This window comes from Castanea sativa, chromosome 11, assembly GCF_040712315.1.
Source record: "Castanea sativa cultivar Marrone di Chiusa Pesio chromosome 11, ASM4071231v1".
Classification (NCBI taxonomy): domain Eukaryota; kingdom Viridiplantae; phylum Streptophyta; class Magnoliopsida; order Fagales; family Fagaceae; genus Castanea; species Castanea sativa.
The window spans coordinates 16,976,543-17,048,631 of NC_134023.1; the positions used below are offsets into that span (position 1 = coordinate 16,976,543).

Here is a 72,089-nt window from a genome sequence, read left to right on the forward strand (position 1 = left end):
ATGGAGCATCAGTACCATTGTCAATAATCATTAAATTAGATTTCTAGGTATTTGAGTTGCATTGTTTCTACCATAAATCTGTAGATGCTTGTGACAAGTTTTTTTATGCTTGTGCTCTGGTCCAGTACTTCTTTTCCTGAATTAAGTGAATTCTTCTGGTGCAACAAGGTCACAGAAATCTCATTTTGTTTTTAGAGTTTGTCTGCAGTAAATTGAGATTGACTCTAATGGACCATTAAGAGATAGGAATCAAATCAATGAAGCATTTGTTCAAGTAAATCCTTGTAATCATGTGACTTATTTTCTGCCTCATGTAGGTTAAGCAGCTGCTGGAGAAGAATGAGAAAGGGCATGTTGTTGCTACTTGCCATAATCCTGATGTGGCATCAGGGCTTCTACATCTGAAAAATAGATATGCTGAAAGACTTAGCATTCTACCATTGGATCTGACCATTGAAAGCACCATAGAGGTTATATGACCACTTACTCAAAGGGAAAACTTTTCATTTGACCTTTCCAAGATGATTTTTGTACTTTTTCAGTTTGGTACCTTTCAACTATCTAAATCTACTAACCTTGATTCAGTAGACTGATGCAATCAAGAATTTTTCTTTTCCTACAATCATTATTTGAGTTCAATGATATTGGTTTTGCACTTTTGAGATTACTTCGAAAATTGTTAGGTGTTTGGTAGAAATGCAAAAGTAAGTATAGAAAAATTGGAGGTCTATTGATATGGGTGTTGAAAGGTTGTTTAGTTTAGTTTTACCAAAAAAAAAAAAAAAGGAAAAAATAGAGGAGAGAAAGGTTGTAAGATTTGCAACTTTTGCTTCCTTTTTTTTGGGCCTTGTCAATGATATGGTACATTAATAGTTAAGATTATAGAATTCCCACTCATCAGCAACAAATGTAGTATTTGTTATTTACCCTGATATTATGTCACATTTCAGGCATCTGCAAAGTCTATAAGAGAAAGATTTGGTTCTTTGAACCTTCTTATTAATGCATCTGGAATTCTCTCAATCCCTGATGTGTTGCAACCAGGTACAGCTTGTTTCATTGTTTGGAGCATGATTTCCAGACTAGTAGCAGCTTTGACATCTGCAATAAAATTTCTAATTGTGAACTGAAACTAAGATATTTTGTTACGTTATTTTACTTTTTCTATTAAAGCCCGGCAGTCAATCATATTCTTCTATTTGCAGTACAGAAACAACATTGACCAAAGTCGAGAAATCATCTTTGCTTCTTGCATATGAGGTTAATGCTGTTGGTCCGATTATGGAGATTAAGGTATGCTCATTATAAATTTTCATTTTATTACTGTGTTTGATGTTGAACAAAAAGGTTTAGTAGACCAATGCCTACATCCTGTTAGGTGTGTTTGTTTTATTAAGTTGGAACAAAATCTCTAAAGAATGTTTTTTGAGTGATATTAGTCCATCATTTGCTCGTTTCTGTTCGTTATGGGAAAATACAACTCATGAACCTGCATAGGATCAAACTATCGACCTTGCCCTCCACCCACCAAATGTTCCAAAGACCATTGAAAGGATGATTCTGTTTCTGTTATATATTCTTAAACAAAAGTGTGGAAGAAGACTTCTTCACATTGTGGGATTGGAAAGACAGCTAGATCTAGCATGAAGAGATGCATATAAATCAGCTAATCTCATGTTAATTGTCACTACTGCTCTCCACAGATAACATCTAGATGCAGAAGCTACTTCTTAATTAACTGCTTTCCCCAATAAACAGTGTAATTGTTTTTGAAATAAGCCAGTTATTGGAATGCTTCTATCTGAAGTTTTGATTGCAATTGGGCTCGTTCAACTACTATTTTGTTTAAGCTTCTTGAGGCTGTATAGCTTATAGTATAACTGAAAATTGTGGTTTGTGATTTTGTACTAGCAGCACATGTGGCCACTCCTAAAGATTGGCGGAGGCTCTGGGACTGAAAGGGATGTCGCGTTGTGGCCAATTTGAGTGCTAGGGTGGGATCCATTGAAGACAATCACCTTGGGGGTTGGCACTCTTACCGATCTTCAAAGACGGCACTTAATCAGTGTATGAATTCTTCCTTGAAGTCTTAGCATGGATTTTCTAGTTCAAATACTGCAAAATTAAATTTGACTTTTAAGAAAGAAAAAAAAAAAAAAAAAGGATTTGATCCTTGACCACTTCGATTTAAAGCTGCAATATGAATTAATAGAACAGATCATTTCTTGAGCACTTCTCTAAGAACATTACCTCAAGAGGTTGGTATTTTCAGATCTGAGGCATCCTTTTCAATGGTTCTAGTTGAAACTTGAGATAAGAGCCTTATTTTTTAATGTTGTTTTCTATAGCTGTTTAAAAAGTTGCACCAGGAGGGCTACTGTCATATGTTTCATCAACATATGCCCATTCTTTTATTCAGATAATTGTCATATGCCCTATTTAAGACATGTCATTGAACATGTTGGGTATTGTTTTATTGGCAAGTTCAATTGCAAACATGTATCAGTAACCACATTGTCAAAAGAAACAAAAACAAATAAATAGTGGTTCTGATGAACTATTATATTCTTTTCAACTGATGCTTGCAGTGACAAAAACTGTGTCAGTGGAGTTTGCACAAAGAAAGGATCCTATTATATGCATTTTGTTGCACCCCGGCACAGTGGACACTGATCTTTCTAGGCCGTTTCAAAGAAACGTTCCAGAAGGCAAACTATTCACCAAAGAGTTCTCAGTTCAGAAGCTCTTAGGCATCATCAACAATGCAAAGAAACATGACAATGGCAAGTTTTTTGCCTGGGATGGCCAGGAAATTCCTTGGTGATTGGTCATATTCATTATAAGCATGCAATATTAAATAATTATATTTGAGTTTGAAATTTTTGGTCATTAATCTCAATTGTTTTTGATTAATTTATTTTATCTGTTAATAAATTAAGAGAACTATTGACTATTCAATTTCTCCCTTTGTAACTCCATTGGTTCTCTGTTTTCTACTCTGATGTAATTGCTTTCAGAAAGTAAATGGCGCTGACTATTTTGTTGTTTTCAATATGTGTGCAAAAAATTTCAGTCTTTAGGATTTTTGCGTAAACCTTACTAACTGATATACCTTTCACATTGGTGGCACAAATGAATCAGCTTATAGACTAGAAACTTTAACTTAATAGAACATTCGTATATCAGGATTCAATTCTATGATAGGAATTTTTTTTGGTTAAACTTTTCACTCGGTAAGGATTTGATTATTCAAATTTGATTGTTGTCATTGTCCATGTTATATTGTTCCTAGCTTGGTGGACTCATTTTTCTTGTTATTGAAGATAAATCTGTTACTATATTTTTGGCTTCTGTTGGGCAATTTCTGTCACTACTAAAACATTATTGAGCTAGTAATGATGGTCCTCTCTTTCGCCACCATTAGATGGGCATGCGGTATGCATTTGATTTTTAAATATAACGTCTTACATTTAAATAAAAACAAAAGTAAATTAGAGGATTCAATGGAAAAAGATCTTATCCCGTTGAGATATTCTCTTCATATTACCTATCGAAAAAAAAAAAAAAAAAAAATCTCTTCATATGGAAAATTTCAATTATTTGAGTTGATCTTAGGAAGTAAAAGGCCAATAACCTTATGGGCTCATGTTAAGTCAGTTATGAAAGGGTCCATTTATTCATATATAACGTGACAAAAAATTGGTTTCTTACCTATAAGAAAAAGGTCTCATTTTGCAACTTGTTCTCAAACAAAGAAAAAAAGATAACCTAAGATGGCAACAACCCTCAAGGTTATGGTTTTGGAACACTTTTTTAAACTCAACAGATGTTCATTTTTCAAGCCCCCACTGAAAATTAGGAAACACAAAATGAACGATTAGGATCCTCTTGAACTTTTATATGTTATAAACTGTGGGGGTAAAAGCTCTTGAATAAATGTTTGGGCTTTAGGCCTGGTCGGTTGGTACCAGTTTATTTTTATCCGGGGCCTCTAGGCCCACAAGCCAGTCTACATTGCAGAGGTCTGGGGAGTTGTCTGAGGAGGAATGTCTCCTCAGACAGGCTCGGCAATGACCCTGGGACTTGCTAAAGGGGTTAGAGGCAAGATTCTGAAAAAACTGATGGGTAAGAGGGTGATCCAAGCCCTCTTTAGAAGCAAGGATGTGTGAGAAATATCTGAGGAAAAAGCTGCTACCACCACATTAAAGACCCTGCATCTACCTCCCTAGCTGCATTAATGGGGAAATGACATCTGAACAGTACAGTTCAGCCTTCTTGCTAATGTTTGAAGACTTCAAGAATGTGGCGGATGGGACAAGTATCTAAGAGGAAGATTTGTATGACACGTGGATGAACCAGTAAAGAAGAAGTATATAAGGAAACGAGAGAGGAAAGAGAAGGGGATCAACACTTTCTGCTGAGAAAAATAGGAACTAAGAATTGTAAACTTTGGTATAAAAAGAGAGTATTCATACAACTCATCCTCGGCTTACGTCCGAGGAGGTCTCTTTGTCATATTCGTTTATCATTTGCACAGTTTGGGGCATTCTAGCCTGTTAACCAACTTCCAACATCCCGAACCTAGATTTCAAACTCATTCTCTACAAATTTTTATTGTATAAGGCTCATTGGGCCTGAGCTCAACACTTGTTTTTGGGTTCGGATACAATTGTGCGCTTACATAAACGATATAAGGTTTTTACAAAAAGAACATCAAAAGAGAAACTGTGGAAGAAGAAAGCTATATTATTTACCCGTTGCTCCTTTACAAACGAATACATCTACATATATAGCAAAAGTCGTATGAAAGAAGTAAAACTAAAACAAGATAAGAAATAATCACCTAGTCTCTAGCTATCATGAAAATTAGAAATAAGAAGAAAATAGGGACATTAGGTGTCCCCACAATAAATAAATAAATAAATAAATATATATATATATATATATATATATATATATATATATTAACTTTTATATTTTGTTGTGTAGCATGAGCTGGTGGTATGAGATATCATTTTACTATTTGCAAAGATCCACAATGCTTCTTGTATGCTTATCTTATTCCTCTTGAGAACCTTTAAAAGAATGTCATTTTTAAGATCAATCATGTATTATTACTTCTCTCTCTCTCTCTCTCTCTCTCTCTCTCTCTCTCTCTCTCTCTCTCTCTCTCTCTCTCTCTCTCTCTCTCTCTCTCTCTCTCTCTCTCTATATATATATATAAAAGATCAATCATGTGTCGTTGGAGGGGGTTTGTGGCACATAGGACATGGTGCCTCATGAAACAAAATTTCCCTTCTTTGTATTAAAAGCTTGGGCTAATGAACCTGGTGACCATTTTTCATGTCCAATGTCCCTCTCCACTCGCCAAATTTTCCAAAGACCATTGGAATGATGATTTTGCTTCTGTTATGTATATTCTTAAACAAAAGTGTGGAAGAAGACTTCTTCACATTGTGGGGTTGAAAGGCATCTAGATCTAGCTTGAAAAGATGCACATAAATCAGCTTATCTCATGTTAATTGTCACTATTGCCCTTTACAAAAAATATCGGGATGCATAAGCTTCCTCTTAGCTAATTGCTTTCCAATAAACAGTGTAATTGTTTTTGCAATAAGCCAATCATTGGAATGCTTCTATCTGAAGTTTTTATTGCAATTGGGCTTAGTTTAACTACTATGTTGTTTAAGCTTTTTTGAGGCTGTATAGCTTATAGTATGACTAAAAATTGTGGTTGATTTGCACAAGCAGCATCTGTGGCCGCTCCTAAAAGTTGGCAGAGGCACTGGGACTGAAAGGGATGTTGCTGTTGTGGCCAATTGGAGTGCCAGGGTGGGATCCATCGGGGACAATCGCCTTGGGGGTTGGTACTCTTACCGATCTTCAAAGGCTGCACTTAATCAATGTATGAATTCTTCCTTGAAGGCTTAGCATGGATTTTCTAGTTCAAATACTGCAACTAAATTTGACATAATTTTTTTAATAAAAAAGGGATGTGATCCTTGAGGTAATGCTCTTAGAGACGTGCTCAAGAAATACCGAAAATGTGCATATTAAATGAAAATGTGCCTATTGAAGGGTCATAATCCTTTGTATATAAATAGTGTTTTCTATTCATTTGATAACTTCTTCTCAAACTTCTTCTCTTTCATCTTCCTTAGAAACACAAGAACTTTTGGGTTTTTCCAAATTGGTTGTATCCTGTAGAACCCAATAAACCTTATTGATTGACGATACCCTTCACATTGAGGGCACAAATGAATCAACTTATAAACTGGTGTGGGGGTCCCTTTTTGACAATGTCTAGGCCCAAAATAGAAGCAAGGACCCTACGCCTTTAAGTTGTGGTTTTAAGGGACTGAGCTTGGTTTACCGCAGCTAAATGTGCTGATTACAAACCAAGTGGTGCGCAGAGCAAGAATTCTACAATACACACATACTAGCAAACAAGGAACATGTATGTATTGAACAACAAGAAACAATAAAGGAACAATGTAATAAAGAAAAGACACAAAATAAATGATTGGGATCCTTAAAATGATGTATATATCTCTTTGTCTTTTCTTAACTGTGAATTACAACGTGCTCACTAAGACGTGTTACAAGGTCCAAATGAACTAAAAATTTACAGACTTAGATGGCCCTCCAAGCCTCTAAGACTTGCAAAGTTTGAATCCCTTCGAATCCAAGTATGCTCTATAGTGGCTGTTTTAGGATACTAGGTGGTATTTTTCTTTCTTTCACTACTATCTTTGAGAGTTTTCTCAATGATTCTATTTTGATTCGTTGTTGCTGAATGCCCCTCCATTGTTGGTTGCTTTTTCCTTTTATAGTGTCATTCTAGGGTTCCGAGGTACCATTGGTCCCTTTTCCTTGCTTCTTTAGGTATCTGAGCCTACGTTGTGCCAGCAGCCTTGGTGGCTGGTCCCTTCCTTGTTTCTCATAGTTTTCTTCTTTTGGTGCTCTTTCCCCAAAAGCCTCTTGCTGACTTTCCATTCTGGGGTGTCCTTAGAGAGCTGACTTCCAATTTCTCTTCTTTCAAGGCTTCTTATACTTTATCTTTTCAGATCTAGCCTTTTGGCCATTTTCCCTTTTGTCACTTTTCCTAGGTGAGCCGATTCCATTCCTAACAGGTTGAAAGTTTTCCTAGCTACCTCCCTTTACAGTTATTCTTCCTGGGTTTCCTAGGGTACCAACTCCTTTGTTTATGAATTGTTACTCTCCAAGCCTTCTAATTCCTTCTCTGCATCATTGGGTGATTGAGAAGGACGTTCATGTTCTTCGTTCCTTGTGTTTCTTAGCATTCGCTTTGAGCTGTCTTAATCTTATCCTATGTGTTGCATGTTCCGAGGATCTTGAGTCCCTGGCAGCCTCCGGGTATCCCGGTCCAGTTCTCACCACTAGGCTTTCTTTTGATTTTCTGACCTTGGCATGCTGGGCTTCTTTCTTTCTTTTCTCCGTTTCACGAGCCCTAAGGCTTATCCTCTCATAGGTCTCGGGCTTTAAATCCTTTTAATGGACCTGGGCCTAGCATCCTTCTTTTATGGTGAGCTCAACCCCTTCATTATTATCTTCCATGGAGTGTACTCATTGTGCTATTTTGGGCCTTGGTGTTATAACTTTATAGACCTCAACATTTAGCCCCCTGAGCTCGTGGGTTGCCTGCAGCCCACGCGTGAGTAGATCGGAGCCTTTTGTAGGAATTCCTTCTTCACTATTTTAATTAACCTCAGGTCTCCCCCTTTCTTGCTTCAGGGTTTTGTCTTTCCCACTACTTTCGGATACCCTGGCTTTTTCCTTGCGTGTTGCACTTCTCTCTTTTCTTTTCTTTTTTGTAACTTCCCCCCTCACTCGAGACGTGGCAGTTGAGTGTTGGAGTGAAAACTTCCTCTCCCACTTTTCATGTTCCCCGTAACTCCCATTAATAACTGTCAATAACCCTTCTCTTTAAAATTAAATTTTGGCAACTGGCGCGTCTTTTCATACATCGTCTTCTCCAACTGTTTACTGCACCATTATTGCATTCACTTCATATTTTCTTTTTACTTTCCCGAGTCCTTTATTCCCAAGTTTATCTTCTTCTTCCCAATTAGTCTATTTCTCTGTCTTCTTCTTCTTCTTTGTTCCTCATTCCTTCGATTTCCTGGCTTCCCTGTACACTTGTTATTCTATGACTTCTTCTTCCTCACGAAAAAGGAGGAAGCGTACTCCCAGTCCTTCCGAGGGTGAGAGTTCTTTTGGGTTTGCTTTGGGCGAATCACAGGGGGTCACGGAGCTCCTGGCTCTCCGTTTACGGGACCCTGGTACACCCCCAGCCTATTTTTTCCTCTGGTATCGCATGGTGAGGCCCCTCCTTCCCCTTCCACTTGGGTGTTTTCCGGTCAGTCTAGTTTTGCTAGTTCCTCCCAAGTTCCAGATCCGAGGGAGATTTTAGATCTCTAAATTAGGCGAGGATCTTGAGAGACGGTTCCTATTTTCTTTGACTTCGTTCCTGGGAAGATCACTAGTTGGCCCATTTGGGTGGACAAGGAATTTTCTGATAGGGAATTTGTTGGTTTTCTGGAGCGCGCAAGGATCCTGAAAGTGGTGGCAATTTCCAGGAACCTCGAAGGTTTTAGAGACACCAAGGGCCTCAGGCACTTGGTACGCCGTTGGTGCCCTTCTCTTCATACCTTCTTCTTTTCTGTTGGTGAGCTTACTATCACCTTGGAGGATGTGGTCAATAATCTCCTCCTCCCGATGTTTGGAGATGAGAATCCCTTTGATATCAGTCTTTCCAATGAGGACCTCAAAGTGGAAGACAAACTATTCAGTCATTTTGGTAGGCCTACTGCTTCTCCTGGGTGGGAAACCGGCCAGAATGGGCAAGTGGGTCATAAACCTTTCCCGAGAGAAAGATGCAGTAGTTAGGCAAGCTGGGTTCCTAGCGCTCTGGCTCAGTAAGTTCTTATTTTGTGAATTCCCCGAGTACGGGGTTAAGTCTGTTTTCTTTCCTTTGGCAATTAGACTGGCCTAGGGTGCTCAATACCCCCTGGCCCCTATGTTCTTGGGCCATGTTTATTCCCAATTAGATCTGCTCCATGGAAATGAAATCGAGGGTGATTCTTGCTATGTTATCACTTCGTCTCTTCACTGTGCCATCCTCCAGGTATTCATGTGGGACCACTCTTCTGTTACTTTGGCTAAGTGTAGAAATTTGAAATTTGTAAAAGATAAATTCCAGGGATCTCCTGATGTGATTAAGGGTTTGTGTGGTAGTTCTACAGACAGCCACCCTATCATTTTCCATTGGGCTAACTTGAAAGGTGGCAGCCTCAATTTGGTTGAGTTATTTGATCAAGCAAGGCACTTGAGTTAGCATTCTCCCCGGAAGTTCAATCCCAAGTTCGCCTGTGATTCTGTATTGGCTTCTTTTCTCAACTCTCCATGAATACCTTTGACTTACGTCTTGGTGATGAAGGCAGTTTGGTCTACTTGGCTTGTATCAGTCCCTCATGGCGTCTAGTGCCCTCCTTAACTGGTCCCAGATACACCCATTACTCAGCACACTAGGTACTTCGACAATTTGGCTTTGATCAGGATATCCCACCAGTGTTCAAAGATATAGTGCCTTATCTTCCTTCTCTTGATCCTTTCCTATGGGTTCAGGCCTTTTCCTATTGGTCACGAAGGAGTTCTCAGTTTGTTATGCCCAACTCCCAGAGGGGAGTCTTTGCTTCCTATAGCTTTTCTGGTTACTGGAGAAGAGTCCAGAAGTCCTTCTCTAACTACATTAGTTCTAGCAAGATAGGAAGGGTTCCCAATCCTAATATTCTTTCTGCTCTTACTTCCAACAAATGCTTGTCCCTCCCTACTACTGGTATTGTATCCGCTGCTATAAGTAGCAAAATAGGATTTATGGAGTGGCATGCTTCTAGGGGTGGTTGGGTGTGTTATGCACAAGATTTTCCAAAGACTTGGTCAGGGTGTGACCCTATTATTGGTACCTCCTCTAGTGTGCCTATTAAGAGAAGGGCAGTAGAGGCAATTGGTGCTGCCACTCCCATAGGCAAAGGTGCAGAAAATAAGATCAAACAGGAGAAGGTTAGAAGAGCTGAGCTTGAAGTAAGTGCTGAGGGTACTGAGACTAAGAAGAGGAAGTTGGCCACCCCTCAATTCCAAGGATTCGAGTGAAGACTAAGGTAGAGTCTTCTCTCTCTCAGGTTCCTGTGAATTCCTTAGCCCTGGGCTCTTCGGGGTCCTTTGATTTTACACCCCAGTCTCCTTTAGGACCTTCTGGTGTACCCGTAGTAGACAAAAGACCATAGGAGAATCTGTAGGGAGAGAGAGAAGGGCAAGGCCTCTTTCCTTCTTTTCTCCTTTTTTTTTTTTTTTTTTGCATTAGCTCATTGTTGTTGCTGTGTTTCTTCCTTCCTCTTTTAACTAATGAATGGTTATTTCTTCCTCGCAGTCCAAGCGCAAGTCAGATCCCAAGATAGGCAAGAGTCAATCATCTGGTGATGATGTGATATGGCCTTCTCCTGTTTGTGCCCTTTTCTGTTTACCTCCACTCTTCTTCTTTTTTCTGATGTTGTTTACTTATGCATTTCGTAATGCTCTGACACTTGCTTTTCTTTTCCTTTTTACAGGTAGAGGTACCTCCTCCCACAACTAGTGGGACTTTGATGGAAGAAGTGATTATAGCTCCCTCTGCCGTTCCCCCAAGCGTGGAAGAGGAGCCCCCTAGTGGTGGTGTGACTAAGGAGGTCGAGCAACCAACTCAGGATGTCCAACCCATTCTTCCTTTTGTTCCCCTGGTTGTTCAGGACCCTGAAGCTTCTTAGCCTCCTGTTTCCCAAGGTCCCCAACCCGTGTAGAGTCTCTGCCCCACCAGAACTGTGTCACTTGAGCCCATGACTGAGCTCGCTTTAAGCAAAAAGCCCTTGGGGGATGTGTCTTCATCCATAAAAGCAGGTGCGTTTTTGTCCACCCCTTATAAATATGCTTAATCCTATTTGTTTTATCCCTCCCCCCCCCCCTTTTTTTTTTTAGGGTTTTCATTTTTTTAAGGTCAAACCAGTGTTCCATTTGCCCCTGAGGCCGCCTCTTCCTTGGAGTCAGAGAGCTCCAAAGGTGCGTGTTGTTCACCCTCACTGTACTTCTCCCTTTATCTTTTCCTTCTATGGCGAAGCTCCCAATATCCCTTCCTTCCTTCAGTCATTTTGCCAAAGTTTCCTCGCCCTTTCTCCAACATGCTGTGTGTTCTTTTCCAGAGTCTCCTAGAGAATTAGAAGGGCAAGAGGAGGAAGCTCCGCCATAGGGAGCTCATACTAGTTCTTTTTTTTTTAGCTTTATCTTACTTTCCACTTTACTCCTTTCCTAAATTTTGCCTACTTTAGCAGGTGCTTACATAGGTGTCAAGGGTCCTGAGCTCGTAGTTCCTGAGGTAGCTGTGGAATCTGCTTCTAACGTCCAGGTTGTTGAATCTCAGGTAGGGACCCCCCAAATTATCCAAAGGGTTGAAGGCTCCTTAGTTCCTGCAAGTGGAGATACAACAATGAGGGAGGCTCCAAAGGTGATTGTTTTAGATCCTGGCTCAAGGCTCCCTACTTTCCTGGCCTACTTTGATCTTCTGGAGTTCAACAGCCTCCCTGCAAGCCATTTTCATCGCTTTGGGCCTCCCTTAGTAACTTCCTACGCTTCTTTGTGCCTATGGAGGGTCTGCCTTTGCTGGAAGGGTTGTTCAAGATCCATGGGGACTTCACCAATGAGTTCAGGGGAGGTGTATTCCTTGGCAATATTCTGATGGAGCTGTTATGTGCTACGCTAATCTCCCTGAGGGATTCCTCTCTTGATTCCTTATCTGAAGAAAAGCTTTTGGAATGGAGGGGAGTGGTGCAAGATCTTATAGAAGCAAAATTCAATCTTTCTTTCTTGCTGGAGTATTTGCGTTTACTGGCCCATATGCTATTTCAGAGGCAGGCTTCCATGAGTCTAGATGCTAAAATTGTTGCTGCTGAGGAGGCTTTAGCTCGTGCTCACAAAGTTTTGCAGGACTTGAAGGTCAAAAGGTAGCAGGTTCTCTCTTCCCAAGTTGTTCTTGCTATTTCCCCAGATAGTTCTTTGCTAGCCAGCCTTATTCCCTAGCCTTCTTTTTTTTTTAGCTAGTTCAGATGTATATATTTTTCTTTAGACAGTTTGTATAACTTTTATCTCTTGCTGTTGGACATTATTTCTGACTTTCCCTCCCCATTTCTGCGACATGGATCTTTTATCTTTTTAAGGCTACTTCTAATTTGCAGTAGTGTGTGGATCTGTTCTTCTTTTTCTCTTTTTTCTTTTTTTACTGAGTCCTGGGCCATGGTCCCTACAAGTTTTTTGTTGTGGGTCCTGGATCAGGTACCCTGGTGGTTGTTTTGTTGCACAGGTATTGAACTGGGTACATTAGGTGTTTTTTTTTTCTTTTTTTTTTTTGTCCCAAGTCATGAATTAGGCAGATCCATTTTTGTCAAGTACTGGGCTAGGTATCTCGGGAGCTTGCTTCTGCCCGTGGTCCCAAGTCATGTACTTTGAACTAATTGCGATATGAGTCCTGTGTCATATGTTAAGGTTTTTTTTTTTTCTTGCATTGGCCCAGGTACCCCGTAGGTCTGCCCATATCTGGGTCTTGTAATATTTATTCAGCTGTAGCTTAAAGGAAAATGAAAGTAGATTTCATTGAATCAAAGCAAAGTTACCATTTAAGTAACACAAAAAAAGGGTTGTCAAAGATAGTAAGGATCACATAATGTCCTTCTACCATGGTTCCTAAACAAAGAAGGTACTTAAACAAAATTCATAACAAAAAGTAAAGAACGATGAAACACTTAGTAGGTTGGAGAGTTGGCAAAAGGTCTCGGTGTACTGAGGTCTCTCCCTTTTCATGCATAGTATTGTTTCAGCCATTTCCCATTTATAAGATCTATTAGGACTGTACCATCTTCCTTTATGAGGTAGTTTTCTTCTTTTGGTGCTCTTTCCCCAAAAGCCTCTTGCTGACTTTCCATTCTGGGGTGTCCTTAGAGAGCTGACTTCCAATCTTTCTTCTTTCAAGGCTTCTTACACTTTATCTTTTCAAATTCAGCCTTTTGGCCGTTTTCCCTTTTGTCACTTTTCCCAGGTGAGCCGATTCCATTCCTGACAGGTTGAAAGTTTTCCTAACTACTTCCCTTTACGGTTAATCTTCCTGGGTTTCCCGAGGTACCAGCCCCTTTGTTTATGAATTGTTACTCTCCAAGCCTTCTGATTCCTTCTCTGCATCATTGGGTGATTAAGAAGGACATTCTTGTTCTTCGCTCCTTGTGTTTCTTGGCATTCTCTTTGAGCTGTATCAATCTTATCCTAGCTGTGTTGCACGTTTCGAGGATCCCGAGTCCCTTGCAGCCTCCGGGTATCTCGGTCCAGTTCTTACCACTAGGCTTTCTTTTGATTTTCTGACCTTAGTGTGCTGGGCTTCTTTCTTTCTTTCCTCCATTTCACGGGCCCTAAGGCTTCTCCCCTCATGGGTCTCGGGCTTTAAATCCTTTTAATGGACTTGGGCCTACCATCCTTCTTTTTTGGTGAGCTCTGATGTGCATTGATAATAGCTTAATTTTGCATATTTATATCATTGTTAGAAAGCATTATCATACTTATTTTGAGGTAATTCATGCATTTTATATTTGGTTTTGGAATAATGGTGAATAATCAATTTTGTGCTTAATTGAATCTTATTGCGTGAATTTATCTTTTGTAGGAGAATGGAATTAAATAAGTGGATTTATGCAACGAAGAAAGCTAATGGACTTTACTTTTACAAGGGCCATGATGAAGTTAAAGAAGACCAACCCAATTAAATTTAAGTCCAATTGGAGCAGGGAATCAAAGGAAATTTTCATCAAATCCAAGTTCAATTCGGATTAGGATTCCAGCCTGCACATCAGTTAGTATTTTTTGGCATAACTTTCGGCTCCGATGTCCAATTGAGATGATTCAAGTTGGGCTGGAAATTTAACTTAAAGGGCTACAACTTTGCAGTTTACCAAAAGTCCGAATTCTGACATTAAATGGGTCAAAATTGTCGGTTAAGTGAAGCCTAAAAATCTGGAATTTTCCCCAAACGGGAATTCAACTTGTAATAGGATTTTTTGACCTATTTAAAGGCTTTTTAGAGCAAAATTCAAGGAGGCGAGTGCTAGGGCTGGGGGCTGAACATAGAGAGTGCGGCTACTTCTTTGGTTTTCTTCCATGACAGTTAGTTTTATTTTATTTGTCTAGTTTAATGTTTAGTATTTTATTCTTGTGTTTTATTTTAATTACTATGAGTAGCTAAATTTATAATTAGGGTTGAGGATGAAACCTTGTTAAAGATTATTAGTAATATTTATGTGATTTTATTTTTTCCACAATAGTTGTTCTTTAATGATTTAAATTGTTCTTGCTTCATATCAATTGACTAAGATGAGATTCTAGATATGAGTTCAATCATGTTTTTCTCATGATTTAGGATTTGTCTTAATTAATTGTATGCTTGGTTTATTAATTCTTGATTATAAAATTGGATATCGCTTGTGATTTATCTGTCAATGGATACAATTTATGATTTGATTTTTAGAATTGGATATATCTTGTGATTTGTTTGGCTTTAGATACAATTGATGATTTGATTTTATACTTAAGAAGCGAAGAAAAACGTGCTTTTGATTTTTAAAATAAGGATTTTAATGAGAATATTTTCCATGATAGCAAGATTGATTTCTAGATTATCATGTAGTAGTTGGAAAAAATTAATGATCATAAATATATGCTGATATGACTTACAAGGCGGATTCCAAAACCATAATTCCTTTCCCTTGATTGTTGACATCTTTTTATTGCTTTATATCTTTTGCTTAGTTTAACTATTTGCTTAGTTTATTTAATTTCAAAACAACCAATTTTTATTTAACTAGATTAGGATTAATTTGGTTAAGATTTGATTAATTTTCCTACATTCATTCAAGTCCCTATGGGTTCGACCTCATTCTTGTCAAACTATACTTCGGTACGGTTCGTACACTTGTGAGTATTTTAAAATTTCACAACAAGCTCAACCCCTTCATTATTATCTTCCATGAAGTGTACTCACTATGCTATTTTGGGCCTTGGTGTTATAACTTTTTAGACCTTAAAAACTGGTGACTAAACTGAGTAAGATCACTTCAATTTAGACAAACCTTACACGAAATACAACAACAATAAAGAGGATTAAAAGTTGTGGATGACAGATCCATTTGAGTAAACATGATGCGTATAGATTGGCAGGATGATAGTAGACGGATCCAAGATGCACGGACAAAAGGTGGACGGATCTAGGGTCACGTGACATCCATCTGATTTAATCCACCTCCAAGGACTCCTAAATGGAAATAACTTGCGTCTCACGATTAACTCTAACTCATAGAGTCCTAATGCGTATAGAATCTGAACTGAGAAGGATTCTGTAATATACGCCCATTCATGGAGACCTTTCTTATAAGGAAAACACCTTGATGCGCAAGAAACAGAGGCTAACTCTACTATAAAAACCCATGAACCCTCATAACACCAGGTACATATAATTCATTCCAGCTCTGGCACTCTAGAGTTGTGAAAAGTTCTAACTTGACCATCAGAGGGTTTTGGGTTGGCACCACACTGGTGCTCTTTGTTAGGTCTTCTCTTTTTGTGTTGTGCAGATGTTGTTTCGAGCATGTGAGGACCGCGTAACTAATTGGTGATTTTTCGTCATCATCAGTTGGAGCCGTCTGTGGGAAAGAAACGTTAAACTTGGAATAAGCCATGCGTGTTGCTTCCCGAACAAAAAGTTGCATGGTACTCACTCGTTCGATGACAACAACCAACAATAATCAGGGCGATGAACTGCACACCATGGCTTTGGAGAAACAAGTCCAAACGCTCGTGGCGGCAGTCAAACGCCTAACCAAGCAAAATCATGACTTGGAGGAGCAGTTGCGGCAAAAGAATGCAGGCCTCAATACACAGGAGGAAGACCAAGAAGGAACAAGCGCTGCGAGGAGTAACTAGGAAGGACCTGAGGGCAACAACGCTCCAAGCAGACCGAAACGGCAGGACACAAGTCGGCCATTTGTGTCTGATACTCTCCCACCTCACATAGCCGCCGAGATGCAAATGATGAGGGAACGGATGGATGCTATGATGAACGCCCTCAGAGGACGAGTATCCAGTGACCTCAATGACCTGGTCCAGCAAACTGATTCGCCATTCACAGCGCCCGTCAGTTCATGCCCCCTTCCCCCGAAATTTCGCATGCCTCAGGTGGAAAGCTATGACGGGTCCAAGGACCCCTTAGATCACTTGGAGTCTTTTAAGACCATAATGCACCTTCAAAAGGTACTAGACGAGATCATGTGCAGAGCTTTCCCCACTACGCTGAAGGGACCTACGAGGATCTAGTACAATACACTGACGCCCAACTCTATTGGCACTTTTAAGAAGTTAAGCGCCCAATTCGCGTCACACTTTATCGAGGGTCACATGTATAAGAAATCCACTGCGTGTTTGATGAACATTTAGTAGCAGGAAGACAAGACGCTAAGATCTTACATAGCTTGCTATAACAAGGAGGCTCTCTTAATAAATGAAGTGGACGAGAAAATACTCGTGGTGGCGTTCACTAACGGGTTACGGAAGGGTAAGTTCCTATTTTCTCTATATAAGAACTACCCAAAGACTATGTCAGAAGTGCTTTATAGGACGACCAAGTACATGAACGCAGAAGACGTGCTACTGGTTCAAGAAGAGAAGCCTAGAAAAAAAAGAAAGACAGGAAGATACATGACTAGACAGAGGACAGAAGATGGCCAGGGCTTGAGAACGGTGGGAGGATAGACGTTCCAAACCACCCACGGGGAAATTCACAAGCTTCACCCCGCTGACGGCTCCGATCGACCAAGTGCTAATGCAAATAAAGGATGAAGGAGCCCTAACCTTTCTCGGCAAACTGAGAGGAGATCCTAACAAAAGGCCAAGGGACAAATATTGCCGCTTCCATCGTGACCACAGCCACGATACGGCTGATTGCTACAACCTGAAGCAACAGATTGAAGCTCTTATCAGACAAGGAAAGTTGCAAAGGTTCGTTCGTAAAGAGAGGACGGATCCACCACAAGAGCAGGCCCCCCCACGGGAGAACGAGCGTCCCAAACCACCGATAGGAGACATAAGGATGATTGTTGGGGGTACCGCCACTGCGGGATTGTCCAAAAAAGCCCGCAAAACATATCTGCGGGTGGTTCAGAGCATCCAACTGACGGGTTCTACACCAAAAATGACGTGAATTGATAACCTGATCGTTGGGTTTTCGAAAGAGGATGCACGACGTCTTCACCACCCGCATGATGACGCACTTGTCGTTAGCATACGAGCGGGGGAGACTATAATATGCATCGAGTTTTGGTTGACAACGGAAGCTCAACTGATATCCTCTACTACCCCGCATTCTAGCAGATGGGGATTAGTAGAGAGCAACTGGTTCCAACAAACACCCTACTCGCCGGCTTTGGAGGGACAAGGGTCTACCTCCTTGGTGTTGTCACATTGTCTATGACGTTGGGTGACTACCCCCAGCAGATCACTAAGGATGTGGTTTTCCTTGTGGTCGATTGCTCATCTACCTACAATGCTATCCTCGGACGACCCACTCTCAATGCATGGAAGGCCGTGACCTCGACCTACCATTTAATGATCAAGTTCCCTACCGAGTATGGAATAGGAGAGTTGCGCGGAAATCAAGTTGCCGTGTGTGAATGCTACATAGCAATGATGGAGATGGATGACCATCTCCCAACCATGAATATAGAAGAACGGCGGACGGTAGCAGAATCGGTGGAAGAACTAGAAGAAGTGCCCCTCGATGATTCTAAACCCGAGCGGACCACAAGAATAGGCACATCGACTAGCCAAGCAGTACGGCAAGAAATCGCAACATTCTTAAGGAAGAATCAGGACGTATTTACTTGGAGTCATAAGGACATGCTGGGGATCGACCCATCAGTCATAGTCCACAGGATAAATGTATCACCCTCATTTTCTCCTGTCCGACGGAAAAAGCGAGTGTTTGCCCCAGAGTGAAACAAAGCCATAGCCGAGGAAGTGCAGAAGTTATAGGAAGCAGATTTCATACGTGAAGTGTACTATCCGGACTGGTTGGCAAACGTGGTGATGGTTAGGAAGGCCAATGGAAAGTGGAGAATGTGTGTAGATTTCACAGATCTAAATAAGGCCTGCCCTAAGGACAGTTATCCGCTCCCACGCATTAATACCCTGGTGGACTCGACGGCAAGGCATGAACTGTTAAGCTTCATGGATGCGTTTTTCGGCTACAACTAGATCAAGTTGGATGAAGCTGACCAGGAGAAAACCTCGTTTGTTACAAGTTAGGGACTGTTTTGCTACAAAGTGATGCCCTTCGAACTCAAAAACGCAGGAGCCACATACCAGAGATTGATGAACAGGATGTTCGCACACCAGATTGGAAGGAAATTGCAAGTTTACATGGACGACATACTGGTAAAAAGCATAAGAGAGTCTAATCACTTGAGCGACCTACAGGAGACCTCCGACACCCTTCGGTCTTACAACATGAAATTAAATCCGAACAAATGTGTGTTTGGGGTAACAGCAGGAAAGTTTTTGGGATTCATGGTATCCCAAAGGGGTATCGAGGTCATCCCGGAGAAAGTAAAGGCAATAATGGAATTGGCTCTGCCAAAGACAGTAAAAGAAGTACAAAGCCTGAATGGCAAAATAATAGCCCTAAACAAGTTCATGTCAAGGGTGACGGATAAATGACTCCCTTTCTTCCGCACACTGAGGAGGTCATTTGAGTGGACAGACGAATGCCAGTAGGCATTTGAAAACCTGAAGGCATATCTCTCTTCTCCGCCATTACTCAACCCGTCCAAACCTAGCAAAAACCTATTCCTATACCTGGTCGTCTCCCCAGCAGCCATCAGTGCGACTCTTGTTAGAGAAGAAGACAAGGTGCAAAAGCCTGTATATTTTATAAGCCGAACGCTCAGAGGAGCAGAAGAAAGTTACCCTCAAATGGAAGTTAGCTTTCACGTTGGTGACTGCGGCACGAAAACTCAAACCATATTTCCAAGCACATACCATAATTGTCCTGATGGATAAGCCTTTACGAAAAGCTATGAGTGGCCTTGACACTGTAGGACGGATGGCATTATGGACGATCGAGCTAAATGAATTCGACATACAGTACCGACCATGAACTACTGTAAAGGGACAGGTAGTAGCTGACTTCATCGTTGAGTTCACACTCGTGGAAGACTAGGGGGCAGAGGAAGTTTCCATATGGAGCCTTTACACAGACAGGTCCTCCAACAGACACGCAGGTGCGGCTGGCATGGTTCTCCACACCCTAGAAGGAGATAAGATCGAGTGTATGATCCATCTGGACTTTTCCACAACTAATAAGGAAGCAAAATACAAAACCTTAATAGCAAGATTGGACCTCGCAATAGCTGCAAGAGCCAAGAGTATGGTCATATATTCCGATTCCCAAATCGTAACCAGCCAGGTTAATGGCAGTTACGAGTGCAAGAATGAAAGAATGAAGAAGTACGTCGAGGAGGTGAAGGGTCGAACAAGTAACCTCCAGATCAAACTGATTCAAATCCCAAGGGAGGAGAATCAAGGTGCCGACCGACTTGCAAAAGCAGCTTCAATAAAACCTATGATCGTCCTTGACCAGGTATTATTCTTCGTTCAACTCTCATCACTAATAGATAGTACTGGCGTGTAGGAAGTAAGCAATGAACACTGTTGGATGACCTCGATAGCCGCCCACCTAAGGGACGGCAAGCTACTAGACGATAGGGAGGCTGCAAGAAAGTTGAATATTAAAGTGGCCCGATTCATCTTGATTAAAGACATTCTATACAGGAGGGGTTTCTCCCGACCCTACTTGAGGTGCCTTGCCTCTGAAGAGTCAGACTACGTTATGAGGGAGGTCCATGAAGGAATTTGCGGAAACCACTCTGGGTCGAGGTCCTTGGTGCATAAGCTACTCCAGGCAGGATATTATTGGCCAACAATGCAAAAGGATACCAACGCATACGTTAAAGCCTGCGACAAGTGCCAGGGGTTTGACAATCTCCTAAGGCAACCAACAGAAGAGCTCACCCCTATGACGGCCCCATGGCCGTTCGTGCAATGGGGGTTAGATATCATGGGCCCCTTCCCAACAGCAGTAAGGCAGCTAAAGTTCCTAGTGGTCGGTATTAACTACTTCACCAAATGGGTGGAAGCTGAGGCTTTGGCCACTATCACTGAGAAGAATATCTGAAGTTTCGTGTGAAGGAACATCATTTGCAGGTATGGTATTCCAAGGGTGCTTGTCTCAAATAACGAGAAGCAATTCAACAATGACGCATTCTGAGATTTCTGTTCACAACTAGGGATCAGGAACCACTACTCATCACCCGCCCACCCACACGCCAACAGACAAGTTGAAGTCACGAACCGATCCTTGCTCAAAATCATTAAGACTCGGCTTGAGGGGGCAAAGGGCGTATGGCCGGATGAATTACCGAGTGTTTTATGGGCATATAGGACAACGGCAAGGACACCAACAGGGGAGACACCGTTTTGTCTAGCATATGGTAGTGCGGCAGTCATCCCAGCAGAAGTAGGGCTTACGAGCTACCGAGTTGAAAACCACGACGAGAGCAAGAATGATGAAGCCATGTGCTTACAGCTTGATCTGGTGGATAAAGTTAGAGCAACGGCCGAGCAAAGATTAGCATGGTACTAGAACCTCATGGCGAAGCATTATAATTCTAATGTCAGGCTCAGGGACTTCTAGGTTGGAGATCAAATCTTAAGAACAGCGCAACAAAAGATGCCTCCCAGGGAAAGCTAGGACCTAATTAAGAAGGACCGTACAAAATCACCTCATGGCATAGGAAGGAAACGTACTACCTGGGGACATTAGTAGGACAGAGGTTGAATCACCCATGGAACATAGAGCACCTGAAGAAGTATCACCAATAGATGATGACATCACATTCTTTTCCATTTTATTTTTTTTTCAAACAGCTTTAGTTTTTAGTTTTTATTTTCTACAATACATCTAGTGCCCAAAGGGCAATCTTCTTGTTTTTTATGAACAATATTCTACTTTTAAGAGTTTATTCAGGACACATTGAATGTTTTTCACTGAGATTCATCTACTAAGTCCATAAAATGGACGGATCATCCTAGGAATGATGCAATTCACCAAGTCTATCGAATGGACGGGCCATCCCATGAAGGATGAGTCTACTAAGTCCATAAAATGGACGGATCATCCAAGGAAGGATGAAATTCACCAAGTCCATCAAATGGACGGGCCATCCCCTGAAGGATGAGTCTACTAAGTCTATAAAATGGACGGATCATCCTAGAGAGGATGAAATTCATCAAGTCCATCAAATGGACGGGTCATCCCATGAAGGATGAGTCTACTAAGTCCATAAAATGGACGGATCATCCTAGGAAGGATGAAATTCACCAAGTCCATCAAATGGACGGGCCATCCTGTGAAGGATGAGTCTATTAAGTCCATAAAATAGACGGATCATCCTAGGAAGGATGAAATTCACCAAGTCCATCAAATGGACGGATCATCACATGAAGGATGAGTATACAAAGTCCATAAGGTGGACGGATCATCCTAGGGAGGATGAAATTCACTAAGTTCATCAGGTGGACGGATTATTAATGAATTTATTAGGTCCGTAAAGTGGATGAATCATCCTATGAAGGAAGAAATATAACAAGTCCATAAATATTGACAAAAAATTACAACTACAAATCTAAAGTGGACGAAAACGACGGTCCGTCAAGGCCATATAGGCGGACGGTTTCGTCCAATAGGATGATAGCAATTCAAACGAATCCATAAGATAGACAGATTCATTAACTAAAGCCAAGTCCTTCAAAAGGATGGTTGGTGCGCAACTCTCTCAACAGACCTCATGGTGTTATCCTTTTGGACCTCACCGTCAACGAGGTCTTCACCAAAGAGCTCCTCTGTTCCTTCGAAATCGACGGGGCAAGCAGGGGTCTGGCCTTCAAGATCGATAGAGATATGTGCAAGGTTCAAGTCAGGGAACGAAGCCTTGACTTGATGGAGACAGTCATCAAAACCGTCGGCAAAGGAGGTACCTAGTTCGCTTAGAAGGGCATCGGAGTCTCGGTATTCCTAGATAGCCTCAGCTTTTGCCTAACGGAGACTATCCTCTTTATCCTTCAAGGTTTCCCTCAGTAGCTCTACCTCTTTCTCCAAATCACCACGAACCTGCTCCGACAACTTTAGCTTCTTTTCATGACGAAGCTTCCAGGCCTTCAACTCGTCTAGTTCTTCCACCGTTGCCTTAGACTTTGTACGAACACACTCCAGCGTCTTCTCATTGGCAAGGCAACGGTCCATTAATCCCTTTGCCATTAAGACCCCTTACACCAATATCAAATACTAAGTATGAACTCGTAAAAATAGTGACGGGTACAAACCTGTGTAAGGCTGAACAATGTCGTCTCCCCCATTTCTTCCTTAGCATGATTGCCTAGATCCTCGTAGTCCTCATCCTTGATGATGGAGGTAACTTGATTAAGGCCATACTGGGAATCTTCTCGAAGCAGGACGAGAGGTATCTCCTTGACGGGGTTTGGATTGACCATCAGACCCTTACCCTTGCCTAAGCCTAGCTTTGGGGGCAACTTAAACACGCCAGGAGCTTGACCAGTAGCCAGCCCCGTCACCACCTACTGTTTCTTGCTATGACGGTCAATTTTTTCGGACGGTTGCCTTTTAGCGGACGGGAGATTTGGGCCCGTCTTAGGGGCAAGCTCACCACCTTTCTTTTTCTTAGTAGCAGCCTGCTGCTTGATCAATGCCCTTCTCCTGGCATCTTCCATTTCTACAAAAAGTGGACGGGTAAAAATGATGGTAAATAATAATACAAGTACAGCAAGCCAGGAGACTTACGTCTGCGTATTTTTATGTCTTATAGACGAGCAGCGATAATGGGTTCTGGACCATCACAGTACCAATGGAGGGTGTCCAAAGTGACAAGGTTTATCCAAGTCCTCTCCGACAGTCTAGTGGTCTTGAAAATTTTCTCAAGGAAACCAAATTGCTCGACGGTAACCGGTGGACGGTCGTGAGCTGAAAAAAGAGACAGTTAGAATCACCAATCGAAAATATAAGGACAAAACTTGATAAGGACGGACACATACCAGACGGGGGCATTATGCCCCATGTCGTATCAACGGGCATATACTCATGGTCACCTGGATGGCCCATCCAGTTGTCCCCACGGAGAAAAAAATAACGACCTTTCCAGTTCCTGTTAGAGTTTAGGGTCTCGCACACTAACCTAAGTACCGAGCTCTGAGGAAGAAAACTATACATCCCCTTTGATTGGGCGATCTCAGAAGGATGGTAACAATGGAAAAATTCTTCCACTGTTAGCTGTCGCGCACCATTTGATATCACCCCATACAAGACTTCTACACCCAGAAAAACCCTCTAGGCATTTGGAGAAATCTAAGAAACGGACAGTCCCAGGTATTGTAGAAGACGTCGGTGAAGAGCACTCAATGGAAAGTGAAGCCTAGCTTTCAACATTTGCTCGTACACCCCAACGTCTTCAAGATCCTTATAATAGCATTTCTCTGATTTGAAGGGTAGATGGATAGATATGTTGTCGGGAATCTGGTACTTCTCCCTAAGTGTATTGAAGTGTGGTTGCTTAATGGAAGAGACGAAGTCATTCACCGTCCACAAAAGGAGCATTATGAATTCCCTGAACCCATCAAGACCTATGACGGACTAAATGGAAGGGTCTATGCCGTCTAGGTTATCATTTGAGTCATACCCAGACCTGTCCTCATCCTGCACCTCATCCTCCATATTGGAAGGAGAGTTGGCTGATGGTTCCCTCTCCTCGCTGGAGATGCCCAAGTCAGTTTGACCTGACGGAAATACCTCATTGTAGCCCGCTCCCTCGTAGACAAATGACTGACCACTTGAGACATCACTAGACATCTGACACCTATAAATGAAGGATAAAGAAAACCTAAGACTCTAGGTCTACACTAACGACGGACCAACGTACACAAATAAAGAAAGAAAGAGAAATTAAGAAAAAGAGAAGAATACTCAAAGCTTGACAGTACGATAAGGGCGGTGGAAGAAATGAAAAGAACAGTAATATTGATTTGTTGAGGCGACGGATCGAGTAGAGTGGACGGTTGCGCTTTGACCAGTATATATTTAGAGGGAATGACGTGGAAGATGAAGGGATGCCTCGATCCAAGAAAACAGTCAATCGAAGTCTGCCACATGTCCCTGATGCAATAATGACTCTGGTAGCCTATCAATCAAAACACGCTTCTCAAGGATGGAGGCACACCGTCATTCTATAGGTCCACATAGAACAGGTGACGGATCCATGGAATGAGGGGCAACTAAAAAGGATTAAAAGTTGTGGATGACGGATCCGTTTGAGTAAACATGACGCGTATAGATTGGCAGGATGATAGTAGACGGATCCAAGATGCACGGACAAAAGTTGGACGGATCCAGGGTCACGTGACATCCATCTGATTTAATCCACCTCCAAGGACTCTTAAATGGAAATAACTTGCATCTTACGATTAACTCTGTAAAGTTGTGATTTACAACTATGTTTTATGTTGGCTTTATTCCATGAGAAAAGTGTTGTATTTGCTTTAATTTTGTTCCTTGTATTTTGTGGGATTTTGTTGTATTGGGTTTACTATTAAGTTGGTGAAGAATCAAGCTTGAAATGAAGAATCAGTGCATTTTCGCGATTGGCTCGCGAGTATCTCGTGAGAAGAGTATCCCACGAAAAGGGCATGTGAGGAGCACATGACTGGAAGCTGAAGAGTCGTGCCAGGCTGTTGTTTTCGCGAGTGTCTCACGGGTAAGGCCTTCCCGTGAGGTAGTCGCAAAACTCTTTGCCTGGAGGTTTTTTAAGTGTGACTTTCTTACCATTCACCTATACTATATATACCATCATTACCCACAAATGTGTAAAGAGGCTATTCAGAGAGAAAAACCCTAGATAGGTTTTCAACAACACACACACCCATCTTTTAGAGAGAGAGAGCTACTCATCCTTAGAGAAAAATCATTGTAGCCTCTTCTCCTTCCCTCTCCCATTGTCATACCTTGAGAGGATATTTGTACCCAAACACAATCCACACCTTTTCAGAGTGTAGAGAGTGTTTTAGAACTTGGAAAGCTTTGGGGATTTGCCAAAAGAAGCCGGTGAGGCTTGGCAGATGCAATCGAGCGTATTGTGAGATCTGGAAAGCTAGAGAAGACATGACTCCGTGAAGTCCGTTGGTAGCAGGAGCTTGGAGGGCTTAAGTACATTAGATAAACTAGGCTTGGAGGGTTTTTTGTTATTTGTGTACTTCAACTTTATTCTCTAGTAGATCGATTACCGCTTGGAAGGCAGCGGAGAGGTTTTTCACCGAGTTCTTCGGTTTTCACTTCGATAACACATCGGCGTGTTATCTTGTGTTTGCATCCTTCTTCTCTTACTCTTGTGTCTTACTTTTATTGTTTGTTGTTCATGTTTATGCACTAGAGTAGTATCAGTTGTTTGCGCTTCATTTACTCTTGTTTCTGCACTTAGATAAGTTAGAGTAAAAGCAATCTAGCCGTAATTTTTTATTTTGGGGACTAAACAAGCTCTTGTGTTTTAACACAAATCTAGACTTTCAATTGGTATCAGAGCGGGTGCCCTTGTTTTGGTTTCATTACCTAAGTGTGATCCTTGACCCCTTTATGTGTTTTGCCATAGATAGTATTTTGTATGCTTCTATGGATTTTGTTGATTGTAACATGCCATGTGTTTGTGAAAATGCCTTTATGAGTGTTAATCCTCAAAATTGTGATGACATGTTACATGAATCTATGGTTGTTGTTGATATTCCAAATGTCAAAATCTTGAAGAAAAAGGCTAAGAAGGTTCATGAGAATTTGAGCAAGTTTATGTGTGAAAATGATGATTTGATTGCTAAGTTGAATGAACCCAATAAATTGGTTGAAAAGTATAAGAAACTTGCTAAAATTTCTCTTGAAATGCTAAAAGAGTTTGAATGTTTAAATATGGACTTGGATGCTAAACTTGTTTTGTCTAACAAACTTGTTAATGAGTTAAGATGTGAAAATGAATCTCTTAAGATGCATGCCAAGTGTTTGATTGCTGAACCTATTGCTAGAAATGATGAAAATATTTGTTGCAATCATGTTGTGGTACCCGATTTTGTGCCTAGTGTGAGTTCTACCTCTAATGACAAATTGATGTACATTCCTCCACACAAAAGAAACCAAAAAGTGGAGAGAAAGGCTCTTAAGCCAAAGCCTCCATTTAGGTCTCAATCTAAGATTTTGGATGGATCTAAGTTTGTTCCAACTTACCACCATTGCGGTGTGATTGGTCACATAAGACCACAATGTCCCAAGTTGAAGAGAGAACAAAACCGTGTTGTTAGATCCCTCTCTAAAAAGCCTAGTGGACCTAAACCCATTGTTTGTCACCATTGTGGTGCCCTTGGTCATCTAAGACCTCATTGCTCTAAGTTTCAAGCTCTTAAAAGAATCAAAAGAAAAGAGAAACTTGAGCTTCTTGGAAGTTGTGCTTTGCAAGCAAACCCGATTTTGGGTGAAAATGGTAAGTTGTTGAAGAAAGTTTTTGATGTTCTTACCTCCTTGTCTATGTGCATCTTCGGTTCTCATTCTTCTAACCCTCATCTCACTTCTCATGAGACACTCATTCTAAACAATCGTTCCGTTTGGATGAGGAAGGGTTCCCATGGTTGAGCTTTTGCTCTTTTGGTCCTTGATCTAATTTTTTCGATCTTTGTAGGACCCTTCATGCATTAGATGCTTCATTGTCATGCATTTGTGCATCATGCATCTCTTTATATGCATTGCTTTTGTTTTTTATCTTACTTTATTACTTTTGTTTTTGTGTGTGTAAAAATCCAAAAACACATAAAAAGTGAAAAATTCAAAAAGTTTGATCGGATATGTTTGAGCACACATTACATGTGAGTTTGGCCTAGTACTTTTGTACTAATGGCATAGTGCATTTACGAGCTTAGCTTGTTTTGTATGTACATCTTTCTTTGTGGGACAAATCTTGAAATCTATGTGTGATTGTTGTAAATCGATCTTCAAGCTTATCATGAATGATTAGTCAATAGTCTTGTTGGTCTTGATACATGCATAGACTTGTGCCTATATCTTTTCCAACGTTTTTATCTTTTTGCTTAAAGAGCTCATCAAATGTAAAATCTCGAAAAGAGATATTGAGCTGCAAAAACCGTCGCATATACTAGCATTTGACTAGGAAAAAGGGAAAGCGACTTGTATTGAAATGTATGGTGCCTCAAAAAGCCAAAGGCTTATTCACAAAGTTAAAATATCAAAAGTTCAGGCATCGATCTCAAAATGAGTTGTACTTTGTTCAAAAATGATCATATGTTATGTTTTGTACTGGAGCCAAATGAAAAGTTTCAAAGTTATGTAATCATTCTTGTGAGAGGTCATATATGTTCATTTCTATAATTGAGATAGTCCACTTGACTTAGTACTAGTTGTGTATGACTTGATTGAATTGATCATTGAAGTTTCACTCTAGACTAAGGACTATTCCACATTTGATACTCACACACAACACACAAGACTTTGTTCAATGAATGCTTATTTCATTTGTGTGATTGTACATGATCAAATGTGATGTGTGTGTGCTTAACCTTATGTGGATCAAACCAAAAAGATTTTGTTCTTTTTGTTTGCTTTTGGAAGTGATTTGTATCACTCATGTTTTTCAAAGTTTTTCAAGTTGTTTTTGTGTGAAAAACATGTTTTCTGGGTGTTTTCATGATGTAAGCTCAATTACAAGTTAAAGGGTCCAATTCTCCAGTTTTTCAGCTTTGGACAAAAAGTTTCGCGACTGTTTCGCGAGTAAAGCTTACCAGCGAGATACCAGCGAAATTTCGCTAGTATCTCGATAGTATGTAACTAGTAAAAATTCCCAGATCAGCTTTTTAAAGGGCATTTCATGAGTCATTTGTTTTAAACGTCTCCCATCCTATCCCAAACCCCTGTTTTAATGTTTCTACATCAAAACCCAACTAAATTCAAGTGTTTTTCATTCCATTAACATCTCTAAGATAATATTTAACTCTTTTCATTGATTTTGATCCTTAGATTATGTTTTTGAGGGTTTATGTACATAGTTGGGATTTTCTCAAATGGGAGTTGGAAACTTATTTTTTGTCAATCTTTTTTATTGGGCTTTGTTTAAATGATGATTTTCTTTGGATGTTGGCCCCTTGTGGCAAAAATAAGATGTATTTAGGTAAGATTTTCATATGTTCTTGCCTTGTTTAACATACATGTGTAGTGTGTGCACTCTAGGTGTTTGATAAAATGTCCAAATGACATTTTCTCGCTATTTTGGACTCCGATGAGTACCAAATTTTGGGGATCACCATAATTATTCATGTTTATCATGTTTTGATCATTGGTGGTGTGTTTTATACACTTTGCCCCGTGAGTGCTTATTCATGCATTGGTCATGCATCTCACATGCTCACTAGATGCACACTAGATTCATATTTGCTGCACACACTTTAACACTTGACATGTTTTGCATTCACTCATGCTAGTTAAGTCTCTTTAGACCTTTTAGCACATATAACATGTTCTTGTGTTTACGTCATGCCTTTGTCTATACTTTGTTCCATCATCCTTAGCATGTCATGTTTACTTTATGCTTTATAGCATTGTCTTCTTAAGATGTTTTATCTTTAGTTTGAGCTCTATTTTCTCATTCATCTGCACCCGTCATGCATCTTGTCGTTGTTCATATCTTCTCTTCTTTCCCTCCTTCCTCTTGCTTCACTTGTCTATTCGTGACAAAAAATGGGAGAGTATACCGTTGTGTTTTGTCATTTCTATATGACTCATGTGCACATTCTTAGGGGGAAAAATTCTACCTCGTGCACATTTGAAGGGGGAGAAAGCCATAGGAGAGATGCATATACCAAGGGGGAGAAGACATCTTTTTTGAGAAAACCTTGTTTTGCTTTATGCTTGTTTTCTCGTTGCTTTATGGTGCTTTGAGTTACTTTTAGTATCTATGCTTTGTTGCTCTCATTGCGTCGTGTTTTTGTGTTGGAACACTCTTGTACCTTTGTTGGATCTTGTATCCTTAATGCAAATACCTTTGATGTTTTGCATTGGTTGTTTGGTGGACATGCATATATCTTTTGTCATTATGCTTTATTGATTACATGTTCGGATAATCATTTGCTTTGCTATATGATCATTGTAGTCATTTTCATATGACTGTTTTGGTGTATGATCAAGTTGCTCATATGTTTCACATCATGTTTACTTGATCGCATTTTATTTGTTACATTATACTTGTCCTTATATCACTTGATTTACCTTGAGGGTCTAGTGCGTTTTGTGCAAGTGTTTCAAGTTACAGGTATATATGTTCCAAGTGCTTCACAGCTTCTAGATTTAGGTGTGAGTGAGTTTTGCCATTGTTTCCAAACTCTCATTTAAGTCTAGAGTCTGTTATAGGGTGTTTTGTCACGAAATAGCCAAAGGGGGAGATTGTAAAGTTGTGATTTACAACTATGTTTTATGTTGGCTTTATTCCATGACAAAAGTGTTGTATTTGCTTTAATTTTGTTCCTTGTATTTTGTAGGATTTTATTGTATTGGGTTTACTATTAAGTTGGTGAAGAATCAAGCTTGAAATGAAGAATCAGTGCATTTTCGCGATTGGCTCCCGAGTATCTCGCGAGAAGAGTATCCCGCGAAAAGGGCATGTAAGGAGCACATGACTGGAAGCTGAAGAGTCATGCCAGGCTGTCGTTTTCGCGAGTGTCTCGCGAGTAAGGCCTTCCCGCGAGGTAGTCGCGAAACTCTCTGCTTGGAGGTTTTTTAAGTGTGACTTTCTTACCCTTCACCATACTATATATACCCTCATTACCCACAAATGTGTAAAGAGGCTATTCAAAGAGAAAAATCTTATAGGTTTTCAACAACACACACACCCATCTTTTAGAGAGAGAGCTACTCATCCTTAGAGAAAAATCATTGTAACCTCTTCTCCTTCCCCCTCCCATTGTCATACCTTGAGAGGAGATTTGTACCCAAACACAACCCACACCTTTTTAAAGTGTAGAGAGTGTTTTGGAATTTGGGAAGTTTTGGGGATTTGTCAAAAGAAGCCGGTGAGGCTTGGCGGATGCAATCGGGTGTATTGCAAGATCCAGAAAGCCAGAGAAGACATGACTTCATGAAGTCCGTTGGTAGCAGGAGCTTGGAGGGCTCAAGTGCATTGGATAGACTAGGCTTGGAGGGTCTTTTGTTATTCGTGTACTCTAACTTTATTCTCTAGTGGATCGATTACCGCTTAGAGGGCGGTGGAGAGGTTTTTTGCCAAGTTCTTCGGTTTCCTCTTCGATAACACATCGGTGTGTTATTTTGTGTTTGCATCCTTCTCCTCTAACTCTTTTGCCTTACTTTTATTGTTTGTTATTCATGTTTATACACTAGAGTAGTATCGGTTGTTTTCGCTTCGTTTACTCTTGTTTTCGCTTCATTTACTCTTGTTTTCGCTTCATTTACTCTTGTTTCCGCACTTAGATAAGTTAGAGTAAAAGCAATCTAGCCGTAATTTTTTATTTTGGGGACTAAACAACCTCTTATGTTTTAACACAAATCCGAACTTTCAAACTCTAACTCATAGAGTCCTAATGCGTATAGAATCTGAACTAAGAAGGATTCCATAATATACGCCCATTCATGGAGACCTTTCCTAGAAGGAAACCACCATGATGCGCAAGAAATGGAGGCCAACTCTACTATAAAAACCCATGAACCCTCATAATACCAGGTACGCATAATTCATTCCAGCTTTGGCACTCTAGAGTTGTGAAAAGTTCTAACTTGACCATTAGAGGGTTTTTGGCCGGCACCACACCAGTGCTCTCTGTTAGGTCTTCTTTTTTTGTGTTGTGCAGGTGTTGTTTTGAGCACGTGAGGACCGCGTAATTAATTGGTGATTTTTCGTCATCATCAAACAACAAAGCCTTAGTCCCAAAATTTGGAGGCGGCTATAGATTCTCGACAGATTAGATTAGGTCAATCACGAGTTTTTTTCCTCTATTTTATTCTATCTAAAATCATTTTCTCTATTACTTCCCTAATTGACATTTCTTTTTGGAAAAAATTTCTATACACCTCCTGAACTTTAGAGGAGTGGTCATGACACCCTTGAACTTTTCTTTTCACTAAATTACTCCTTAAACTTTACTCCTTTGCCAAATTAATACATCAATTGGTCCACTGTTACTTTCTCAACAAAAGAAATTGGTCTGTCGTTAATACACAAACAGAAACACACATGGTGTTTAAAATACAAATATCATGCCTAAACCCATATGAAAAGAAGAGAGAGAAATTTAAAGAGAGACAGGACTGAACCATAACCACTAGTGGTCACCGTATCCCTCCTCCAACGGCAGATTTCTTTATCCTGCTATTGATCTCGCCATTCACATTCAACCGCATATCTGGATTTGCAGTTTATAATTTATAATTTGATTTTCTTTTTGAATTGATAAATAAAACACTTTATTTTTGTCTTCTTTAGTTCACCCAGCAAACACGGATCTTTCAAAACCACTACACACAAAAACTAAAAAACCCCATTAAAAATAAACAAACCTAAACCCAAAAGCAAAGCAAAGTAATAGTAACAAATTTATGGATCTACACAAATGCTTCTCCTATAGTAACAAATTTATTTTCAACAATTATAAAACTAGATGCAGAGCCACGCAGTGCGTGAGAATATATGATTATTTTATAATGTGGTATAATACATAATTTACTCTCTAAATTTAATTGTATATAATTTGTTCTTTCAAAATATTAAACAATTTCTATTAAAAAAAAAATTATCTCACTATTTTTGAAAATATATAAATTTATCTTAATTTAGTCTAAATATTGTTATTATGAATTATATTTTTCTTAATTTCTTTTGGAAAACTAAAATTTTTAAGTTTCAAATTTATCATTTAAAATTTTTTTCTTTCAAGGAGATTATCATGATAATCAAAACTTATCACATAATTACAATTGATATTATTCAAATAATTGATAGGCACATTTAAATTCGTAGTCATGTAGATTGTATTTTGATATAAACTTAAATTCTCACTTCCAAACTAACTAAGGACTAACTCAAATAAATATCAAACCAAAACTATAAGAGGGAGTAAGAGGACTTGTATGCGGACTCAAAAAACACAACACCAAAATCGTATCAAGAGTTGCAAGAAAGAGAGTATATCACCTTTTTTGGGGAGAGAATAACAAATTTATAGAATAAAAGATAATGAGAAAAATATTCAAATTAAAATATACAGTTGTAAACACCAAATTATCCAAGCGATGCTATGTAATAGAATAACGTTATATCTTTATATAATATATTTATATTAAAATAGGACCACATCTAACAATCAAAGAAACAAAAAAAAAAGATAGCAGTTTAAAAACACAACCAAATTAGAACACCTTAAAATAAAGATGCAAGATTGAATTAAAATTCCACCAAAAGAATACACACACACGCACACACATACACACACACTCACACATACATACATACATACATACATACATACATACATACATACATATATAGCAAAAGAGAGAGAATAATCACATTTTTTTACGATAGTTTGTTGCTACTCTCTTTTTTAATTGTTGCTACTCTACATTACCCTACATTGGAGATGCATGAAAGAATTATAAACCCAGCAAAAAGAAAGAAAAAAACTATGAGAGAGAGAGAGAGAGAGAAATTGTTCTTGTTAAGGAGAGAGATAGAACGATCTTACATCAAAACAGCGTTGCCTTGCGCCAACATGTGGCTTACTTCCAGTCTTTGAAGAACATCGAAGCTACCTTGTGTCAATTCATCAACGAAGAACTAGTCAAAGGAGAGAGGGAGAGAATCGGTGCAGAGGAAATAGAGAGAAATTGGTTCTGTGACTTGTGAGGGAGAGAAGAAGATGAAGTGAGAGAGAAATATATGAAGTCTTCATTAGTTATTTAGGCCCCACCAACTTGATTTTTTTACAAGAATGCCACTATATTCATTTTCACTGAAAATGAAAACGGCCAAAAGTTGTATTCATTTTCTGTATTCAAATTCTTTTTTTTTTAACTGAAAATGAATATTGAGTATAAAAACACAACCAAACTAGTTTTTTGGTAGTGGGTCCCACAAAAAACTGAAAATCAATAATGAAAACACCATTTTTTTTCCTCTTAACTAAACAGGTCCTAAATTCTATGCTTCAACTTTTAGATATATATAGAAAAGTACCATGAGCTAGGAACAACAATACAACATGAGCAATGATAATAGGGACGAAGCTAGACGTCGAATCTAGGGGGGACAAGTTTAATGTAAATTTATCGAATTTCATCACGTTCATTAACATCTTTATCTCTTTCTCTCCCATTTACATGGGTATATTGCATTTATTTATTTTTAATGTCACATGTCTTGCATCTATAAAAATGAGAGAAAATTAGAAGATTCAATGCGAGGAAAACTTATTCCATTAAAATACCATATGGGGACTAAGTTAAGTCATTGATGAAGGGGCCCATTTATTCATACATAAGAACATTCACATCAAACTCTACACATCATTGGAAAAATATCTCAAAAAACTCCACTTTTTCTAGTTTAGTTTTCTATTTTTTTTACGTACACCTACATCAGCCTCAATACTATATCAATGTTCCAATTAAATATTATTTCATTTCTATTTCTTTGTGCATTCACATCTGTAAATCTAAAAATCCACAACCAAATCCACAATAATAATAATAATAATAATAATAATAATAATAATAATTTATTTAGTCTTGTTGATGAACAATAGCTCAATAGAGGTATTGAGCTATTGTTCGTTTGTTAATTTTATACGATAGTTTGTTGAGCATGATGCATCATCAATTTAATGAATTTAGTTTATTTTTTGTTGGAATATTAGTTTATCTAGCCTCTTGCTAATACTTTAACCTTACAAAAAATTGGTTTCTTATCTATAAGAAAATGGTCTTATCTTAAAAAACAAACAAGATAACCTAACAACCCTCAGGGTATGGTTTTGGACTACTTTATAAAACTCAGATGTTCATTTTTAAGCTCCCGCTGAAAATTAGGAAACAAAAATTCGATTGTTAACATCCTCTAGATTTTTTAGATGAATTTTGATGTTGGATTTTTTTTTTTAATCTTAAAAATTTGTTATTATAAGAATGGTTTAAATGTTACCACATTGTCTACATTTTTATAAAAAAAATACTACAGTAATTAATAACTGTTTGAGTTTTTCCCTCTAGTATACCACATGATTCTTAGAACTATATAGTGGAGTAGTATGATTTACCAATTAAGCTAATTGTAACCCACTAGCAAATACTATGGTTAAGCATGATATGTAATATAGAATCTAAAAGAGACAAATTATGAAACACATAGAAGACATACACAGTGCACACACAAGATAGTCTTCTACTTAAGATTTATCACACAACTTGAGCTCACACGACAAACTTAGAGAAAAACAAGATTGCCTCTTTAGGATCCTTGTGTAGACACTCCATTTTGCAACTCTCATTTAACCTTACTTGTATTGCACCATGCATCCCATTGCATAACACATTACAGGGAAGAACTGTAATTTTTGACCACATGATTTCTAAATTCATAACAATCAAAATGACAGTTCATTAGCCTTAATTGGACAACCAGATTAAAAAATATTTAAAAAAAATTTAACGGTAAAGTGCACTTGCATGAATTAGGTCCCAACCATACGTGATTATGACCTCTTAATTATAATTGGGCTAGTTTTAGTTCAATTTATATTAAATAATGTGTCATAATGCTATTGGTTAAGGATATAGTTCACGGTAAGGTTGTATGCACCTAATTTATCCGAGATAAAGCATTGTTGATTCCTTGCAAAATTAGTAAAAATTAATTAATTAAACATATTTAAAATTAATTTTCTGAGCTTGAGGACCAAGAATTTCTAGAAAAAATGTTCAAATTCTTATGATAGTCATATCAAAACTAAAACGAAAAAGATCGAACCGAAAAGGAATAGATCTGGGAGGATGATAGGCACTTAGACATGATCCCCTAGATTTTCTTCCTTTTTTTCTCTAGCTTGCTCCCCATTCAGTTTGACTTTGCCCACTATATTTTTCACTCATAAAAAACTAGTTTTCTTGAGTCCCACATTACCTAGAGACTTATCTCTGACCCCCAATGTAGATACCTCATTTTGTACTCCTTACAACTTGATCCCCTGTTCCCCAATGACAGCATCATTCGAAGGCTTAGGTTTGGCTTAGGGATCAATCTGGTAAATCTTTATCTTGAAGGATGTTTTGGTAAAAGAAAAGCTTGTAGGAACCCTAAGTATACGCATATTGTAAGCATGCATATGCATACTTGAAGCATGCACACGCATGTAGGGTTTTAGAATACCTGTATGGAAAGTTTTTGATGTAAAATCGTGTAAAGTGAATCTCACATCAGCTGGGAGCCACCCTACAGAATATATGTAATTAGCCAATTAATTAACCAAAGCATTCAACAATTGCATGGATGAACATGCGGATGCAATGCTTAAATGTAAAGGGCAATAGGGTAAAGAATTTCAAACCCAAGATAACACCACAATGTTTTATTGAAGAGGAAAACTAAAGAATTCAGCGTAAAAACCTCTCTATGCCCTCCAAGCTGAAATGATCCACTAGTGAATAAGTTAGAGGGGGTATAAGGATACCAAAAAGACTCATTCAAGCCTAATCTACCCAAAGTACATGAGCTCTCTAAGCTCCAGCTACTAATGGACTTCTTGGAGTCTTATCTTCACTAGCTTCTCGGATCCTGCAATGCCCTCCCGATTGTACTGCCAAGCCTTACCGGCTTAATTTGGCAAAGACCTAATACCTCTCAAGCTCCAAAACACTCTCTACACTCTAAATGAGCATGGCTTCAGTTTGGGTAAAATCGTCTCTCAAGGTATGACAATGGGAGAGGGGAGGAGAAGACACTACAAGGATTTCTCCCTTGAGGATGAGTAGCTCTCTCTAAAAGGTACGTGTAGTGAAAACCTAAATCTCTAGGGTTTTCTATTTGATAGTCTCCTTACAATTTTGTAGGTAATGAGTGTATATATAGTGCGGGAGAAGGATAGGAGAGTAATACTTAAAATCCCAGTTGTTAGAGTGTTTCGGGGGTTGTCTAAGTCACAAGTTACTCATGAAACATCCTGACTCTTGAACTTCCACATGTGCTCCTCTCATGGCCTTTTGCGAGTTTTGCAATCCCGAACTAGTAGCGAGCTAGTCGTGAATTCAACCTATCTTGAGCAATCTTCACCAACCTAATACTAAACCCATTAAATCCACAAATTACAAGGAAATAAATTAATGAAATTACAACAATTTTGTCATGGAATACAACCAACATAAATATTATGTAAAAAAAAAAAAAAAACATAACTTAATATTAAGGTTTAGGGTTTGTATGCTTTAGATGAACAATGAGTGGAGGCCAAACTACAAGTCGGGTGGGCATGATTATTTGCTATTGCTTTGTTGATGTTGATGCCTTGTGATATACTTGCTGCCTTTGGATGGATATAATGTCAATGCCATGCTAGATGACTATTAAGACCTTGTGTCATGAATGCTATGAGATGCCATGTTTGTGTGTTTAGATGCTTGTTTTTGTGTGAGTGTGTGTGTGTATGTGTGTAGAATAACCTATAAGAGGACCCTTTAATAGGACTAGAATTTGGAACACAATGAGTGGAGGCTAACCTACAGGTTGGGTGGGCATGATTATATGCTACTACTTTGTTGATGTTGCTGTCTTGTGATATACTTGCTGCCTTTGGATGGATATAATGTCAATGCCATGCTAGATGACTATTAGGACCTTGTGCCATGAATGCTATGATTGAGATGCCATGTTTATGTGTTTAGATGCTTGTTAGTGTGTGTGTGTGTGTGTGTGTATGTGTGTGTGTGTGTGTGTGTGTGTGTGTGTGTGTAGAGTACCCTTCGATGGGATTAGGATTTAAAGAAGAATGAGTGGGGGCCAACCTACGGGTCGAGTGGGGTTGGGTGTCTAACACCTTCCCATCCCCATACCTAAACTTCAGACACGTGTTCTGGTAAGATTAATCATTCACATAAAGGTGCTACACATATGGTTCCTAGACCTAGTCTAGGTGGGACTCCATTTTCACCCTCCACCCAGTCCACTTTGCCAAGGCCTACTTCCCATGACGAAACCACTCATCGCGGGCGCTTGCACCCACACCCAACCTTCAGTATAAATACCTCTCTCTAGTATAAGTTGAAAGCACCCCAAAAATTTTAAAGAAAAACCTAAACTCTCTCTCTCTCTCTCTCTCTCTCTCTCTCTCTCTCTCTCTCTCTCTCTCTCTCTCTCTCTCTCTAGAGTTTGTAATAGGAAGGTGCCTTTGGTGTCTTAGACCTCCTAGTCTCAACTCACTAAAAGGGATAGCTTGGTCCTCCTAGTCTTAAGTTACCAACTTCCTATTCACGAATCCCTCTCTAGAGAAACTTTTTTGCTTGGAGTGCTTAGAAGTGCTAGTGCATGCAAGTAAGGTTTCTAAACCTTCTTTTCATTATGCCTTAGTTTATTTAGATTCAAGCACAAGCATGTTTTTATTTCAAGTTCTTCATCTGTTCTTCATTGTTAGTATGATAGATCTAGGTTGTTCTTAGTTTTGCACATTCTAGGGTTTCAATTCAAATAACATGTTCACATGATCTTAGATTAAGGTTTATCACACAGCACACACATATTTACCATGTCTTTCAATTCTTTGCATGCCTAAAATGTACTCTTCAATGCTTGTTTTAATCTTTGGGCAACAACAAGAAAGTAACAAGTGTCTAAGGTTCCTCCTAGTCATGTGCATTGCACATGACCCTTGGGCACATGTTACTTTTCTTTTCTTTTTTTGCTGCCACATAACCCTATATATAGCAAAACATTTCCCTAAAAAAATTATTGTTTGTTTGGTGTTGGTGACTTTTTCTCATTAAAATCTCTCTCTCTCTCTCTCTCTCTCTCTCTCTCTCTCTCTCTCTCTCTCTCTCTCTCAATGAAATGGGTGTATTATAAATGAAGTGATAAAAAACTATAGAACATTTGATGTTGAGTGTATTGTAAAGTGGTGTGTATAAATAGATAAGTATCTTTTAAGTTATTAAAAACTAAATTTTTTAGCACCACAAATATAAATGCTTTTAAACTACCACTGCCAAGGACGAAGTCAGGACTTAGAGTTAGGAAGACGGCTCTATTGTTGGATGCATGCGATGGCTTTGGTTTTCGGCTCTGCTGCTTAGCCGACAAGAGTTTTCTTTTATTAATTTTTTTTATGTGTGTGTAAAGTGTGTCTTTTGATGGTAAGGATAAAATTATTTTGTTTAAAATTTTTTAAAGGACCAAGTTGTTTGTTTTTGGTAAAATGGGTTGATTGGTCTTAATTTTTTTAGCTTTGCTATCGGTAATTTTTGTTGTTGTGCTAATTTTTTGGGCTTATATATTTTGTTTTAGATTTTAGATTTTAGATTTATAAATTTTTTTTATGGCCTTTAAAATGAGGAAAATACTAGATCTACAAACTTTTTTACAAATTGTTGTTGTGATGAGTGGTTATTAGTAAGTAAAATAGTGATGTAAGTAGTGGGCTAAGATGCAAACCAGTAAGAATTTGCTACCTCAATTTTTTTTTTTTTTTTTGAGATAAAAGATAGAGCTACCTCAATATATGTACACAAGTTTGAAGTTGTATAATGATTAAGGGCAAAAAAATATAATTTTATTGAACAAAGTAGTATATATATATACACACACACACACTTCAATTCTTTAAATAAATATAAAAAAAAGGTCATGGCCCCCAAGTCCATGAATGACTCCACGTCCATGGCCACTGCCACCAAACACAAACCCCTATGAAATTTACAACTAGCATAAACCCCAAAATGCAAAAATGTCACTGTACATAATCACCATCACGGCTATGAGACGACTATTATCTAAATCTATGATTAGTCCTTCAGACAACCATTTGCTTGTAATAATAATAATAATAATAATAATAATAATAATAATAATAATAATAATAATAATATGAATGGGATGAGGCGAACAGATTTGGATCAAGTGTACCAAGTGCAATTCACCTCAACTCACATCACAAAATTTTTTTTTTGTTACTTTTTCATTTTTTTATATTTAAGGGCTGAGATTGAAAGTTATGTTTTTTAATTCTCAATCTCAACTCTTGGTAGTTATAGCATCAGGTGATCTCAATCCTGCAGTGAACACAAGCATAGAGTTTCTTAAGTGGAGAGTTACAGTACGGTAGCTACATTTTTTTTATTAAAGGGGGGGTAGGGGGGGTTAACCGTTCCGTAAAATGTAAATCTAATTTTTATTCATAGATGAAAAAACAAAATATAAGGGAAAATATGAAAGAAATAATTAATGACATTTATTTGTAACCTTCATTATTATTGGCAGAAGTTTTGATTTAGGATAAAGCTCCTAAAAACATTTCGGATGCAAATACAAGAAACTATACAATAACCACATTGTATTATATCTACCAAGGATATGCTATCAAGATAAGATTATCTCCCATCGTCAAAATCCAATAATGCTACATGTCCCTCACAGTATCATTCACATCAGCACTTTGATTATCAACATCATAATTGTGAGAATATGATGTCTTGGTGTGCAAGAATTTAGTTTCTTCTGAGTTAGAATCAACATTGTCTCTAGAATGCTTCTCCATCTTTCTCAAATCCTCCAATTTCGTTGCTACTTCCTTCATAGTAGGCCTATCCTCCCCTTTCAATCTTAAGCACATCTTTGCAAGATTTGCAGCTTCCTTTAGTTGCTCAACATTTTCTTCATTTGCTATATGTTTTTCAAGAAATTCAAAAAATCTATTATCCTTGTAAAATGAGAGAAAATATGTGGCTAGACCTCTCTCTTCCTCAGGCCTATCAAATGAAAGAGCTTTTTTTCCAGTTAATAGCTCTACGAGGACCACTCCAAAGCTATAAACATCACTCTTTTCTGTCAATTGACTTGTTTGCATGTATTCAGGATCCAAGTATCCCAAAGTTCCTCGCACCATTGTTGCTAATTGTGTTTGGTCTAGTGGAACCAATTTTGAAGCTCCAAAATCTGATACCTTTGCTGTGTAAGTGCTATCCAACAATATGTTTGAAGACTTGACATCTCTATGGATTATAGGTGGAGAAGCTGCAGAGTGCAAATATGATAGTGCTTCTGCTGTTTCTGCAGCTATCCTAAGACGAATTTCCCATGATATGGTGGACACCTTACTTTCATGATGAATGTACTCAAAGAGAGTACCATTGGGTATGAATTCATAAACTAGTAAAGGAACTTGTGTCTCCAAACAACAACCTAATAATTTAACCACATTCCTATGATTAATTTGGGAAAGTACAACTACCTCATTGATGAATTGCTCAATTTGGCTTTCATCTCCTATTTTTGACTTCTTGATGGCCACAATCGTATTATTTGGTAAAATTCCTTTATAAACTATACCAAACCCTCCCCGGCCAATGATTAGAGTTTCATCATAATTGTTGGTAGCCTTTCTCAACTCTTTCATGGTGAAGATTTTGGTTTTTTCAGCTGAATTTTCTTGTTTAGAGAGTTTTTGTTGTAAAATTAAACCCCCATTTTGTTCAAAGAACCTTTGCTTAACCTTGATCAACTGTCTTTCCTTAACTATCAAATAGAACCAAGAGCTACAAACAAGTACAACCATGAAGCATATGACAATACCTACATTAGAAAGAAATAGAATATTAGCTTATTTGGCATAATTATAAAGTACATCGAAGAGACACTGACAAGCAGAGCAACGAAGCTAATGCCAACACCCTTTTTTTTTTAATTTGAGAATCACTTATGTCAACACTTATTGTTTGATTATATTTGAAAGAAACAAGATATTATTTGTTATATACCGTTGTGACTGAACAATCAGAAAGTGCGACTCATGGTTGCCTTTTTCTTTTTAATCTTTTAGACCATGTGAGATTAATTAAATATCTTTATACTTGTGCATCATATCAATTTTTTTTTAGAAGAATGCACCCTATAAAATTAATTAATCTATATATATATATATATATATATATATAAAAAGGACAAAACTTACATACAGTACCTTAGATGCTGTTTCTTAAATTCCTCTCTTAAGAATATTCTGTCATGTGGCTACTTAACTAAAAAATATACTTTTATCCCGTAATAAAAAAACTATTTGGCAAAATCTTAAAAGGGAAACCTAAGGAATAGCAGCTAAGTAATATACTTAAGTTTTACCCATATAGATTCTACAATTGAAGTTCAATTTTGCGTCATGTATCCTAAATCATTAAATTTTAGAGAGAGTTTTATTTCTTAATTTTAGAATCAAATATGGGACCACATCATAAATATCCATCCAAGTAAGTTATTGCGTACAAAAACTAAAGAGTCTAGAATTAATGAACATAAAAAAATTTAAAAAATATATAATTTATATTATTTATGTAATAATATTCTTACAAAACTTTTTAAAGAGTTAATATATATATATGACTATCAATAATATTTAAATTATATACATAAGAATTATATTATACGTCTTAATATATATCTTTTACGTATATTTATGTATATGCATAGGGTTACAAGCTAGTTTATTTAAAGCCAAAACATAGAGAAAATCAAATTAAATTCTAAATTGGAGTCTAATTTTACGCCATTTGTCCCATCTAATTTTAAAATTTCTGTGTCAAGTGAATTATTAGATGCAAAAATTAAATAGTCTAAATTCAATTAAATTCTAAATTGAATTTCAATTGGAGTTCAATTTTGTGCCTCGTGTTCCATTTAATTTTTAAATTTTTGTGACAATTGAATTATTGGATGCAAAAACCCAAGAGTCAATGCACCCTATCAAATATATATATATATATATATATATATATATATATATATATATATATATATATATATAAAGCCAAAGTAGAGAATTCAATTAGATTCTAAATTGGAGTCTAATTTTGCTCCATGTGCCCCATCTAATTTTAAAATTTTTGTGTCAAATGAATTATTAAATGCAAAAATCAAAAAGCCTAAATTCAATTATATTCTAAATTGGATTTCGTGCAAAAATTCAATTTTGTAGCACGTGTCCTATATAATTTTTTTAATTTTTGTGACAAGTGAATTATTGAGTGCAAAAACCGAAGAGTCTAGATTCTAAATCATATATATATATGGATTGGGTTCAAGTTACAACTGGTGTAATTTTAAGCAATATTACATCACTTAATATTTTTTGACTGAATGCGAATTTAGCAAATCTACCATTAAATTACATTATCTTCGTATATTCTCCATTCTTACAAAATTTCAATGTGATCAAAGATTTATAGTCCAATGTGATCAAAGATTTATACTCATGTCATCAATCAATTGATTAAATTCAAGTTTTTGTAGTTTAAAATGATGCATAAAAAATGAGTTTATGGATCAGATAGTAAATAACATACAATTAACATGAAAATTAGCATAAATGTCAAGAACATATAGAACATGTAATTTAATGGTGGGATTTTCAAAATATGAATATTTTAACAAGTTATTGAGTGGTGTAACATTACTTATAGCTATATCAGGTGTAACTTGAATTCATGGCTTAAAAATTCAAGGCTTAAAAAGGTGTAAGTTGTAACTTACATGATGTATAATTTAAACTCTCTCTCTCACACACACACACACACACACACACATATAATTTTGATTATTTTAAATGTACTCATATATATGCATGGGGTATACACTAGTGCAAAATATTAATAATGGCTAAATAATATCACCTATAATTTTTGTATAAAAAGTACTATAGAAAGTTAATAGGAGTGGATGGAAGAATTGATCGTGAAACTTTTTTATAATTTAGAAAAAAAAATTAGGAATGAAAAAAATTCTAAGAAAACAATATCTATTTGTTTAAGTTCACATCTTTGAGCCTATTTAAGAGATTCAACATCTAAAATTTCAACATTTGAGGCAAAGAAGTGATATCCCAAATCATTACTATCAAATATAAATAGATAAACTTATACAATATATTCTATTATCTCTATACACAGTATCCTTATATATTAAGAGAATTTAAAAAATTAGTTATCACTATCTAAATTGTCAAAATACTGCTAATTTAATTAGATAGTTTTTATTCATAAAAAATAAAAATGAAGTTAAAATCGTAATACAATAAAGTTCAAAAACAAATAAACTATCAAATATATTTTCTATTACTTCCCATTAGAGACTTAGACAGATACAAATCCCTAACCTGTTTCTAAAAGACAAAAAAAACTCCAATCTCACGACTGACAACTTCTCACCTCACGACTGACAAACTACAAACAAAAACTCTTCCCACTTCTTCCCTATAGAAGAATGCAGTGTACGACGAAACTTCCCATTACAAAAATAATCTTTCCACCCTTCCTATCACAAACTACAAACTCTTCCCAAGGATTACTATTCCTAATTGAAATATGAATTGTGTCAAGCGGTTGCTCCTTTTATAATGCAGTGTTTGTGGTTTAATTGAATAGAAGCCAGAATGTTTTGTGCAACACTAAGGGAAAAAAAGGTTATTTTTAATGTACTTCGTTTTTCATTTTTAATGATTTATTTATTTTGGCATTTGAACTGCTTTCTTTTCACATCTATTTGTACTACTTTTTTTTCCATTTTAATGAATGTCTTTTTTCTGTCCAAAATAAAAACACAGTGTGCGTGTGGTTTAATTGAATAGAAGAGAGAAACATGATAGAAAATTTTGTGCAGCCCTAACAAAAAAATGAACGCCTAAATAGCATTGACATCACATTTTCATGTGTAAATTTGTTCATTTTTGTAGCTAAATGGATGCCAAGAGCTTTGTAGCTCAACTAATTGGTACTTTCTAGTATCCAGGATTCAAATTCCCACTCCCCTAATGTAACTATTGAAATATCAAAAAATAACTGGATTGGTTGAATTTAATTGTCTTTGAAAAAGACAATATTATTTGTATTTTATTTGTCATGGCAACCAATTTAGTTAGAGAAGTTAATATACTGTAGCTAATTTACAATATTTAAGTTTGACCTAATCACTACCTATGTAATAGTAGTATATAATAGCCAAAAATGTTAAACTATTAGTTTATCTTCTAATATTTTGCCACATAAGTTTTGGTAGTCCCACAATTTTACATATTATTTTTTTATTAATTTATTTATTAGGTCAAAATGAGAGTTCTAAACCAACTACTACTCAACAAACTAAAGAGTTTTAAATCAATTACTACTCAATAATTTGAAGAGTTTGCATCTATTATAATTTGGAAATGTAGATGCAAAGTCTTCTAAGATTAATAGTTTGCATCTATTATAATTTGGAAATATATATTTTTATTTTTCAAAACAATAAAAATGATAAACTTTAGAGATAAGCAGCAACTGTAATTTTTTTTTTTTTTAAACGTGTGTTTGAAAGTGGTGTAGTGATATAGAAAAAAATTTGGATAAGAAAAATGAGATGAACGAGAGAGAAAAGAAGGCTAAAATTTAGGAGTTCTCTTAATTTTTTATTTTTTGATTTTTTAAAATGGAGGTTTTTACTTTTATTCGGTTGAAAAAGAAATTTAAAAAAAAAAACCCTAAATTTTAAGGAATAAAAAGATGACCATGAGGGGAAAAAATCCTAAATTTTAGGAGTTCTATTTTTGAATTCAAAATGAAATTTGTTATTTGACATTTATGCCTCTATTTCTAAGAGAAGTTACCCTTCATTAATGAGGGTATTTTTGAACTATATAAAAGTTCAATTCAAAGAAAGGAGTGCGTGCTCAGGGGCTCTTCTATTGTTTTTTGGGTAAAGATTAATAATTTGCATCTATTATAATTTAAAATTTATTTTATTTTTCAAAAAATAAAGAGGACTAGCTTCATCGCACGCTCTTAAGTGGATAAAGCAATTTGAAATTCAATAGAAGAGTGACTCTATTTTTTAGGCAATGTTTTGGTGGGGGTTAGAGTTGTATTTTTACCGGATTGTCCTTTAGTTTTGTCTTTACTTAAAGTTAGGGATGTAGGGGCATTTTTGAACCAAAAAAATGAGAATCCCAAACAGGAGAAACCTCTTAAATAATAGTATGGATAAACTTTAGAGATAAGCAATTACTATAATTTCTTTTTTGAACGTGAAGGGAAAAAAAATCCTAAATTTAGGAGTTTTTTTTTTTATAATTCAAAATGAAATTTGTTATTTGACATTTATGACTCTATTTCTAAATGAACCACATAAAAGTCCAGTTTTTTTTTTTTTTTTTTTTTGAGAAACAAACACACACAGGTAAAGAAAAAGGGTTCTAACACAAAGATACACCATAAGTCTACTCAAAAACTATAATACATAAAAGTCCAGTTGAAAGAGGTGAATCCTCTTATATATAGTATAGATATAAATAATCAATTACCATCAAATATGAGGATCTGACCCTCCAAAAATAATAAGCTTCATCCACACACAATCAAATGCAAATTCTAGAGGCATATCATCAAGTGCTAGGGTGCAATACAGTAAGTATACTTACGAACTGAGAGGGTAATTAGTTCTGATGATTGATTGGTAACACAGATTCCTGCACTTACGTCCAAATGGTACCCCTTGATGCAAGAACAAGTAAAATTCCCTAGTCCGTTAATACACTTTTCTCTCGGGAGCTTGCAAGGATTGGGGTTTTCACATTCGTTAATGTCTGTAGATGTAAAACTCATCATTAACTTAAAAAGAACTTTAATTAATCAAAAGCAATCATATATTAATGACGAAGATTTTTTTTTTTTTAAGTCATAAGTGCCTTTATTCTTCTTGCTTAGAGAAAAGAAATGACATATTATTAAAATGAAATGGAAGAGTATTAAATATAAGAAGTTTAAAAGAGTTTCAATTCCTGTTTTCTTTTTTAATTGATAAATTATATCCTCTAATTTTGACAATTTTTCAATTCAATTGTTTTTATTTTTCCATTTCAGTCCTTGAATTTTAATCTATTTTCAATTCAATCCCTCTTTTTAATTACGTGCAATATTTCCGTTGTTTTTAACGCTTTCCACTTTTCAAAATGCGTTGTTATTATGGATGGAGGTAGACAATAGACAGCAAAATTCCATTATACATTAATTCCATTGGAATTGAAGAGGAAAGAAAGACTCAATTCAAAATAAGTAGGAAACTAGGAATGGCAATAAAGCAAGGCTAGGTTAGATTAGGCATGCCCCGTCCCCATCACATCCCCTTTTATGAGAAGAAGTGGGCAAGGTCAGAGCCTGATAGGTTCAAGATGTATGGAGAGGTATTTTGTTCTTCATAATCAGGTGGTCTCGAAATTGACAACGTAAAGATGGAAAAAGAACGGTGGACAAAGATGACTGTGAAGGTACCCAGAGAAAACAAGTGTTTTTTTTTTTTTTAAAGTGGTAATTATGTACACACAACCAGTAGTAAAGTGAGGTGAGCAATGATCCATCCCATCTAGTCACTTTTTTGAGGTAGGAAAATCCTCAACGAGACAAAGTAGATTAAATGTGGTTAAAAAAATTTTACATCCTAAAAATAGGTTAAAAGTCTAATTTATCAAAAACATATGTTAAAATTAAAAGGAATAATTTGTTATTTAGTTTTTGGGAAATATTAACCAGCACCGTGCGGTGCTAACATTTCCTCTTTTGTGTTTAACTTAAAAAAGGAAAAAAATGTGTTAAAAAATGGCTAAAAGAGATAAAAAAATTTGTCAAAAACTGAAAAATTATCAAAAGTTAAAAAAATTAGCCAATATGTATTGTTAACAGGTATTTTAAGGTGCCCATTAAGACAACTCATCTTTTAAAATTTGTTTTAAAAATATAGTGTAGATCCATAAATAAATACCTTGGCAACCGTGATGGAGGTATGGATTCCCAAGGTAGCCTTCCATGCACTTACAACGGTACCCAGACCCGTTGTCGGAATCGATGCAAGTGCTATTACCTCCACATGTGTAACCTGATTTGTTCACGACATCTTTACATGTCTCAGTACCGATCGCCCAATCAAGAACTACCGGCGTCATATTTTGGTGTTGTAGACTGTGAAGGGAATCGATGGAGAAATTGAACATGGTTTGTTGGCTAATAAATGCATAGCCACAAGGATTGAAAGCCCCTACTTTTGCGTGATTATTGAAACTGCGGGATTCCAAAGAAACATGGTTCAACCCATTTGGAATATCTACCTCGCAACACCCAACACCAGAGCAAGACCCGTTGACTATGTACCTAGTGTTTTCACAAACGGAAACGCAGCCTGTTGAGAAATTTCCTTTCTCTTGCTGGAAATTAAGGTATGCATAAGTGTCACAGCCAACGACAATGAACTTGTTTTGACTGCTAGAGATGGTGAAATTGAGGCTCGAGTTGAGATACACTGATGTCCATATACTAAGACCCTGATCCAGCACACCATGTTTATAACAGTCCTTGGCCATATGCGTCAAGACGTTAGCCTGGCCTTCGAGGGAAAAGTTTGTAGCCGTTAAGCCTCCTAGAAGAATTGGTTGAGTTGGGCCGAACGAGTTGGTACAATTGACGAAAAAGTTTTGACCTATGTAGCAACCTTCTCTTAGGCCAAATGGATAGGGAATTTCCACATCTCCACACTTGTCGGGGCAGTTGGGCAGCGCTATTGGAAATGCTATTGCGGCGGCTGCCAATTCAGATAACATCACAGCAACCCAAGTGACTTGTACAAGAATCCCAAGGAAACCCATATTCCCACTATTCGATATTTTTCCTAGAAGAGGGGTAAGAGAGCACCGTGTTTGTGCATGGAAAACATTCCATACATGCTGCAATTTATAGGTGCCGAAAGATAATGTTCCACTATTCGGTATTTTAGTTAGCACAGAAGGATAATGTTCTTTTTTTTTTTTCAATGTTCTTGATAATACAATAAAGACTTGGGTTGCACCAACACGCCGTTTTTGGCGACGTGTCGGTGTCCAACACGTGTCGGACACCGGTACCAGCACGATTCGTCGGACTCTGGTATCCGAGCAGTGTCTGTTTTTTTTTTTTTTTTCGCTTCTCCGACACGGCACCGACGCGGCTCCGACACGTCTGACACGCCAGCAGTGAAAAAAAAAAAAAAAAGAAGGAAAATCACAGATTTTTGACAGATGGACTTACCAATACCGTTGATTTCATGATATACCCTAAAACAAAAGTCTAAGAACTCATTTGCCCAAAACCCACAAATTGTCACTTCTCAGTTCTTAACCCACCGACACTTCCTCTGATCTCCGCCCACTATGCCACTGACCTGTCCCTTGCCGGAGCTAGATCGGGCCGATCGGCGAGCTCCATAGACATCGACGTCATTCCTGTCCCTTCCGATCTCTCTCTCTCGACGTGGACAACTCAAGTCCGACGCTTCTCTCTGTTTTTTTTTTTTGTGTTCTTTCAGATATTTGTTTGGCTGGTTGGGTGAATGAGACGGGTAGCTTTATTTAAGTTATATTATAAGAAGATGCGTATGAGGAATCTTCGCGTAGATTGAAAAAAAAAATTAGAAGATGCGTGGAGAATCAGATGCGTATGAGGAATCTTCGTGGGATATACTGGGATTTTGTTACATTATTTGCCATATGATATAATGTTGTTAGTTGTTACTGCCATAGTTTAATTTATTTATTAAAGTTGAATTACTTAAATATTGTAGGTGATTTACTAAAATGAATATTGAAAGTGAAAAATCAACTGAGTCAGTTGCTCCTCTATGGAAATATGTTACTAAGTTAGAAAAAGCAGCTGCTGGTGGTGGGAATGTTACTTTCAGATGTAACTATTGTGAAAAAACTTTTAAGGGGTCTTATTCAAGGGTGAAGGCACACTTGTTAAAACTGTCTAATTGTGGAATACAACCATGTGGTAAGGTTGGAGATGAGTATCTAAATGAAATGCAAAAATTAGAAGATGCGTATGAGGAATCTTCGCGTAGATTGAAGAAGCCTAAGCTAGTGTCTTTACCATCTGATTCTCCTAGTAGTCCTCATTTGGGTCCTACTCTCAGTAGTACAGCTACAAGTCATCCATTTTTTCAGGAAAAAAAAAAGGGGTTGGGAATCCTACTTCGGAGATGTGTTTTAACAATCAATGTCGAGAGCAATTAGATTCTCTTATTGCTAGGACATTTTATTATGCTGGTTTACCCTTTCACTTTGCTAAGAACCCGTATTGGATTGAGATGATCAAATTTGCATGTAATAATAATTTAGTTGGCTATATTCCTCCGGGTTACAATAAATTAAGAACAACTTTGTTGCATAAAGAGAAGGTACATATTGAGAAGTTGTTAAAGTCAATTAAAGACACTTGGAAAGAAAGGGGTTTAAGCATAGTAAGTAATGGGTGGACAGATCCACAAAAAAGGCCACTTATTAATTTTATGGCTACATCAGAGAAAGGGCCACTTTTTATCAAATCCATTGATGGTACCAAAGAGTACAAAGACAAGCACTTCATTTCTGATTTGTTTCTAAAGGTCATTGGTGAGGTTGGGCATACTCATGTTGTCCAAGTTATTACTGATAATGCATCTGTTATGAAAGCTGCAGGATCTATTGTTGAAGCTGAATATCCTTATATATTTTGGTCACCTTGTGTTGTACATAGCCTCAATTTGGCCTTGAAGAATATATGTGCACCTAAGAATTCTTTGCAGGATGAGGTTGCATATAATGAATGTAACTGGATTGCACAAGTTTTAGATGAGGCAACTTTCATTCGTATTTTTATCACAAATCATTCTATGAGATTAGCAATTTTTAATTCATTTTCCCCTTTGAAATTACTTGCTGTTGCTGAAACACGATTTGCTTCAATAATCATCATGCTTAAAAGATTGTTTCAAGTAAAACAGCATTTTCGAAATATGGTCATTAGTGAGGAATGGATGTCATATAGAGAAGATGATGTAGGAAAAGCTCAAACTGTGAGGGATTATGTTTTGAATGATTTGTGGTGGGACAAGGTTGCATATATTCTGAGATTCATAGGACCTATTTATGAGATGCTTTGAGTGGTTGACACAGATGCTCCCATTCTCCATAAGGTGTATGAAATGTGGGATTCCATGATAGAAAATGTGAAGAAAGAAATATACCAGCAGGAAGGCAAGGAAGAATATAAGGCGTCTCCATTCTATGATGTGGTACATGCTATACTTATTGAACGGTGGACTAAAAATTGCACACCACTTCATTGCCTAGCTCACTCCTTGAATCCGAAGTAATTTTTCTATCTCTTTAATCTTTTTTTTTTTAATATTCTTTAGGCATTTCTAATTTGCTTTTAACTAGGTATTATACTAATCAATGGATTGAGGAAGTCAAAGGTCGTGTTGCGCCACACAAGGATGCTGAACTTTCTACGGAGAGAAACAAGTGCCTCAAAAGATTCTTTCCTGATATTGATGATAGGAAGAATGTTACTATGGAGTTTGGTTTGTTTTCAGGAATTAGGGCTTATGATGATGATAACATGGATGATAGGTGGATCTTGGATCCAATGCTTTGGTGGTCAAATTATGGGTCCAGGTTGCCAATGCTTCAAACTTTAGCTCTAAAGCTTCTTGGACAGCCTTGCTCATCATCATGTGTTGAGAGGAATTGGAGTACATATGGCTTCATCCATTGTATGAGGAGGAATAGAATTACTCCTAAACGTGCTGAAGATTTAGTGTTTGTTCATTCTAATCTTCGGCTTCTTTCAAGGAGGAAAGAAGAGTACACTAAAGGAAACTCTAAGAAGTGGGACATTAGTGGAGATACTTGGAATGAACCATTTGGAGGACATGGGTTGCTTGAGATTGCTTATCTCACACTAGATGAACCAGAGATGGAGATAAGTCTTGTTGAGAATGATGACTATATTGATGACAACGATGATGTTGTTGTTCTGTGATCCTTTTATGTTTTTAGTTATCCTTTTATGTTTTTAGTTTGATATTGAACTTCTTGTTCTATGGTAATCTTGACAGTTTAAAGTTTGGTTTCCTTTTATGTTTCTAGTTTGATGTTGAATACATGAATGTAGCCTATTTAAACTTTTGGTTTGTACTCTAAACATTTTATGTATATTATTGTATTACTTTGGGTGTTAATTTGCTTATTTGTAGTTCTTACATTATTTAAATTTTAGACATAAATGTATTTTATGTCTAAAAATATTTTAAAAAATGCCTAAATATAAATTTTAATTAATTATTTAATTGCCGTATCCATGCTATGTCGTGTCCTTGTTTTTCAAAAATTGTTGTATCGCCGTGTCCGTGTCCGTGTCGTGTTCGTGTCCGTGCATCATAGTATACTGATTCATCATACATCAGAGTAATCATTTTACTTCCAATCTCATGCACTGAAAGTCTCACTGTGCAAGAAATCATCAATGCCATAAGGTTCACATAGCTGGCATGGCTCTCACACTCAGAGATGTCAATCACAATCTAATTTTTGCCAGTTTGTGCAATAATGCATTTGCTGCCTTCAATATGTGGCTGTGATAGAAAATATGACCAAGTTTTTTTTTTTGGTAGAAAGGAAATGCATTAAAAACTAAAGAGTTTTGGAACAACCTGAAATAGTCTGGAACTGAGAGACCAAAATATCTAGAATTCATCTTAAACATCTAAACAATTCGGAATAGACCAAAACGGAACAGGTAAATGCACCGAATTAAGCACCAAAATAACCTAAATGAAAATTTTTTACCAAAACAGAATGGAATTTAAAACCTTGCTAGAAACCCAAAGCTTAGGTTACCAACCCCCACCCATAGCCACAAAATTCACTTTCTTTTTCAGCATGTTTTCATCACCCTTTCAAATCAGACACACAACACTTTAGTCTATATAGGAATCATTCATAAACACCAACCCAAGTAATTTTAGGATTCCTTCCATCCATCAACACCATCATCGGAGCAAAGATTAATGATACTTTCCTCTCTTCAAAGAAAGAATAGGGTCTAGCTCCACCTTTTTGGAGTTACGACTAGTAATTAATTGTGTTAATTTGAACCAATTAGAATTTATTGTCTTTTTAGATGTTAGAGTCATATTTTTTGTAAATTGGCAAATTTGAGTAAAAACTCACTTTTTATGTATTTGAGTCCTAATTTAGAGTGTCTAGAAAGCGTTCAAGAAAGATCAATTCAATCAAAACTACTCAAGGTTTGCTCAAATCAATGCTGCAACTTTTGTCTCGACAGATAGCTTGGAAGCAACGGATCCATCGAGGGAATTTATACCTCGATGTTGGGAAATTAAGACCCCGGTTGATAGAATTAACAAGTTTTAAACACAAGTTGTTGATTAGATTTATTATGAATAAACCTTGTTAAAACAAATAAACATCAATTTCATGTCAATATCATGCACAACGGAATAGTAAATAAGACAAGATATGATAACCTAGGAAAACCAATGAAACAAACTAGTTTCATAGTAAAAAAAATCCGGGGGGAAACCTTCCAAAAAAGCAATTCACTATAATAAAGAGAAGTTTCAGATCTAGTACAAAACATTTGTCCTTAGACTCTACAATCCCCGTAGATGAACTTACAGTAGAAACCTTCTACCACTTCAGAACCTCTGAACTCTTTAATATATGAACGTCATTGTAAAGTTGTGATTTACAACTATGTTTTATGTTAGCTTTATTCCATGACAAAAAGGATTGTATTTGCTTTAATTTGTTCCTTGTATTTTTGTGGGATTTTGTTGTATTGGGTTTAGTATTAAGTTAGTGAAGATTCAAGCTAAATTGAAGATTAGTGGTTTTCATGACTGTCTCGCTAGTAGCTAACCTGCAAAAGAGCCACGTGAGAAGCACTGGAAGCTGAAGCGTCGTGCCAGCCTGGAGGATTTCGCTAGTGTCTCGCGAGTTAGGCCTTCCCGTGAGACACCCGCAAAACTCTCTGCCTGGAGGTTTTTTAAAGTGTGACTTTCTTACCCTTCACCCATACTATATATACTCTCATTACCCATAAATGTGTAAAGAGGCTATTCAGAGAGAAAAACTCTAGATAGATTTTCAACAACACACACACCCATCTTTTAGAGACAGAGAGCTACTCATCCTTAGAGAAAAATCATTGTAACGTCTTCTCCTTCCCTCTCCCATTATCATACCTTGAGAGAAGATTTGTATCCAAACACAACCCACACCTTTCAAGAGTGTAGAGAGTGTTTTGGACCTTGGGAAGCTTTGGGGATTAGCCAAAAGAAGCCGGTGAGGCTTGGCAGATGCAATCCGGCGTATTGCGGGATCCGGAAAGCTAGAGAAGACATGACTCCGTGAAGTCCGTTAGTAGTTGGAGCTTGGAGGGCTCAAGTACATTGGGTAGACTAGGCTTGGAGGGTCTTTTGTTATTCATGTACTCCAACTTTATTCTCTAGTGAATCGATTACCGCTTGGAGGGCGGCGGAGAGGTTTTTCACCAAGTTCTTCGATTTCCTCTTCGATAACACATAGGCGTGTTATCTTGTGTTTGCATATCTCTTCTCTTACTCTTGTGCTTTACTTTTATTGTTTGTTGTTCATGTTTGTGCACTAGAGTAGTATCGGTTGTTTGCGCTTCATTTACTCTTGTTTCCGCACTTAGATAAGTTAGAGTAAAAGCAATCTAGCCGTAATCTTTTAATTTGGAGTCTAAACAAGCTCTTGTGTTTTAACATAAATCCGAGCTTTCAGTCATCCTTTTGCACGGATCTCAGTACATGACTAACCAATGATACACGGCTCCCAGTACGTGACTAACTCCAGCAACTTGAAGATGTTGTTGGCTGCAAAGTACTTCACTGTAAACTTGAAGATGCAGTAGCTTCTTTCAGAAAGAATAAGACATTAGGTCACTTTCTGCATGTGTTCTCCCTGTATGACAACCATTAAAATAAGCTTTATATATGTCTAGGATTGTGAGAAAAGAAACTCTACACATACATGTCAGCATGAGCCGAAAATTAGATCTGAGAATTCTGATTTCATAGATCTTGACATATACAACTTCGGTCGAACTTCTGTTGAGCTTCAACAATAAACCTCGATAAAAAGCTTTTGTCAAGACATCTGTCGAGCTTTAATGAACAACACTTTTTCCCTTGTTTCTTGGTCAAATTTGCATGGCTTCAATAGTAAACTTGAAAACTTGTTTCTTGAAGTACTAAACTCATCCAATTATAAGTAAAATACGTTTTGTCAAAGGATTAGCCAATTTACATAACATATGTCTCTAACAATCTTACATATGTCCTAACACTCGACAACTAGCTTGATAATAGTTGATCGATCAAGCCTCAAATTAATAGAATTCCAAGTTCTATTTCTGATGACATGGCAACTTTGGGATTCATACACTAGGGTTCCAAGATGACTTAAATAGTAGTTTTCAAAGCCGTCATCCTATACACCTCAAAAAGAGTTGTTGCGACTTTTGTGTGCTTAGGATTTTGTAATTCTACGCTACTTCGGATTCATTATCGAAGTTTATTGTTGTGAAGAATTTTGCACCAACAACTACAACTATTTTGGATTTCTATGGAGAGCTAGTCACATTGATTGGAGATCCGGGCAACCGTTAGCTACATCGTTAGGAGATCTATTGTAGGTATGTATTGATATTTGGGATTGTGTAAGATCTCTATAATTATAACCTCCATTTGATTAGTGGATTCTTCAGGAGTAATGACCTACATAATCGCTCATTGGGGGTTTTCTTGTGAAGGTTGTCCCCATTATTTTCTACTACACACATTGAACTCTATATTGGTGATATGGTTATGTTTTTTATGGGACTTTGCATGTAATTGAATTAATTAATCAACTTATGTAATTAGTTGATTGAATTGGGGCCAGCTTATAACCCAATGTTAGATAACACAACCAAACACTAAATAAAGTTTCAATTAAATTAGGTTGGCTTTCTATAATTAAATTTTAACTAGTTAAGGTATATCCTTCTCTACAAATTCTCTAATTAAATTTTATTGATTAACACTTGTTAAATAAAGGCTAAATCACAAATTACACGTTTACTGATTGCCATACATTCAGTTTGCAATCTACATCAAGCAACTATCATAGTCGAAAATTCCAAGATCATAATTTTCCAAGTCTTTGGAACGTAGTTCCAGACAATTAGCAAAGACTTGGTGAAAACAATAACAGGCATTAAAGTCTTCTAATCCGTATCACACGTCTTCAAGGTTGATGAAAGTGAAACTGGCAGATTAATTATTGACATACAGAAAGAGCCAGCATGCGTTTTCATGAAGTCTTTGGTCTTTGTTCGGAACTTCCAAAGACATGGAAAAGTTATTGTCTTGACTATTAACCTGCAGCATACGTTTCCAAACTTTAGAATGAATTTGGCGGGTCTAAAACTTATAGAAAGTCTAGTACGTGGTATTTTTTTATTCCATACAAATTGATGAAAGATTGAGATGTAAAGACTTCTCCGTTACGAAAAGAGAACTAAGAGAGTTAGTGAAACAAAAAGAGAAAAAAGAAACAGATAAGTACGTAAGAGAAAATTTGATGAAAAAGAGAGAATCAATCTCCGATTCATTGAATTAATTTATTTATATACAGGAGCTAGGCATAACTGCTCATCTTTGTTACCATTTTTCATAACATATTATTAACTGCCCTAACAACCATAACTAACTTAACAGCTTCCATAATAGAAACGCAAGTGCTACAATTTGTTTTAGCTATTCTTTGTACAACGATAGGTTGTTTACTAAGGACTTTAACACAGATAGTGTCAGAGCCAGATTTTACTTTAGAAGACAAGATTAAAATAAAAGTAAGACAAAAATATTAATATAAATAAAAACTAATTAACAAAATTAAGCAACACTTGGTCAACATAGAAAATATACTGTAACGTAAGCTATAATATATATATATATATATATATATATATATATATTGTATTTCCTTTTAGATTTAATATAATCATTTTTGTTGGATTGTACAATTTTTGTATTTTTAAATCATTTTTAAAATATCAATGTCGATTCCTTCTATTGTAGTTGTAGGCGCGTGTTCAGTCCAACCATAAATCACCTACAACCACACATTCTTGAGCATGTACAACTACTCATTTCTTTATTAACAAAAGTAAGACCATTTGGAAAAAGGGAGCTCTCTCTCTCTCTCTCTCTTTTCATCCAGTCGCTCTTTACTCATCTGTCTCCCTTTGTTCGTACAACTCTCTTTCTCAATTTGAACTTATTCTTTCATGTTGTTCACTAACTTAGCCATCAAAGCCTCCACAATCAACCCCAAGGTTGGTTATGGAGAGATGAGTTTCTCTTTATTGGTATTTCAAGTTCATAGGTCCACGGTCACAACTCAATCCAAGGAGGAACTTAGCGTCATCCAATGCGATGCCGATCCTTATTTGTGCAGGACTTAGCGTCATCCAATTTGGACCCACTACAATAGATCTTTTTTTAAATAAATATATATATTTTTTTTTAAACCTTAAGAGTATGTAAAATTGTAGAATTATTCATAAAAACAACAATATATAAAATTTGGCACATTTGGTTGAGATGTTTGGATAGTATTCCATTTTATAACAATAAGGCTACGTATATAGTACAAATAATAATTTTTTTTCCCTTGACTATTGTAGGAGAGTTCAAAATATTATAAATAAATAAAAAAATTTGACATGATGTTATTATTTTGCACACATACAAACATACATATATACATTAGATAGCATTTAAATAAAAGGTGGGAAGAGGGTTAGGACGAGGTCTCCCCACAAAACGCAACCTTAGAGCACTAGCATTGAGGGGTGTAAACACCCCCAAGTTGCTATTTTACAACCTTAGCTACCCAAAACCCACTCCATCCGGGTTTGTAAACTTAAAAAAATTTGCAACCTATGAATAGTAAGGTTGCATATATGCAACCTTACTATTCACAGGTTGTAAAAAAGTATATTATTTTAATATGTGGTTGTGTGTGAAAAGAAAAAGTAAGTGGGGGAAAAAGAGAGAGAATAATACTTTTTATTATTTTATTAGGTGGTTTATATTATTTTATTAGGTTGTATATAAAAATAAAAATTGGGATGTAGGGTGAGTTGTAAAATGAGTTGGTAAAATAGATAAAGTAGTGTTTGAGGATGCAAAATAAGTTTTTTTTTTTCCTTCCCCAAATGCTAATGCTCTTACTATTCATAGGTTGCAAATTTTTTTAAGTTTACAAACCTGGATGGAGTGGGTTTTGGGTGGTTTAGGTTGTAAAATAGCAACTGGGGGGTGTTTACACCCCCCAATGCTAGTGCTCTTATAGAAGATTGTAACCCACGACAACTAGTAGCTTGCAAAAAGGATGCCTAGCTCATCATATAATGGGATCAAGCCAGTTGTAGCTTGTCTCATAACTTGTTTAATTACACATCCCCCTCTTTAACGAAGATGGAAGAAATAAGCCCTAAGTTTGGATTGATGATCAAGAAAGCGAGGAAAAGGAAGTGCCTTGGTGAAGATATCAGGGAGCTAATCAGAGATTGAGATTAAACGAACTTAAAAATATTTCATAAGTACTCTTTTGAGAACAAATATTTCCTAAGTGCTCTTTGTAATTAACATGTATGAAATATAAATAAACTTAATTTCTTGATATTTTATTTCTCTTTTACCTCCAAAAAAAAAAAGAAAAGAAAAAGAGTAGATATTTAATCATAATCATTTTTTTAATTAATTTGAGAAAAAAGAAACACATGTCATAAAATTGATTTGGATAACATTTTTGCCATATGTTTAATGGTTCCAAGACCATAGCAATCAAAGAAAAAAACGTTCAAAGACTTTGAATTTTCCAAGTATTTGGAAATTCCAAACATTAATAACGAAAGACTTGGTGAAAGGTAAGTAGGATTAAAGTCTTCTAATGATGTCACAGTTGAAAGACTTTTGCATATTAATGGCTGTTGAGGACTCTTTTTTTGCCCTACGTAACACTACTTCATTGGCAACCCATGCCACATCAACATATTATTGATTTTTTGGGTAAATCTATTTAAAGCCCAAAATAAGATCATATTTCATTCAACTACATCGATTGGGCTCACATGGGCCGTGAGATCCTTACTTCAAGAGGCAAATTCATGGTCCACATTTCCTTTTCATCAATTGGGATCATAACCCATGATATCATCAACATCAACATATGGATCGGGCTCACACAATGAATCAAAGCTCACAGTCCATATTACCTCTCTTATATTTATGGAAAGCAGCTTTTTCAACAAAAGCCCATATTCACACAAAACGACAACAAAACCCAAGGTACGTCATCTCATCTTCGGCTTATGATCCAAGCTCATGAGTCTCTTTGGGGAAACGTTGAGAGTCGTGGTTTGGAGGGCCAAGAGGTATGTTCAATAAAGCTCATGTGGTTTAAAGTTGATAAAAGAAACATGTTGCTTGGCGTGTCTTTTCCAACTCCCTGAACTCCGACGAGTTCGTGTGTAGTAGGTAACATATGATAAGCATCTCTTATCACATAGCACTTAAAATAATAAGACTCCTCATTGCTCTTTTTCTAAAACTTAATATTCATCATATAACAAACACTCTGTAAGTGCACAATTGCACCTGGACCCAAAGACAACTACGGGCTCAGGCCCAATAAGCCTTAAACAATAAAATTTGTAGAGTGTGGGCTTGAAATCTAGGTTAGAGATACTGAGAACTTGATAACAGGCTAAAAGTTACAAACACTTGTAAAAAAACAAACAATAAATGCAAATAGACCTCCTCGGATGTAAGCCGAGGACTACCTCTGTATTATTTCTCTTTCTTTCTTAAAGATTACCATTCTTTTTCTTTTTCTTTTCTCCTCCTTTTTCTTTGTTTCTTCCCCCCTTAAATACTTCTTTTCCTGATGCTCTCTCCACGTGTTGCTCTAACCCCTAGATATTTCTTTTCTTAGTGCCTTTGAATAGTGACCAGAAGTTTCAGTTCTACTGTTCAGGGGTCACCTCCCCATTAATGCGGTCAGGGAGGTAGGTGCAGAGTCTTTAATGTGGAGGTGGCAGCCTTTGCATATGATATTTTCCTAACACTGGTGTGTCTACAACATTCAAGGGTTCCCCCTTTTTAACCATTAGTCTTCACAAAGTTGTGCCTTGACCTTCATAATGAAGCTCCAAGTTCTCTTGGGTCCGTCCGAGGAGAAACTCACCCTCAGATGTGTCATCGGATCCTCGGCGTGTGGGCCAATTCACAGTACTAACAAATTCTTAGCTCAAGAGCAGGTCGGCCCTCCTTGCTATAGTCCAAAGGCTCATATGCCCACTTAGGTCCTTTTACTCCCCACACACTCAATATCCCCAGTCATCTAAATGCTGAACAAATAACTATTCATTCAATCCCCAACTGTTCCTATACAAATTTAGAAACAAAATTATATTATTCTACACAAATCTCATTACTACTTTCAGCTAAAATCCAACTCAAACACATGGCCTAATCTGATTGGCTATCTTTAATCTCCAAATATATAGAATATTTATGATATCTCTAATACCTAGCTGCTGCCTGCCACAATAAGACTAGATATCCCTCTGCTAGCTGCCAGAGTAGAGCACTAAATGCTCTTCTTGCTCACCAAGATTAAGTTACAATACAATAAGACCTCAACTAGATCTCTAAAGCTTCATTAACTATCAACCAATCATTCTCTTATTTACTAAAAATGTATTGTAATAGAACCTTGGACCAAAAATACAAACACTCCAAAAAAAGGAAACTTTTCCAACAGAACCCCAACAGTGTATTCAGCACTTGACACTTGGCTGAAACTGATATCACCAGTCATTTAATGCTAAAATCTCTGCAGCCAGTTGTTATATCCAAAATAACAAGATACCCTTAAAAGAGATCTTACTATTTTCAGCCAAATCCATGAAATGTCCTCTCCAACAGTTTAAAATCACTCATCTGACCTCATTTGCTTTTGCCCCAAGCAACAGCTGTCTTATGACAGCTATGACAACTTTTCTTGACAGCTGGGACAGCTTTTTCAAAATAGCTGTGATAGCTGACCTAGCAGCCTTAACATTACTGTTTTTTCTTCATTTGGTTAAGAACTAAAACCAACTAAGTAACTATCTCTTTCTTGCTAAAATACTTTCCTTTTCTGCTTCTCTTTCCCTAGTAGCTGTTATCCAAAACAACAAGAACATCTTAAAGCTAAACATACTATTTTTGGCCAAATCCTAGGATGGATTTTCTGAAGATTCATTACTAATCGGGATAGATTTTGGCTAATATTATTTGCTAAAAAACCCTTTTAAACTCAGCTATAATTAGAACCCTTCATCTGCACCTCAAAGGGGGACACCAATGGAGAAAAACAACTCTCTCATAAAACTTCTCTATTTTCTCTCCCTCTAATAATCTTAATGAAGTTCTAAGCTTCTGAGTTTTTAGTTTCCAAATCAGGAACTAAACTCTTCAGGCCTTAGCTCATAAATGTCTTTCATAAGCCTTCATACATCCTCTAACAGAAAATCCCAGCAGTATTGCTAAACACACCACAATACTATTACCCCTCTTATACTCATTCTCTCACTCTCATATTCAGAAAATACACATATCTCACTGCTCTTATCTCCAAATACCTAAACACATTTCTATACTCTTCTCTTACAAAATCTTTTCTCTTGGAAAGCAATCTCTACAACTTCCCAAGCAGTAAATCCAAGCAACACTGCTAAACACACTACAATACTATTACCCCTCTTATACTCATTCTCTCACTCTCTATATTCAGAAAATACATCTATCTTCCTGCTCCTATCTCCAAATACCTAAACACATCTCTATACTCTTCTCTTACAAAATCTTTCCTCTTGGAAAGCAATCTCTACAACTTCTCCAGCAGTTATAATCTCATATTTTTACTATCTTTAACCTCCATATCTCTCATACTTCCATATATCATACATATTACAAATACTACATCCCGCAAAACATCTATATCTTTTACCATCCCCACACTTCTCAAGAGATATCAAACACTCATACTAAAAGCCCTTTTCATGGAAGGCATAAACTTCTAATGCTAAAGCCTTTCCCCAAGAAGGCATCAAAATCTCATATCAAAACCCTTCTCATGGAAGGCACAAATCCATCTTAAATAATGCCCTTCTCTTAGAAGGCACAAATACTCCATACAAAAACCCTACTCATGGAAGGCAACACTATTCATAACTTCACAACAACTAAAAAAGCATTGTCAAGGGAAAAACTCATTTAAGTGCATGATAAGAGAGCAAGTTTAACCAGCCCCTACACACAGCTGGACATACTCTCTCCCTCCAGTTGCACCCATTTTTCCCTCTTAATCTTGAAGTTATCATGGCAAACTGCCTCTTTACCGCCAGGGTCACTCTGTTGGGATATTATCAACTCATGAAAGCTGTACAGTTAGAGCTACAAATCTTACAAAGATAAGTGACTTTGCTTCCATAGCTTTAAATATACATCATTGAGTACATGATTACTTCACATTTAAATACATATTACTTTATTCCATCTACTATTACAACTATTAATCAAAGCTATTATATCAAACACATATTACATATTTATTCAACCATTATCGTGATTCTTAGACTTTGGTTTTAATGGCTTTGTAGGCTTAAAAAGCACGCCGGTAGCCGTTGGACCACGTGGCCTAATGTTGAGTTCCGAACGTAACTCCCCAAACGAACCTGGGTCCAGTAAGGTCACCCCTCCAAAGGACCACATATGGCCGAGCAACCGAAGAAGGCCCCCGAACAATGGCTTAAAAAGAGTGGTGATATTATTTTCTCCAATACAATTTTAAGAGATTAAGTTATTAATTAAACTTTTCTCAAGTGTTATTCTGGATGACTCTATGCCTTCCCCCTAAGCCCCTTCCAACAATTAGTTATTAGGTTTTACAAATTGCACCATCTAATTTTGTTTAAAATTCAATTCGGTCTTTTAATTTCACTTTAGTTGTAGTATTAGTGATTTTTTATTTGCATTAAATTATCCAAAAAAAATTCTACTATTATTTGGAAAAAAAGTACATAAACCAAAAACCCAGACGTAGTTGGTGAGGCATCCTGTTGTAGCTGTGTAGTTATTTGCAGTATCCCCCCTTCTTCAACCCTTTCTCTTCCCAACTTCTTCTCCAAGTACTTTTCAAAATTACAGATTTTAAAACTGTTACTACTTTTTATTTTCGATAAACAACCTTTCGAATTTAATGACTATGGGTTCTTATTTTTGTTACAAATACTATGTGATATTCACTGCTTGGCTCTAGTTTAAATCTTATCATTGTGAAATTAGATTTTCGTGATATTTAATAATCTTAAAATATGAATGAACGGATACTGCTATTTGGCTATGTTGGAAGACACAACTGTCCTCTTTGCTTATTGTTGTCTTCTGCTGTGATTCTACTTGTGGGATCAAAATACAGATAAGGAAAATGAGCGTCACAATTTATTTTTAAATTAGGAGGGAAATGGTTTACAAGGGGAGAACTAGACTAGAAACCAAGAAAAATAGAACTATAATAGTCACAACTGAAACTGAAAAGGAAAATGAACAAGCTCTTTCTATTCTCTCCAGATGGACTGAGGTGGATGCAGTGATAGCGCTAGAAATTTTATTCGAAGGGGCCTAACTTTATATAAAAACATTCTTAAGTTAAAAATTGTAATCTAAATATCAAATAACAAATCACTAACTTATCGAATCAAAACTAATTGACGAATCTAAATTAAAATAATATAAACTACCTAATAAAATAATAAAAAGTATTATTATTTATCTCTCTTTTTCCCCACTCACTTTTTCTTTTCACACACAATCACACATTAAAATAATATATATTTTTTACAACATATGAATAGTAAGGTCGTATATATGCAACCTTAGAACACTAGCATTAGGGGTGTAAACACCCCCTAGTTGCTATTTTACAACCTAAGTTACCTAAAACCCACTTCATCCGGGTTTGTAAACTTAAAAAAAATTGCAACCTATGAATAGTAAGGTTGCATATATGCAACCTTACTGTTCACAAGTTGTAAAAAAATATATTATTTTAATATGTGGTTTTGTGAAGAGAAAAAGTAAGTGGGGGAAAAAAAGAGAAAATAATATTTTTTATTATTTTATTAGGTAATTTATATTATTTTATTGGGTTGTATGTAAAAATAAAAACTGGGATGTAGGGTGAGTTGTAAAATGAGTTGGTAAAATAGATAAAGTAGTGTTTGAGGATGCAAAATAAATTTTTTTTTTTTTTTGCATCCCCGAATGCTAATGCTCTTACTATTCATAGGTTGCAAATTTTTTTAAGTCTACAAACCCAGATGGAGTGGGTTTTTGGTGGTTTAGGTTGTAAAATAGCAACTGGGGTATTTACTCCCCCAAATGCTAGTGCTCTTATAGAAGATTGTAACCCACGGCAACTGGTAGCTTGCAAAAAGGATGCCTAGCTCATCATATAATGGGATCAAGCCAGTTGTAGCTCGTCTCATAACTTGTTTAATTACACATCCCCCTCTTAAACGAAGATGGAAGATGATGGGACTGATTTTTTATGAACTCCAATATCGTCCATGGAGATCAACCTGGAGAAAACCAGGAAGATTAGAAACCTCGTCCATACAGGAAGGTGCTTGGACAAGATTAACATGGTCATGTGACAGAACCACTGTCTCGTCCAAGATTCATCCACCTCGATCTAAATAAGGTCGTCCATGGAGGGGACGACCTTCCATAGAAATGACATGCTCGACTAAAGGATCTCTGGACGAGGAACCCGGACGAGCCCTTGACACTTTGGAAAATTCTTGTGTACGAGTAACTCCAAATTACCCGTATAACCTCCAGTGACCGTTATGTAAGAAAAATGCAAATCCTAAACGGTTGTGGAAGTTATACCCGAACCCTTACACCTCCTCAAATCCAGGGGAGGTTACAAGTTTGATAACTGTTCTTAGGACACTATATAAACGCTCATTCGGGCAAAACAAAGGTACGTTTTTACTTTTCCTAAAAAGTTGGAACTACGAAAAGATAGAAAGAAAACTAACTTTGCCATTGGAGGATTCTTGGCCAGCGACCCGGTCACCTTTGATCGCTTTTCTTTCTTTTTCAGGCCATCGAGAGAGCAAGTAGTCCTTTTAAGTCTGAAGCATCCAGCCTACTGATTTTCTTGGCATCATCAGTTGGCGCTGTCTGTGGGAAATCGGTTCTTTTCGTTCGATTATATGTTCAGTTTTCAACGATTAGTCTTTTCCAAACAAAAGGCTGAATGATTCGAACAAGATCGAGGGCTACCAGCCCAAGCGAATGGACAAGTAGAAGTAGCAAACTGATCCCTGCTAAAAATCATCAAGACTCGGCTCGTAGGGGCAAAAGGGATATGACCAGACGAGTTACTAGGTGTTCTTTGGGCCTATAGGATGATTGTAAGAACTCCGATAGGAGAAACCCCCTTCAAGCTAGCCTATGGAAGTGAAGCTGTCATACCGACAAAAGTTCATATGGCTAACCATCGAGTGATGAGGTATCAGGAGAGAGAAAATGAGAAACAACTTCGTCTTGACCTCGATCTCGTTGACAAGGTAAGAATGATGCGGAGCAAAGGACAGCAAGATACAAGAATCTTATGGCTAGGCAGCATGATACCATGGTGAAACCTAGGCGATTCAGTGTTGGGGACCTTGTTCTCAAAAGAGTCTCCTTAGCAACTAGGAATCCAGCTCATGGAAAACTAGGACCCAATTGGGAGGGACCCTACAGGGTAATCAACTGCAAGAGGCAAGGGTCATACTACCTGGAAACTCTAGACGGACAAAAGTTAGAGCACCCCTGGAACGTGGAGCACCTGAGGAGGTACTATCAGTAATAAGCTTGGACGAGATTCTCCAAGGACGAGGTTACAGATATGGACGAGGTCACAGCTTTGGTGTTTGCTAATACTTACTGTGTGTTTTTATTATTATTATGGTATGTATTAAGAATAAAAAGTGCACGAGTTCCTAAACTTTTGCACCGTCTACAAACCAGTTTGTGAAAAACGAGGTAATGTATTTTCTTAAGTATTTTAATAAGGCACTAGCTTCTAAGCAGGTGCTATATTTGTGGACAATGTTCATATAATAATATGGTTTGGATTTCTAATGTATGTAATGCATAAATCTGACTTCCATAATAATACCCACAAGGGGGGCAAAAGCCTAAAATGAATGAAAATCTCTGGACGCAAGGATGTAACGTTCATAAGCTTTCCTCAAGACGAGGATAAAGTAAAGAAAAAATAAGCTAAGCCATAAAGGGCCATACAATGAAGCACTGGTCCATGGACGAGCATTTGACCAAGACGCTCAGGTATTCTAGGACAAGTCAAACACTAGCGTCTTGACAAAAGGCAAATGCCAAGTCAAACCCATGGACAAGATAAAGGTCTGAGGACCACCATTGCTATCTTAGATCGTCCATACGCAAACAGGTCAATCCACAAAAAGGAGAAGTACGTGGACGAATCTCTAACATCGTCCATAAGAAAAGCATGTAGACGACCCTCAAACACTTGGCATCAATAAGGCTAAAGTTAAAACAGGCAATAACAGCAATGAAGGTAAAACTCATCCATGCAATAAAAATAATGGATAAAAATAGACATTCATTAAACCTTTAAAAATGGTAGACGACCACCGTCCAAAAACCCTTACAAAGCCTTAAAAGGCAATTGTTAACGTGCTCGTCCAAAGTACGATGGACGGGAGAATTGTTTTCAAATACATTTTAATAAAGGTCCTAAAAACAATGGACCAAATCAAAGGAAAACAGACAAATAAACACTTTAAGTTAAACGGAGGGGGCGTCAGCATTAGGGTCGTCCTGAGGGGGCTTCGTGGTGGCATCGTCTTTGACGTTGATGTCTTCTGAACTCGTCTGGAGAAGGGAGCTAGCAGAACCACCAAGCTGGAGTTTGACAAGGCTAAAATCTACCTCGAGGAAGCGTTCAATGGCTTCCATACGAAAGTCTTCGAAGCCAGCAGCATAGTTCCTGTCCAACAGATCAGTAAACTGGTTGGAAGCTTTGAATCCCTCCTCAGCTGCCTTTTTGGCGTCCTTAAGAAGGGTACTAAGCTCGTCATTTCTATTTTGAAAATGATCTAGACGAGTGTCCTTCTCGATGATGTCAGCTCTCAGCTCCTCAACAAGATTTTGCAACCCCTTAACCTCGTCTATAGCCTTGCTTGCTCTCTCCGCCCATTTTCTACAATCGTCCTTAACTTGCCGCAGCTTCATCTCAAGCTTGCCCCTCTCCTTGTCTATCGTCGTGGCTTGTCTAGACGCTGCTATGAACTTTGACATGGCCTGTACGAACGATTAACAGTAATTAAACTTAAGATAACGGCCACAGCAAAATGTCAAGACAAGGTAAAAAATAGGGCTACATACCTTGAAGAGGTCATGAACAGAAGAATGCTCGAATTCCTTCAAAGACATATTATAGCAAGCAGCCACGTCCTTCTCGATGACAGATTTTTCAAATCTCTCCCAGGCTAAGTCCTCATTTTCAATCATGTTCACGGGGACCTTAGGACGAGTTTGAGGTGGAGCAGGAGAGATGACCTTTAGGGGGAAACACCAGCAGGTTTAGGCATTTCTACGTCAACAATTTGTGCGGGAGGTGCACGGGAAATGGGGGGAGTAGTGCTTGGCTTAACAACCCCGGCCTTGGACGACCCATGCTTGGCTTTCTTGTACCCTCGACGACTCGGAAGATCTTCCAAGTTTAGATTCTTGGACAAGCTCTTCCTTTTATCCCCAGTTGAAAGACGAGGCTGGGACTCCTCAAGGGAAGGACGAGGTTGGGACTCTACAAGGTCAGGATGAGTCTGAGGCTCAACCTCTAACTCAACAACCTCGTCCATTATTTCTTTCCCCTTATTCTCCTTCATAGTAGCCATTCCTGTAGAGAAATTTGTTACACTCACTTATAAAAATGAGAAGGAATCACTCAAATAGAAACTTACGTCTGCGCACTGTACACTCGTGGGCTAAAGCTTCAGGAGAAGGCTCAGGATCAAGTCCCCAGGTAGCGAGGCGTTGAAGAGTGACCAGGGAGTGGAATTCCCTTTCAGGATGAAGACGAGCCTTTTGAACACGTCCAAGAAAAAACCTGTTCAAGGACTGTCGTTTAACACCTGCAAGAAAGAGGTCAAGAGTTAAATGATTATAAAACAACATGCATTGGAGGACGACGCATAGTAATAAACATACCTTCAGGACGAAGGTTCCCTAAGTCTCCAGTATAGGGGCAAATGGATCCCTGCCAACCTCAACAGGGTGTCCTGCCCAGAAACCTGAAACGAAGAAAAACTCCGTCTTCCAGTTCCTATCTGACGTGACCAAAGACTTGATAATTCTACAATTTCTCCCTCTGGCTGTAAATTGATAAAAACCACAGGATTGACTAATTTCTGAGGGTTGTAGCAATAGAGGAACTCGTCCACGGTGAGAGGATTATCCCATTCAAATACCTCTCTCCACAAAATTTGCATAGAGACAATTAGTCTCCATGCATTGGGATTAAGTTGACACAATCCTAAACCTAAACTAGTGAGTAATTCCCTAGAAAAAGCATTAAGAGGCAACCTAAGACCTCCTAAAAGATAGGCCTCATAAACTCCTACGCCAAAACGAGGCTGGCAACACCGTTCCTCATGGACGGCCAACCTAGGATTCAACTCGTCTGGGATTTGATACCAACTCCTAAGGGACGCTAATTTTTGTCATCCGTCTTGGAAGAAACTTCCACAGCATAACTATAGATGGTTTCCACGTCGTCCTGAGGGATAGACGGGGGAGCACTCAACGAACCAGCTCCAGACCCAGATGCTGCTCTCGTCCTAAACTCTTCTTGAAGGACTTCCAAAGTGAACCCAAGGACCCCCGAGGTATATTCCTCGTCCGTGGTATTTCCCCCACTGCTACTATCACTAATAGAACCACTATAGCTAGAAAAATCATGATATTCGTCTATCTCTTTTTCAACACTATTACTAGACGAGGAGACGACATTTTCAGAAGACATCTTGAAAACTTAAGGAAAGCCTAAAGACGAGTGTAAAGAAAATACTTGGCTCTAGACGGAGGAAACTAGGAATGCTGGAAGGCTTCTAGATGAGGTGCTAAGACAAGGATGTCAAAAAAGAAAATTTGGAACAATGCAAAGGGTATGGGAGGAATTCCACTATATATAGGTGTTGAAAGATGGTGTCTCAAATCGCGTGACCAGCCAAGACACGCCACGTGGTGTTCCCCTCGAAAAATTAAATCAACGTGGCAATTTACCAATGACATTACGACACGTGACACACAAACAACTACATAAATGACACATGACCAAAGGATGACGTCAGCAGGCATACCTCCTAAACGACCCATGGACAAGGGGGCAACTGATGGGAATGATTTTTTGTGAACTCCAATATCGTCCATGGAGGTCGTCCTGGAGAAAACCAAGAAGATTAGAAACCTCGTCCAGACAGGAAGGTGCTTGGACGAGATTAACATGGTCATGTGACAAAACCGCTGTCTCATCCAAGATTCGTCCACCTCGATCTGAATAAGGTCGTCCGTGGAGGGGACGACCTTCCATAGAAATGACATGCTCGACTAAAGGATCTCTAGACGAGGAACCCTGGACGAGCCCTTGACACTTGGGAAAATTCTCGTGTACGAGTAACTCCAAATTACCCGTATAACCTCCAGTGACCGTTATGTAAGAAAAATGCAACTCCTAAACGGTTGTGGAAGTTATACCCGAATCCTTACACCTCCTCAAATCCAGGGGAGGTTACAAGTTTGATAACTGTTCTTAGGACACTATATAAACGCTCATTCGGGCAAAACAAAGGTACGTTTTTACTTTTCCCAAAAAGTTGGAACTCCGAAAAGATAGAAAGAAAACTAACTTTGCCATCGGAGGATTCTTGGCCAGCGACCCAGTCACCTTTGATCACTTTTCTTTCTTTTTCAGGCCATCGAGAGAGCAAGTAGTCCTTTCAAGTCTGAAGCATCCAGTCTACTAATTTTCTTGGCATCATCAGAAGAAATAAGCCTTAAGTTTGGATTGATGATCAAGAAAGCGAGGAAAAGGAAGTGCCTTGGTGAAAATAGTAGGAAGCCAATTAGAGATTGAGATTAAACGAACTTGAAAATATTTCATAAGTACTCTTTCGAGAACAAATATTTCCTAAGTGCTCATTGTAATTAACATGTTTTAAATATAAATAAACTTTTCTTGATATTTTATTTCTCTTTTACCTCAAAAAAAAAAAAAGTAAATATTTAATCATAATCATTTTTTTAATTAATTTGAGGAAAAAGAAAGACATGACATAAAATTGATTTGGATAACATTTTTCCACATATTTAATGGTTCCAAAACCATAGCAATCAAAGAAAAAAAACGTTCCAAGACTTTGAATTTTCCAAGTATTTGGAAATTCCAAACATTAATAACGAAAGACTTGGTGAAAGGTAAGTAGGATTAAAGTCTTCTAATGATGTCACGGTTGAAAGACTGGCATATTAATGGCTTAAAAAGAGTGGTGATATTATTTTCTCCAATACAATTTTAAGAGATAAAGTTATTAATTAAACTTTTCTCAAGTGTTATTCTCGATGACTCTATGCCTTCCCCAAGCCCCTTCCAACAATTAGTTATTAGGTTTTACAAATTGCACCATCTAATTTTGTTTAAAATTCAATTCAGTCTTCTTATTTCACTTTTTTTGAAGTATTAGTGTTTTTTTTTTTTTTTTTGCTTTAAATTATTAAAAAAAAATTCTACTATTATTTAGGACAAAAAGTACATAAACCAGAAACCCAGACGTAGTTGGTAAGGCATCCTGTTGCAGCTATGCAGTTATTGGCAGTACACCAGTGCCAGTAGTGGTAGTAGAAGATCAGCCTTCCCCCCTTCTTTAACCCTTTCTCTTCCGAACTTCTTCTCCAAGTACTTTTCGAAATTACAGATTTTTAAAACTGTTACTACTTTTTATTTTCAATAAATAACCTTTTGAATTTCATGACTATTAGATTTTCGTAATATTTAATAATCTTAAAATATGAATGAACGGATACTGCTATTTGGCTATGTTGGAAGACAAAACTGTCCTCTTTGCTTATTGTCTTCTTCTGTGATTCTACCTGTGGGGTCAAAATACAAATAAGGTAAATGAGCGTCACAGTTTATTTGTAAATTAGGGGGGAAATGGTTTACAAGGGGAGAACTACCAAGAAAAATAGAACTATAATAGTCACAACTGAAACTGAAAAGGAAAATGAAAAAGCTCTTTCTATTCTCGCCAGATGGACTGAGGTGGATGCAGTAATAACGCCAGAAATTTTATTCAAACTTCAAAGGGGCCAAACTTTATATATAAAAAAAATTCTTAAGTTAAAAATTGTAATATAAATTGATGGGAATGATTTTTTGTGAACTCCAATATCGTCCATGGAGGTCGTCCTAGAGAAAACCAGGAAGATTAGAAACCTCGTCCATACAGGAAGGTGCTTGGACGAGATTAACATGGTCATGTGACAGAACCACTGTCTCGTCCAAGATTCGTCCACCTCGATCTGAATAAGGTCGTCCATGGAGGGGACGACCTTCCATAGAAATGACACTCTCGACTAAAGGATCTCTGGACGAGGAACCCTGGACGAGCCTTTGACACTTGGGAAAATTCTCGTGTACGAGTAACTCCGAATTACCCGTATAACCTCCAGTGACCGTTATGTAAGAAAAATGCAACTCCTAAACGGTTGTGGAAGTTATACCCGAACCCTTACACCTCCTCAAATCCAGGGGAGGTTACAAGTTTGATAACTGTTCTTAGGACACTATATAAACGCTCATTCAGGCAAAACAAATGTACGTTTTTACTTTTCCCAAAAAGTTGGAACTTCGAAAAGATAGAAAGAAAACTAACTTTGCAATCAGAGGATTCTTAGCTGGCGACCGGTCACCTTTGATCGCTTTTCTTTCTTTTTCAGGCCATCGAGAGAGCAAGTAGTCATTTCAAGTCCGAAACATCCAGCCTACTGATTTTCTTGACATCATCAGAAGAAATAAGCCCTTAGTTTGGATTGATGATCAAGAAAGCGAGGAAAAGGAAGTGCCTTGGTGAAAATAGCAGGAAGTTAATTAGAGATTGAGATTAAACGAACTTGAAAAAATAAGAAGTGCTACGTCAACAACATTTTTATAATACTTTCACAACAAACCTTAGGTGGTAAGTTGTTACTAGTTTTAATTTGAAGCCACCACTAGAATTACTTTTTTTTCCACTAATAATAACTTTCCACTTAGAATTTGTTGTGAAAATATCATGAACATAACATTTTCATATAAAAAAAGGCGAAAACACCATTTTGGTCCCTACATTTTGAGGTCACAGTCAATTTGGTCCCTACATTTTGCCAACAGTCAATTTAGTCTTTGTTTTTTTCAACTTGTAATTAATTTGGTCTCTACCATTAACT

General features: G+C 37.4%; 3 protein-coding genes and 1 pseudogene across 3 annotated transcripts; 3 read left to right on the plus strand and 1 right to left on the minus strand.

Moving 5' to 3' along the window:
• The first annotated feature begins 1,029 nt into the window (after positions 1-1,029).
• Positions 1,030-2,958, plus strand: LOC142616154 (uncharacterized; annotated as a pseudogene).
• Positions 2,959-39,951: 36,993 nt separating this feature from the next.
• LOC142618039 (wall-associated receptor kinase 2-like) lies at positions 39,952-48,204 on the minus strand. Its single transcript, XM_075791018.1, has 3 exons — positions 47,328-48,204; positions 45,991-46,155; positions 39,952-41,123 (listed from the first exon to the last, which is right to left on the minus strand). Exons 1-3 carry the CDS (start codon positions 48,202-48,204, stop codon positions 39,952-39,954), a joined length of 2,214 nt encoding a protein of 737 aa, XP_075647133.1.
• A 963-nt stretch (positions 48,205-49,167) lies between these two features.
• LOC142616155 (uncharacterized) lies at positions 49,168-50,513 on the plus strand. The gene is made up of 2 exons (XM_075789029.1): positions 49,168-49,519; positions 49,606-50,513. Exons 1-2 carry the CDS (start codon positions 49,168-49,170, stop codon positions 50,511-50,513), a joined length of 1,260 nt encoding a protein of 419 aa, XP_075645144.1.
• Positions 50,514-50,555: 42 nt separating this feature from the next.
• On the plus strand, positions 50,556-51,397 carry LOC142616156 (uncharacterized). The gene is made up of 2 exons (XM_075789031.1): positions 50,556-50,722; positions 50,794-51,397. Exons 1-2 carry the CDS (start codon positions 50,556-50,558, stop codon positions 51,395-51,397), a joined length of 771 nt encoding a protein of 256 aa, XP_075645146.1.
• Positions 51,398-72,089: the final 20,692 nt, after the last annotated feature.

Bases quoted from the DNA above. Each gene is read 5' to 3' on its own strand.
- LOC142618039 (XM_075791018.1), bottom strand. From the start codon at position 48,204: ATGGGTTTCCTTGGGATTCTTGTACAAGTCACTTGGGTTGCTGTGATG. The intron at 46,156-47,327 runs GTATTTATTTAT...TTACATCTACAG, and splicing joins CCTCCATCACGGTTGCCAAG to ACATTAACGAATGTGAAAAC. The intron at 41,124-45,990 runs GTAAGTATACTT...TTTCTAATGTAG, and splicing joins ACTAATTACCCTCTCAGTTC to GTATTGTCATATGCTTCATG.
- LOC142616155 (XM_075789029.1), top strand. From the start codon at position 49,168: ATGAATATTGAAAGTGAAAAATCAACTGAGTCAGTTGCTCCTCTATGG. The intron at 49,520-49,605 runs GTCATCCATTTT...GAGAGCAATTAG, and splicing joins TCTCAGTAGTACAGCTACAA to ATTCTCTTATTGCTAGGACA.
- LOC142616156 (XM_075789031.1), top strand. From the start codon at position 50,556: ATGTGGGATTCCATGATAGAAAATGTGAAGAAAGAAATATACCAGCAG. The intron at 50,723-50,793 runs GTAATTTTTCTA...GCTTTTAACTAG, and splicing joins GCTCACTCCTTGAATCCGAA to GTATTATACTAATCAATGGA.